At 42.4% G+C, this 70761-nt stretch overlaps 3 protein-coding genes and 2 long non-coding RNA genes across 8 annotated transcripts; 2 read left to right on the top strand and 3 right to left on the bottom strand.

Annotated features, from left to right (window-relative positions):
- Positions 1-15987: 15987 nt before the first annotated feature.
- On the bottom strand, positions 15988-27237 carry LOC309717435 (uncharacterized protein). Of its 4 annotated transcripts, none has more exons than XM_082552012.1 (6): positions 26698-27237; positions 25000-25210; positions 20442-20801; positions 19645-19914; positions 17057-17110; positions 15988-16930 (listed from the first exon to the last, which is right to left on the bottom strand). In XM_082552012.1, the coding sequence occupies exons 2-6, from the start codon at positions 25091-25093 to the stop codon at positions 16833-16835; spliced, it is 876 nt and encodes a 291-aa protein (XP_082408138.1). In that variant the 5' UTR covers positions 25094-25210; positions 26698-27237; the 3' UTR covers positions 15988-16832. The 4 variants fall into 4 exon arrangements, with proteins under 4 accessions (XP_082408138.1, XP_082408139.1, XP_082408140.1 ...); XM_082552013.1 differs by having other exon boundaries at positions 17057-17107; XM_082552014.1 differs by having other exon boundaries at positions 20442-20753.
- Positions 27238-31006: 3769 nt separating this feature from the next.
- psmc4 (proteasome 26S subunit, ATPase 4) lies at positions 31007-40598 on the top strand. Its single transcript, XM_082552999.1, has 11 exons — positions 31007-31137; positions 31636-31734; positions 35256-35442; positions 35752-35898; positions 36068-36177; positions 36800-36893; positions 37002-37169; positions 37275-37351; positions 39031-39199; positions 39638-39693; positions 40163-40598. Exons 1-11 carry the CDS (start codon positions 31105-31107, stop codon positions 40274-40276), a joined length of 1254 nt encoding a protein of 417 aa, XP_082409125.1. The 5' UTR covers positions 31007-31104; the 3' UTR covers positions 40277-40598.
- Positions 40599-40920: 322 nt separating this feature from the next.
- Positions 40921-42695, bottom strand: LOC309717373. The gene is made up of 2 exons (XR_014279675.1): positions 41288-42695; positions 40921-41207 (listed from the first exon to the last, which is right to left on the bottom strand). It is a non-coding gene; the product is annotated as an uncharacterized lncRNA (long non-coding RNA).
- An 853-nt stretch (positions 42696-43548) lies between these two features.
- LOC309717372 (beta-1,4-galactosyltransferase 3) lies at positions 43549-65344 on the top strand. Its single transcript, XM_082551896.1, has 7 exons — positions 43549-43702; positions 53851-55085; positions 58241-58476; positions 59440-59627; positions 61127-61249; positions 61596-61700; positions 63744-65344. Exons 2-7 carry the CDS (start codon positions 54812-54814, stop codon positions 63955-63957), a joined length of 1140 nt encoding a protein of 379 aa, XP_082408022.1. The 5' UTR covers positions 43549-43702; positions 53851-54811; the 3' UTR covers positions 63958-65344.
- Positions 65345-65602: 258 nt separating this feature from the next.
- On the bottom strand, positions 65603-67524 carry LOC309717371. Its single transcript, XR_014279674.1, has 3 exons — positions 67204-67524; positions 66916-67002; positions 65603-66216 (listed from the first exon to the last, which is right to left on the bottom strand). It is a non-coding gene; the product is annotated as an uncharacterized lncRNA (long non-coding RNA).
- Between the last annotated feature and the right edge of the window lie 3237 nt (positions 67525-70761).

Genomic DNA, 70761 nt, shown 5'->3' with positions numbered 1-70761 from the left:
CAACCCACCCGACGTGCACGGTGTGAGGTCTGGCAGCAAGCTATCAAATACGGCGCATTTCTCGGCTTTTAAAAAAAACGCTATGCGTTGCCAGCTGTTTAATCGGATTCTTGGTGTTACCTCCTTTGACAGTATCACAGTATCACCTTAAAGCACTTGTTGCTGCTGAGTTTGCATCTTTTGCTGTGAAGTACAGCCAGACTTTTGACCGCTTCGCCTTGGACATTTTTAATCTGTAGCTCTGCTCTAACAGAACGTACGTACCTGGCCCCGCCTACTATCCTCGGAAACGTAAAATGATTGGCTAGAAGTGTATCACAGCTCAGGAAAAAAAAGCACCGAAATAAAGCACCGAAATGTGCGCTGCTTTTCGGTCTGGTTACTACCGTTTATGTCAGAACCGGTGCCATCATGGCACCGGACACCAGTACCCATCCCTATTCAGCACTCAGGCTCACCCAAGCTCAAACTTCTCGTTGAGAAAGGGGTGTCGATTGCATTTAGTGACCAGTTGATCCAATCCATAATTCCTCTTTTAGGTTTTAGAGAACAGACTGTGAGAGAATGTTCCAGGGAAAAGTAAGTAAAAACACGATCTATACAATAATGACACATTTATTGACTTCCAACAACTAAAGGAAAAATTTAAACTTCCAGACCAAAATTTTTTTAAATTTCTACAAATAAGAGACTGGATCAAAGAAAAAACCAAAGGAACTTTCCCTGAGATTCCCAAAGAAAGTCCTTTTGAAACGCATCTTTGCACCAAACCATGGAAGTCAATAAAAGGAATAGCATCTTCAATATACACTATTATTAATGAAAAATTACCTGACTACAACAAAACGGCTCTGAAAAGAAAATGGGAGGCAGATCTGGGCTATGTTTATGAAGAGGTAGAATGGTACCATCTAATGGAACAGGCACAGACCATGTTAATTTCCACAAATCATAGACAAATGCAATTTAATATATTCCACAGGACATATTATACACCTTACAGATTACATAAAATTGATATTAATTACTCTCCCAAATGTTTGAGATGTAAGGTGATAGATGGTGATCTCCTTCATATGCTGTGGAATTGCCCAGTAATAGAGGAGTTCTGGAGACGGACTACTGAAATAATTTCAAGGGTGATTGGGATCCAAGTCGAAATGGACCCAAAACTATGGATTTTAGGTGACATAGATTCTATAAACGTGGATTACCACAAGAAATATTTTATTTTACTTGCAAGTACTGCAGTTAAAAAATGTATTCTGACACATTGGAAATCTGAAAATTCTCCAACACTGAGATATTGGATTAATGAGTTAGCATCCTACTGTACACCTGAGAAGATATCGCATAGTGTAAAAGGGAAATACGGAACCTTTAAAAAAATTTGGAGACCATTTCTTTCAGTATTACCGTCTTTGGACTTGACAGAATATAGAGATGACGTAAATTCCTCTGGGTTTACCCTGAATTTATCCTTGGTTAGGCCCTTCTGATCAGAGTTCTTGAATGTTGTGCTGATTCTTGTGTATAGACGGGTGTAAATATGGGCTGTTTGGATACACGAATGTGATGAAGTTGAGAGCCATACAGGGGTAAAGGGGTGGGGGGATGGTGGGGAAAACAAACAAACAAAAAAAAAAACACAAGACAAGGACATAAGAAGCTAAGCAGGGAAGATAAGGGAGAGGAGGAGGAGGAGAGGAGAAAAGTGCGACCGCCTTCGTCAAGAGCAAGAGCAGGGTCCTCTGTCTTCATTTTGGCTTCTTTGTCTCCAAATCTTCCGTCTATAAAGTAGTTTATACTCCACCATTTAGCACCTCTAGACACCTGTGCCTGCTGCTGCAGCGGAGTTTATTCTTTGCTTACGTCTTAAATTGGCGCGGTCGCTATTGCACAGCGTTATTGGCTGCAAAAATGCAGATGAAAGGTTTGAATATTAATTCAAATTGTGGGTGTACTCAGTAGCGACTTTTGATTTTATAAGTAGCCAAGCAGATTACATGGTGTAAGTTGTACTCAAGTATGAGTAAAATTACACACTTGAAAAATTACTCATAAAAGTACAAGTACCCAAAAAATCTACTTAATTACAGTAACGTGAGTATTTGTAATTCGTTACGTCCACCCCTGCTGCACACACACACACACACACACGCACACACACGCACGCACGCACGCACACACGCACGCACGCACACGCACGCACGCACGCGCACACACGCACACAAAAACACAGAAACACACGCACATGCGCACACACGCACACACACACGCACGCACACACGCACACGCACACAGAAACACAGAAACACGCGCGCGCGCACACACGCACACACACGCGCACGCGCGCGCGCGCGCACACACACACACACACTATGCACATTAGAGGAACAAAAGCCAAAAACAACAGGAAACAGATTAAAGCTCATCTATAAAATGAGTTGTCAGCAGTCGCTGCCCTGACATGGACGTGGCTGATGTGTTTACAGATGCATGTCTTTATTTTTCCTTTTCATGATGATCATGTGTTTTGAATAATTGTATTGTTTGTTATTTTCTCTTTTACCGTGGGAGGGGCTTTCGTGAGAATGAGATAAAGTAAATGATGGGCTGAGGAAAGCTGTTCCAAAGTTGGGAGCTGTGACTCTGGGTCGGTTTAGTCTGCCCACCAGGAAGTGACTGATCAGCTGATTTTTAATGGCTGATGTTCACAGGTTGATTTGACTCTTTTTTATCTTTAGAAAAATGCTCGTTTTGTTGGACAATAACATTTTTGTTATTCAGAGATGCTAACAGTAGAAAAGGTCTGAGTGGTAATGATCGAGTTTTCCTTCAGGACTTCATCGTTCTTCCTGAAAATGTGTGACTGACCATTTAAAAGTCCAGCCCTTCACCTCCACAGTAACACTCTAAGGAGTTTAAGACCATGGCGCCATCTGCTGGCCAAACCTTCACATTGCACCACGAGAATAGAATAGAATTCAACTTTATTGTCATTGCACACGTCACAAGTACAAGGCAATGAAACGCAGTTTGCATCCATCCAGAAAGTGCTTTAGCCACAATATAGATGTATTACAGAAATGGGTCTGTTACAATGTGCATGGTATGAAGGTATGTCATGAATAAGCTCTAAGTATGTGCAGGCTGTAGTGAGTATACAGGCTATGAACAGGATATCAATATGAACTATGCAAGTTATAAACAGCTGGTTATAACTTGCATGTGGTTTATAGAAGATGGTTGATCTTCTATAAACCGTTTATAGAATTATAATTATTGTATTGTACAGTATGATTGTCTACACGGCGTTTACAGTAGCGCAGTTTAGATCAGTGAGATATGTGGCTAATTTCTACAGAGGCTGTATAAAGTGCTAGTGGTTGTGTGTGTGTGTGTATGTTCAGTCCATGAGTTGATGTGGGTCATGGACATTAGCTTGGAAACGATGTTTGATGATCTCCACATTTTCTTTAACTTTAAACTTCCTCAAAGACAATCTGACCTCAGTCCAGAATAATCCACTTACTTCTCTTTTTGTATTGCCGTGTGTGTGTTAACACTCTTCCTGTCTTGTTATTTTAGAGCTTCTTTCTTATTGGAAACTCCCTGCGTCTACACAAGTTTGACCATCTCATGTCAAACATGAACACTTTTACACTTTATTGAATGTAACAACAACCAAACTGCAGTCTGAAACCATCTTTGTAATAATAAAGAAGCCTCTCATGTCTGTCCTGTGTTTCCTGACCCCGATGCAGAAGTCTGCCTGATCCCAAACCAGAAAAACTATTTCTCCTGCTTTAACAGGCGAATTAAAGAGAAAAGATGACTGAACACGAGCCGAGACTCAGAACGTGTCAACCAGCTTTTATGTGTTTTTACTCAGAGGGTCCAAACTGCTTCAGCTCAGTCCAGAGATCCTCTGAAAACCCACTTCATGCGATTGTCCAGCCTCCTTCACCCAGTTCATGTGAGCTGCTTGTGCATGGTGGGTGTAGCTGAAGCAGATGAGCACTTAAAGGGTCTGCTGTCGGCTCCACCTGTATTTTTGCATTCTCAGTCAGTTTAACCTGAGCTCAAATCTGCATCAGCGTTTGGTCCAAAGTAGAAGCTGAATGCAACACTGCCTCCCAGAGGCCAAATGCACCAACTACAGCTTCATTCAGGCGGATTTACAGCTTGTAATGGATTTCCTTCCATCCATTTTATTTTGCAGGAACTGCTGTATACTGTGTGCAGAAAAACAGTAGACATAAAACTAACTGTACAAATGATATCAGCTTGAAAATGAATAACGCCAACGCAGTGTGGGAAAGCCCCACTCTTAGGGCATACTTCCACACACTGTCTCAATACTTTTAAATCACTACTCAAAACCCATCTGTTTAGAATTGCATACACCTGATCTGTCTTAGGCCGTTTTTACCTGCTCAGTTTTTATATTTACTTTTATGACTGTTTATGTCTAAATTTTATCCACCATGTTTGCTATATATACATTTTTCTTATGTTTTTCATGGTGTTGTTTACGTGCTACTGTGAGGTGACCTTGAGGGTCTGAAAGGCGCCTATAAATAAAAAGTATTATTATTATTATTATTATTATTATTATTATTATTATTATTATTATTATCATTATTATTATTATCAATACAAATCAGACAAAAACAGGTGCAGCAGGATCACAAACAGACACATGTTGGCTACATGTTGATGCTAAATGACTAAAATCACACGTGCAACACTTTCTACATATTTGACAACAGAAGAAGAACACAAACAAAGTTGGAATGTATTTTTAATTATTTTAAATTTTTATTTTATGCCAAATTAGATATTTTGCATAATCAAGCACCAAATCACAAAGTCTCCTCCCTGTTTGTACTGTAAGGTCAAAACCCTACAGTACTACAGAGAACCCCAACAATCAAACGATCCCCCTCTGAGCAAGCACGAGGCGACTGTGGGGAAGAAAAACTCCCTTTTAACAGGAAGAAACTTCCAACGGAACCGGGCTCAGAAGGGACGGCCATCCGCTGCGACCGGTTGGGGGGGATGGAAATCAAAAAGGAGACGAGATGGCGTGAACTACAGTTGTTAGAATTTGGATTTGGTGCTAAAATTCTGCTTCAAGATGTTAAAAGAAGCAGGGCGGCGGGGAAAAGCCAGGATGGTCATTTCAATCATCTCTGGCTTTAGTGAACCACCTGAAGGGTTTTCGCAGAGTTTTTCCCAACGCTGAAAAAAACCTGGAAATTTTGGACTTTTTGGGAGGACCGGGGATGACTCCGAGGCGCATTTTTAGATGCTTTGTCAGAACCTCATCAAAAGACGCATCCTTTGCCATCGCAGCCTTTAACACAGTGTCTGGGGAGCCAAACTCCTTGATGAGGCATTTGGTCATTTTCTTGATGAACTTTTTCTTGTCCTTCATCAGACTTGTGACGGACTCTGTGCTGCTGAGTTCAGGCTGCATCAGATCTCTCAGACGCTTGAGGATCGCGTCAGGTTCTTTTGTAGTACATGCTGCCCTGGCAAAAAAGTGCTGAGTTTCAGGTTTGGATTTTCTGATGACTCTCATCATGAGGAGAACGGCGAGGTCACTGGAAATTTTCTCAGCATCAGAAGATGACGCTGATACAGACCTCATCTCTGACATGTCAGAGGAATCCTTGGGTGAGCCTGAAACACTGGCAGAGCGTTTTTGTGGGGAAATGCTCCCAGACTTTGGTGTCTGATCAGTCACCTGATCAGGTGTCTGATACCTGAGCAAAAGTCAAAAGTGGCCTTGCTCTACAAGCCTTCAGTACATAAAACAATATAATAGGAAAATAAGGATACTAAGGATATTGATTTCATGACACCATCTGTCCTTATGGACTAACGTCTCTGAGGAACGTTTCCAGCATCTTACTGAATCTCAGGACTAAGAGAGCTCTGAATGCAAAAAGGGTCCAAGCCAATACTAGCAGGGCATCGCTAATCAAGGGTCCAGTCAATATATCTGCTCTGTGACAGCAGGTAATAAAGTAATGGAGCAATATTCAGCCTGCAGCTTCCTGTGGTTAGCTGTTTACTGACAAATATGGGTCACCAACAGGAAGCGTCAGCCACATGTAGGTTATAACCTTCTCTCTGAGTGGGCACTTTGCATGTGACGACAGCTGAAACAGTACACAGTGCAGACTTAATCACAACACTGCGACTCAACCACTTTGTTATGGAATCTGATTTAGAGCAGAGATTAGAAGCAGGAAATGCCTGCTGAGGTCGGTGTAAACCAGTGGAGGCAGGTTTACACCGACATTAACAGGTGTTAAGTGTTAAAGTTGACTTTAACATGAGTGCAGAGAGAAAATGTGATGTTCCAGCACTCCTTAGAAAGAGAGCGTGTGTGATTCAGTGAGTGATGGTGTTGAACGGGACTCTCAGTTACAGGTCAGTGGTTGATTTTGTCATCATACCATCAGATCTGCAGTTTCTTGGACACACGGGTGAAGAGAGAGAAGCTCAGCTGATCAGCACTTGGTGGTGACTTGAATCAGGTGCTTGGTACCCGACAGACCTGGCGTTTCTAAACATATATGTCCCGGGAGGGTCTTGCAGAGGCCTCTTCCACATGGTGGAAGCATGAGCTGCAGCCTCAACATGGACCAGTGTGGCCCAGGCAGCGGCTGAGAGGAAAATTCAGTAGGAGTTTGGACAGGACATGAAGCAAGACTTTTAGCTGGCCCTGAAATGATTCTAGCAAACTGTAACTTGATTTGAGAGGAGGTAGTGGCCACTCCCACTGCCACGCCTTCCACAGAGAACATCGAATCGAATCCGGGGAAGAGGAGAAGGACTCACCCATCACTGCAGGTGAGGTCATTGTAGTAGTTGTGACAGTGACGGAGCAAATCTCCACGGGGTGAGATGAAATGAGCTGTGGTTGGAGCGTCGCTGGTCTTTGTCTTAGAGACAGGAGGAGCTCTGTCATTTGTCTCTATCACTGGCATCCTGGTCGCTTAACTGACGTCTTCTAGGGATGTCCTACAGGGAGGAGGCTCCAGGGCAGAGCCAGGACACGCTGGAGAGATCTGGCTCTTTGCTTGGCTGATCACCCTGCTCTCCCTGCTGCTTAGACTGCAGATGGATGGAAAATTTCACTTCTTCATGCGAGTTGGAATATGGCCAGATTTCCTAACGCTTTGCAGCAGGTGCAAAGTCAACTTTTAGTGTTAAAAAGCTACAGTTGGGATTTACTAAAGAGGCACAGTGAGAGTTTTGAATCAGAAAGGAGCAGACAGGGCTCATTTTCACCGGACTTACTGAGGAGTTACAGAACACACAAGGTTGTGGGGAGAACCTTTAAATTAAGTTTTATTATTTTGATGGTGGCAGGAGTGTTCATTTATTTTGAAAGAACAAGGAGAACAGAGCAAATGTGAAGAAAAACAGTTTGTGATGATTACGATAAAAAGAGACAGCAGCAGGTATATTACAGGTGATAGTGGCGTTGGCCTCATTCTTCTTCGTTGGTCCTCAGTGACGTCTGGAGGCTGCAACAGAAGAAGAAGACAGCAGCAGACAGGTCGGTGCTGATAAACAGGCTCAAACTCCAAATCATGACAAGTGATGCAAACAGAGAAAACTTTGTGATGATTCAGATAAAAAGAGACTCGGTGTTCAGAGGAAGCATGACGGTCTGACAGAGAAAGCCATCTGTGACCGTTGCTGAGGCTTTTTCTCATCCTCAGCACCGACAGTGTTTGTGTAATTACTCTCACTGCCAGAAGGGGGAGACACAGCTCCAGCCTGCAGGGAGAAACACTGCAGCTCTGGATTTCCAACAAAGGAGTTTATAAATCAGAGTTTTAGTTAAATAAGTTAGCAAACAAATGTAAAAGAAGAAGCACTGCACTGAGTGTTTTATACCTGCGCAATACTGTGACTCACCTGAGCTGCCAGACATCTTCAGCTCTCTGCTGCTGACCTGCTAACAAGATTTCCTGAGCAGAAACAAGAAGAACAGTTTAATTTTCAATAAAAAATAAAAAATATTGTTGAAATGTTTGAAAGTATATTTTACAAGTGTGTTCGGCCATGATTTATCAGTGAAAAGTCCATTTTATTTTCCACTTTATTTTTATAGCATCAGATCACAGCAACAGTCAGCTCAAGACACTTTGAGGGTTAAAACTCTACAACATTAGGAAGTAGGAATGGGTGCAAGAGAACAACGAAGGAAGTAATAACTGAAGTTTGTTCTGAAAGATTGACCTGAGAGGGAGAGTCAAAACAAACACTGAGCGGTTCTTGTAGAGAACCACTTCTACTGTTCCTTAGAATTGTTAGTCTGCTTGTCCATCTATCACCGGTTAACAGTACGTTTAGTCACTGTGCTATCCTAGCCTGGAGGGTTGCGATCTCAGGGATAATAGTAGATCAGCATGGGGTTTTGAGGCTCGTTTTATTTATTTATTTTTTCCCCTTTTCTTTTTTCCTCTCCCCCTCTTTCTTTTGGGGCGGGGGGGTTCCAGAGGTTGGGACATATTTTTTCTGCACCTGCATTTTGGTACCTGAATGGCAAGCTCGCAAAGTCATCTGCTCTTCGTTTTATAAGCTGGAATGTTAAAGGTATAAATAATCCGGTTAAACGCACAAGGGTTTTTACTCATTTAAAATCATTGAGATCCGATGTTGTATATCTGCAGGAAACACACCTCCGATCAAGTGAACAAATTCAACGAATTAAACTGTTTCTCTGCTTGTCTGCATTGCCACAAATTGTTCTATTTGGTGATGTATCATAGAACTGTACTATATAGTGTATGTACGTTTCTGTGTTTGCTAGTAACTACCATCAACCTAAGGTCTCAGCTAATTTATCTTTGCAGAGATGTTCATTTGATTGTAACAGCAGTAGGAAAGAGCAGTAACAAGAGTAGGACAGCTAAGCTAATTATGGCTAAACATTTGGAATTTAATGAAAGCAAAAATTGACCTTGCAAAGATGGATAGGTTTATTTAGAAAGTCAGCTATTTACATTTAGTGTTCGTCCCAAGTAGGAGATTTTGAATTGAGTCTAAATTGACCGCAAATTTACTTAACTTGTTCAAATCAACCAGGCTGTTACTGAAGCAGTCGAGGAATTACCTTTGAGGTCTCAGTCATAGGTAGTAATGCAAAATCTAACATTACACTAACCTTATATTTTTGTAAAAGGCAAAATGGACTTTTTTCCAGGGTGGGGGAGTGTTTCATGTCTGTAAGTTAAAATTGTTATTTTTGTTGTTTCCTGATTTCTAAGAATTGGGAGAACAATTACATGCTAACAAAATGATGCATTTTGGTTGCCCATGTTTGGTGTTGCTTTGGGCTTAGGGTGATCACTGACGATGACTTACACCTAAAAGAGCTCAAAATCAGAAAACGTTGCTCTAAAACATGTTGACATGGTAAATGAAAATGAACAATAATCAAAATTGATCATGCAAACTGAAAGACTACTTACTATGTTTCTCTTGTTACTTCATTAGCCTCAGTGTTCTCAGATCATTCTTTACATAAAAGCACCCAGTTGTCTTGCAAAGAATGTGTAGGATTAGTGCAATCACACACATTCGAAGATACTGGTAGTTATTGTTTCAAATGCCTATTTCATGACAACCAGGCTAAATTCATCTAAGGGAGTATGAAAGAGATTATCTGGATGCTGAAATGATTGTTAAAATACATTAGGCCAATAATAGTAGACCTGTGCTACATTTGTCCAGCTAGGCAACACATATTTCTGCATAAGAGATACATGAGACACCCTTTAAATAAGCAAATTTCATGTTTAAAACATGGAAATGCAGCCAAAATGGACCATACAATGGCCTCAGTGAACACATCAGCACATAAGTAGAGATGAGGAAACTCAATCACATTAGACATTAATATGACTATGAGTAAATTATATATATTATATATTCTGTTACATGGTTTAAAGAATACAATGTGATAATCACACATGAGAACGCTGTTTCCAGTTATACAAATTTATTTTATTTCACTATTAAAGAAACCAATTATGTGAATAAAAGCTCACCACAAGAACATCTCCCAACCCAGTCTTACAAAGTTGCAGTTACAATAAAAAACTGTTGGTGAGCTAAAAAACAATCCTGGTGCTGATGCTTGTCATTGAACGTTTTGGACAGAGCTCTTGATTGAAATGCCTACCGTTGTGTGTAGGCATTTCGGTCCAGATGTTATGGAGTTCAGTTCAGCTAAGATGTATTTCTAAAGCACCGGATGGCAAAAATAGCCGCTTCTCGGCTGTTTATATTGTAAGGTAAAGACCATACAATATAAGAGAGAAAACCCCCCAACAATCAGATGATCCCCTGTGAGCAAACCCTTGATGACAGTGTCTGTGAAGGTTATCAGTCATCAAGGCCATAGTAGTCTAAGGAGCTTGGAAAGAAAAGCGCCTGGACTTCTTTAAGTTAAAGAAGTCCAGGCGCTTTTCTCCAAGCTCCTTAGACTTGGTGACGGTGGGAAAGAAAAACTCCCTTTTAACAGGAAGAAACTTTCGGCAGAACCAGGCTCAGTGAGGGGCGGCCATCTGCCTCGACCGGTTGGGGGGGGCACAGCTGTTATAACCCCTGACGCAGCATAGCTTCTAATTCTGAAAGATACGTAGATACCTTAAACCTGCACTCTATGCAGGACACCAAGCGATGACACGACTTGCAGTACTATAGGAGTCTATGCAGAAACAGTTTTCTCTCTTGAATCTCTGTAATTTTTTTGCTACTGAGTGTCTGGGTGCAGTCACTCATTTTGGGCCAATTAAATCAAATGAACTTCCATTGTCTAAGTTATAGCCCTATTGAACCTGCGTTAACCAGGTTTAATAGGGAGGGCCAAAGTCGTAGTTGTGCTAAATTTCCTCGAATTCTCCTCGGAGATTTTCGAGTAGCTTCCTTTGTTCTTGAAAGTTCTTTTCCATTTGTCTCATCGCTTCCCGTCCATTCCACATCTTTTTGGTAAGGTCACTAACCTTATTTTCTAAGGCCTTATTTTGTTGTTTGAGTATGTCAACTTGGACATCGTAGTTGTTTATCAGATCGTTATGTTCTTCCTGTGAATCATACAGATTTTTCTTGACCTCTTCAAGCTCTCTTTTCATTTCCTCAAATTCATGGCACAACAACTCCTTTTCTCTGTTGGTCACGTTAACATCATGTTGGGAGTCTTTCTCAGTGGCTTTGAAGATCCGTGATTCTCCTTTCGCACCCTCATCGTGTGGTTTCAGTTCTTTTTGAGAATCACCACTCCTTTTGGAAAGCTCCTGGAGGTCCTGTTCAAGAAGTTCGTTATGCCGCCTCAATATGTCAATTTCATGTGCAAAGCATTGGAGTTCCAGGGTCTGTCTGAGCTGTTCACTGTCCGTTGTTTTGTTTTCCTCATTCATGATCCTTTTTCTTTCTTCACTCTCTTGTAACTCTTTAAAGGCTGTGTTTGCCTGATGGAGCTCAGTTTTAACAGCCTGTATTTCCTGTTGCATGTCATCTTTTTCCTTTTCAAAGTCCCTTTTCAGCTCACACATGCGTTTTATCATCACATCATTTTTCTTTCTTAAAGACTGGTTGTCCTTTTCCATGCCTTTCACTTTTATAACATAGCCTGCCTTTTTGCTTTGCAGCTCTCTGATTTCATCCTGCATTTCCTGCATCACCTCTTTGTGTTGCTGAATTTCTTTGCTATTGGAGCTTTGTGAATCCTGTAGAACTGTATTCAAATATTCCAGCTCTTGAATTCTGATGTGAATTGTTTCATTCTCTAGTTGCAGGTCTCTTTTCCTCTTGTTTTTAGAGAACCCACTTCGTTTGAAGAGAACTTCAATGTTTTTTTGGAGAATCTTGTTCTCATTTATGAGCTCTCTTTTTTGCTCCTTAAGGTCGGCGTTCTCGACTTTAAGGTCACGTATGGTAGAGTTTTGTTGTTTGAGAGTTTTATTCTCATTTTTCAGCTCTTTGATTTGCTGTTTAAGTTTTTCGTTCTCGGCTCTCATGTTGCATACAACAGGATTTGACAGACTCATATTTCAAATTGAAGTTGATGCTAAATCTCTGTACCAACTAAAAGATTTTTTAAAAATACCGTCAACTGTGTCAGAAACGCAAGTTTCCAGTAGTTTCCTGCCTAGTGAATTCTTCCACTCTCTTTGAAAGACTGCCAAGAGTGAGAACCTCTCCCCTATTTATAGGTTTTAGTGTGCTGATGTCATAAAGAAGACCAGAGATCAAAGGGATTCTGGTGAAACGTCACTGTGTCTGGTCTGGGCAGTTCTGAATTGAATAATAACAAAATGACGGGGGGCGTGTCTGGTAGCCATGTGAAGACGTGTTGTACAGGGCTCCTCAATGGACTAACTTGTTTCATAATTCCATTGCTCCAAAACTAACGAACTTTTAACAACAGTACGATAACACGCCCGTGTGCTGCTCTGAGGCACTTTTTACATCTTCAAGGCTACGGTGTACGAAATATGAGCAAAACTAGATCGGGGAAAGAGCAGGCCGCAAAAGCCTCGGACCTGTCACGGTTGTTAAAGAGTGGACTCAGGCGCGGAGCTCAGAAATAATGACAGTGCATTTATTTACAGTGCAGCAAGGTGACAACAGTTCAAATGTGCAACAATGGTGATAGTGCGTCCCTCCTTCCGTGTAAGCCCGTGCGTGGTAGTGAGTGCCCGTCTCTCCTCCAAGTGCTTCCTTAGTGTCCGTAAGTCCTCCGTCAATCCCTGGGTGAACACACACACACACGACAGCAGAATGAGTACGAAGATCAGACAGTAGTGATGGGACGTTCTCGCTGCCCGGCTGTACCACGTGACTGGTTCATGAAGTGGTTCGAACTTTGCCGCGAGATATGACAGCGATATAAACCCTCAGACTTCATTCAAAATGTGGGTGTTTGATGGAGAGTTGCGGTTAGAGAGAGTTTGGAGACCGTTTGGAGGTTTATGAGAGTGAGGAGAGAAAGTCAGGAGAGAATGGAGCCAGCTAAGAAGAGGAGGATGTCCTCCCCTGTGTGGGAACATTTAGATTTTATTCCTCCCAACAAGGTATGTAAATTTCTACAGAAAATGTATTTTAATGATACTGATGGTGCAATACAATTTATGTTGAGCTGTCTTGACTTTTGTACAAGGTGAAGTGTTTGCTATGTGCCAGGGAGCTGGGATATAACAACAACACCTCATCCATGCTTAGGCACTACAGAGCTTTGCATGAGAATAAGAGGAACACCGATTGTGGAGCAAGACCAGGTGAGCCATCAAATGCAATGATAATATAGCATGCAGTAATGTTACTAAATGATATAACAATATTATACAACTGTTATAAGTTACGTGTGTGATATTTATATCTGTGCTTTGTCTTTATTGTCTTTCCTCAGGAGAACAATCTCAAATAGATGAAGACCTGGTCAGCATGGTGATTGAGGACTCCCAGCCATTTAGCATTGTGGAGGACAAAGGATTCAAAAGATTTGTTAAATCATTAAATCCTAGCTATGTTCTCCCCACTAAAAAGGACGTAAAAGCAGTGAAAATTTAGTTTTTACAGAATAAAATGTGAACAGGCAGGACTGAGGCTCAAAGCCTCAGTGTGTAGCTGTCCATACCTCAACGTTACAAAAGCACAACTACTGTCCACACCCCAACCACACCTCACCTCACAGTAAATGATCGTTTCCATTTCAAGCATTTCCAAATAATCATTTCCCATACTGCCACTATAAATATACACAGTATACTGCCATCACTACAATATACATGTTTTACACACTCCTTTTGTTGTTGACATTTACAGGCTGTGTGCAAAATGCCACACTCTTCAAATTCATGCCAGCTATTATTTTTACGTCCAGTAGGTGTCCTGCTAGAGCAAATGAAGCTTCAAGAAGCTTCGCGTTGGGGTGAACCAATTGGATGAAAAGCTTCAGTGCTTCATGGGGCTTCATCTGCCCATCACTAGCCTTGAGGGTCACCTTTTCTGGGACAGCTGGCTGTACTCAGCAAATACCCAGAGAGTACTTCAGGCCAGCGAAAGAAGAGCTGTAGTGCCAGCTGTGCTGTGTGTGGCGGCTTCTTTCTGCTGGTCTGTGGAGAGGTGAGCGTGTGTGTTACATCCCCCAGGAGGACGTCTCTTCTCCCTATTAACCCTTTGTTTTGTCCAGGCTCCACCTCCTCTGTCCTGATTGGATGCTGCGCAGAGTCTGGCTAATTGGTAATCAGCAGAGCACTATTTAAGGCCTGTGGAGCTGTGCTTCTGGGCCCTCTGGCCATTTTGGTTGGCATACTTGTGCAGGCCTTTGTATCTTGTATGAGCGTTGTTGTTTTCTTCATGTTCAGACTGCTTGTAGGGGAGAGCTGCCTTTTGTTTTGACACCCTGTTTTCTCCTGTTTATGTGTTGTTAGGTAGGTTATGGTTATAGGTTGTATATTTTGTTTCTTTGGAGTTAGGTAAGTTTCTTTTATTTTTACGTCAGGGATGTTTTGTTTGTTATGTTGGCCTTGGCTCTCCCTGATGTTACACCTCAGTCTGAACCCAAATCCCATCACCAGTATTAAATAAACCTTCTAAAATTACCATCTTGGCTCCTCCTTCTCTATCCACATTTATGTTCGTCCCTTCAACCCCCTAGACTAGCCAGGGGACGTAACATTGATTTAACGTTTTTTAACCTCCTTTTCTGTTTCATGACCAACTCGTTGATTTTCTTATTTTTCCTCTTTTTTATAGGAGACAGCGGTTTGTCCATCACTTTCAGTTTATTAGTAATAAAAATCTTCATAAAAACCTTTAATTAAACTACTTTGCCTTCATGTCTCCTTTTTTCAACCCGGACACTACTTGTTACTTTCCCCACGTCCCCTTGACCTTTTAGGGGAACATAAAAGGGTCACAGCAGCAGACGACCAGACAGAGTGTCAGCTAAGAACATGCCTGCAGGGAAACGCAAGACTGTAAGATTCATAAATTCAAAGAAAAAAATAAAATCAAACAGAAAGAGGCTGACTCGTGTGACTGAATGGGCACAGAAAGGAAATATTTAGTCATCATAAGTCTCCAAATGTTGAAGCGAACAGCAGGCGAGGTCCTTGTTTGTCATTCATAGCTCAGAAGTGACAACCACACGGAAAGTTTCCAGCTCACTCACATTTTTACGGCTAACTTCTCAATCTGTCATTTTAGGTGGCAGCAGTGAGGTTTCACAGCTGCTTTTATTAACCACAAGTCCCCATTTTAGCCTTTAATGGTGCATAAAAACATGCACACACACACACACACACACAATGACGGCCGCTGAGAAAAATCAATCCAAGCTGCGCGTTGTTGAAACGACCGTTGGTGGGACCGTTTAGCCGGCTGTCACAGCTTCACTGAGGTGTTTAACAGCTCAGACGTGGTTTTAATATTAATGTTAGAGATTCAGTTACAATAAAATGTATTCATAACAGTATTTTTAACGGTTTCTAGGCTGAAGCATCCTTTCAACACGCTGCAGGGTTTCTCTTCTTTTTTGAAAGTCCTCAAAATAATATTAAGCTGTTATTTTACCTCTCTGTGCAACTTTATCAACACTGTGTTATGTCCTTTTAATGCTTCAGTAATAAATCCCTGTTGGGGCAACTGAGATTTCAGTGGAGATGAAACTCGAGATGCTGGTTTTTGGTAATCCAGACTACGCAGCAACGTATGAATGACTAACATCATCTGAGATGTTAAAATTACAAGAAATGTTTCAGTTCATAAAGAAAAAACTCTGAGTGTAATCGTAACGATGGTTTTATACCTCTGAGGAGCCAGGAAGTGACAGCTAACAAAACAAAACACATTTCTGATGAAAGAGGAACCAGAACAAAGTTTCACAAAGATCCACAACAGCAAAACCTTTCAAAATAAAATGCACAAAAGACAAACAAAGACCTGTAAGAATCACGGTTTATTCACATATTATAGTTAGATTAATAATTCATTCCATTAGTAATGCATGTAAACATTATTACATTAATAAAGATCCCATGTATGTAGGAGTTAGAGCCATAGCTGATAGGTAGATGTTGTCCCTGGTTAAGCTTTTAAGGTACAACACGCTAATACAAACCAGGAGCGTCTAAGAAACAGAAACGTGCGCTTTAAGGTGCTTATTGTAAAAACTCTGCGTTTATAATGAACTGAAGCTGTTAGTAGAATTTAACGAAGTAGCCGCTGTGTCTCTATGTCAGCATAGTGTCTCAAACAGATATTATCTCGAGGTAAAAACATGGCTGGGCTGTCCTGGCTGACTTTGACATCTAATACTTTTATTTCTGGTGTTTTATTGTGAAGCACTTTGAGATTTTTATCTGTGAAACGTTTGACATGAGTCAGTTTTACTTACTGATGTACTGTAATATCAGTTTTTGTGAAAGAATAGTGTGGTGAGTTAGTTGAACCTTTACTTAAAGGCAGCTCTTTAACAGTAAACCCTCATTTACAATGGCGGCTTGGCAAAGGGGAAAAAAACAGGGTGGAGCCCCCTGGTGGTGAACATTTCAGTTAAATTTTGCAGCGTTTTTTGTTTGTTTTTGTAGTTCGTTCCCTCGATAGTTACCACTTTAATGTCTTTTGTTACCTTGATGTGTTTCTAAAAGTTGAGTGATGAGGAAACTGATAAATATTTGCAGCCTTTTATCACTGATAAACCTTTACTAAATATTTCTGATTATTTCCGGGCAGACTGGATCTCCACAGCTGCATCTCCGCCTCTCCATTCCAGCCAGATGCTGATAAAGTCATCTGCACATCAGCATGGCGCTCAACAGGCCTATGAGGACGGTGACAGGCACCAGGAGGAGGGCCACGTACAAGAACCACGGCTCTGGGTACACGCCTGAAATCAAAACGCACAAAACCCTTTGTGTGAAGTTTGATCCCATTATCAATAACACACGAGTGCAGTGTTGGAGTCCTTTTTCCAGTAAGAGCATATTTCTAGAAGCTTAAACGACAAACTCACCATGACGCGCTGATGAACATGTAGTGGACTCATTTTTATCACCTTCTCCAACTTCTGAAACCAATGAGAAAAAAACCTTTCACGATTAAACAGGTTTCCTCTTCAAAGATACACATTGTACATGAAATCGGTTTAAACCCCTCAGAGTGAACGTCAACATAGGGAGAAAGAAAGAAAGACCTTTCATGGACTTTATGTCCAAAAAAATCTGTACTGTGTTGAAGAGACAGCGCCTGAAGTTGTTAGAGAGCCAGGCTGTACTTTTGTGTAATATCAACGTTGTACCACAAGATGGCGAAGTGAGTCAGTCAGGCTAGTCGTTTAGGTAAGCATGCTAAAACATACCTGTAGTTACTTCTTTCCTAGTCTTTAGACACTTTACTTACATAACCACTGAAGAGGTTGAGCAAAGGGGTTCAAAAACTTGCTAAATTTACCATAAGGTAAAAGTAATAGTTTCTGAAAAACATTTAGTAAATCTACAAAGATTTAATGGCCAGTTTATGAAAAGAAAACTTGTGACTATATGAGAAAAAATGTCAAATTTATAAGAAAAGCTACACCAAAATAAAATAAAAGCAGACGACCTGCTGTGCCGTCGGAAAAAGCACGACAATCACATCATTAAGGAATTATTAGCTCATGTTCATTCAACGAAGTCATCTTAACTACAACAATATAACATGATATATCACTAAATTCACAATTTAAATTAAAGTAAGAAATACCAAAAACTTTAATAAACTGTAGAAAGTATAAAGTCCAGATTTCAGACACACAGCTGCTGTGCCCCTAAAAAACATTTTAGCTCATCTTTTAAAGAAGCATAAGCGAACAGAGTCGTGCAAAGAAAATCTCACACAGAAATTCAGGATTTTTCTTATTTCCTGTTAAAAAAATTTCTGTAAAGCTTAATTTTTACTGTTCAAAATCTGCAGTGTCATTGATTCCTCTCAGGAGGACGATGATTAATCTGATGATTGACTCAATCGGAGGTCACTAAAAGCTCTCATTTCTAGAAATATGGACAAATTTATTAAACCCCCCAAAATATGAGTATCCAGAGTTGGGACCAGGAAGCAGAGTTGCAGTCTTACACGCCTCTCTGCAGCTTCTCTCCTCCTGCTACCCTCTCAAAAACCCATCTCCATAGAGACTGTGTCAGCTTCCAAAAAGACAAAAACAAACTAAAACCAGAAACAAACAACTTAAACATAAACAATCACAAAGAAAGAACAATACAGTATCCACATCTGAACCAAAGAGTAAAACAGTGAAATGTGGATTATTAAATATTAGGTCTCTCTCCTCCAAGTCTCTGTTAGTACATGACTTAATAATTGATCAACAAATCGATTTACTCTGCCTTACAGAAACCTGGTTGCAGCAGGATGATTATGTTAGTTTAAATGAATCAACACCCCTGAGTCATTCTAACTACCAGAAATCTCGAAGCACAGGCCGAGGGGGAGGTGTGGCAGCAATTTTTCACACCAGCCTATCAATTAATGAAAGACCAAGACAGACTTTTAATTCATTTGAAAGCCTGATGCTTCGCCTCGTCCACCCCAGCTGTGAAACTCAGAAACCAGTCTTACTTGTTATCATCTATCGTCCACCTGGGCCTTACACAGAGTTTCTGTCTGATTTCTCAGACTTTATATCTAATTTAGTTCTGAGCTCAGATAAAATAATTATTGTGGGTGATTTTAACATCCATGTAGATGCTAAGAATGACAGCCTCAACATGGCATTTAATCTGTTATTAGACTCAATTGGTTTCTCTCAAAATGTAAAAGAACCCACCCACCACTTTAATCACACTCTAGACCTTGTTTTAACATATGGCATAGAAACTGAACATTTAACAGTGTTTCCTGAAAACCCTCTCCTGTCTGATCATTTCCTGATAACATTTACATTTACAATAATTGATTACACAGCAGTGGAGAGTAGACTTTATCACAGTAGATGTCTTTCTGAAAGCGCTGTAACTAAGTTTAAGAATATAATCCACCCACTGTTATCATCTTCAATGCCCTTAGACTCTTTTTCTCCAAGTGATCTTTCTGAGTTAACTTCAATAATTACTTCCTCCAAACCATCAACGTGTCTTTTAGACCCCATTCCTACAAAACTGCTCAAAGAAGTCCTGCCATTAATTAATGCTTCGATCTTAAATATGATCAACCTATCTCTAATGATCAGCTATGTACCAGAAGGCCTTCAAGCTGGCTGTAGTTAAACCTTTACTCAAAAAGCATCTCTAGACCCAGCAGTCTTAGCTAATTATAGGCCAATCTCCAACCTTCCTTTCATATCAAACATCCTTGAAAGAGTAGTTGTCAAACAGCTAACAGATCATCTGCAGAGGCTTATTTGAAGAGTTTCAGTCACCCTTCTCAATCACTATGTGTTCACAGACCTCTCTGCACTGAATCACTCTTGTCATTAATCTCTGTCTCTCTTCCACAGCATGTCTTTTGTCCTGTCTTCCTTCTCTCACCCCAGCTGGTTGCAGCAGATGGCCGTTAGCAGCAGTGTTGTGATTTGGTGCTGTATAAATAAAATTGAATTGAATTGATTACCAGACAGGTTGCTGTGGAAGATGCTCTTTGTAATCACGTCATCCCTCAGGTGCAGCTGGCACTCGTATTTCCCACGCGACCACAGAGGTACGGTCTCAGAGAGAGTGACGTACGGCAGAGCGGCGTCGGCGTCTCCTGGAGCTGAGGTAACATTTTGGAGTCGACGGCCGTTGTGAAAAATGTGCAAAGAAAATCCAGCATCCCGCGTCACGCTGACCTCACAGCCTAGCATGCAGGGAGCGTGTTTGGTGACATTAAAGACCGTGGCGCCTGAAACAAGAGACACACGTACAGCACGGTCATAGACACATATTTTTACAAAATTCTTTCAGAAGTTCGGGTTTAATCACTGGAACCAGAAGTATTTAACATAAATAATAAATGTATTCACTAATTAAAAGTTCTTTTTCAAACAGAATATCAAACAGGATGTCAGCTCTAGTTTAATTCCTCTTTCATGTGAATCTTTTTACACAGGTCGCCTTTCCCTCGTTGTTTTTCTTTCTGTGTTTTTTACCTCCATACTCAGAGCAAATATTTCACAGCTTTTCTGCAGACTGCTCTGTAGGTCTGCAGAGGAAACTGTTCACGTGCACGTGCCACAGAGGGCTGTTCTGTCCTCCTGACACGGTCTAATGTAATCTAACCCCTGACCTTTAACCTTAAACCTCCTCTCTGTCAGCCAAACTCTGCAGAACAAGAGTCAGTAGATGTGAATACTGTGAAATGTGACTACGTTTGGTCGCCCATGTGAAGCAATAAACAAAAAAACAACAAATCTTCTGCCTTGTATTTACCGTAAACCACAAGGGAAGTTGTGTCCCCCTTCTGCCTAAAATTTCCATTCCTCTCTGTGTGAAGCGAGAGCTTGCACCGGTACTTCCCGCTGTCAGCCCACTGCACACTTTTCAGAATCATTGACTTGTTTGTTGACATCCCGTTATTGTCCAGAAGGGTTGCACGGCTATTGTTCGGGGTCTGTGAGGGGATCAACCGTATGAAATCAGCAGCCATCTCATTTAATTTCCACCAGTAGAGGATGGGCTGGGACAGGAGCTTCTCATCTTGCAGCCGGAGCTCACAGGGCATGATGATATCCTGACCCAGAGCTGCAGAGAGCACAGCAGGCTGGTGAACAGTGACCAAAGAGAAAGCACCTGAAAGACAGCCAGTAAACATGAACTGTCAAAAACAACTTTATTGATATAGCACCGTTAAAAACAGTGTTTACAACATGCTTTAAAAAACAGGAAGTTGTGATGTCATGTCCAAGAGCAGTGTGACACAGAAATGCCCTCTTCCTCTTTAAACCTGTGATTGGTTGTGAATACACTGACAGCAGCACAGACACACAAACCAAAGACCACACTGTTTTATTATTTGTGGCTGTGGTCATCACTGGGCTATTTTACCAACCAATGTGTAGCTTCATACGAAGAACCACTTCTGTCTTGTGGTCATGGGAAAGCTGGAGTGCAGCCTTCTACCCAAGTTTCATACCTCCGTGTCTGATAAACTAGTGCGGCTGAAATTCACAGGCTTTACAGTAAGTATGTGACTCATGAGGGAATGTTTTAAAACTGTTTCTCTGCAGTTACTGGATGCAAAGGTTATAATAAGGAAGGGTCAGCTTTAAACGGAGTCAGGGACAAAACTTACAGTACTGGGTTTTTCCACATTTTAAGTTTCTGTTTAGTGAGCCACTCGAGGGCCACTGTTGTTTCAGGGACCCAAATGCACAAGGAGGAGTAGCTGCCCTTTTATTGAGGCTGATGCAGAAGACAAAACACTAGCAAAGTCCAAAAGATCAAATCCAAGCAGGCATGAGGAGCACAACTGAGGAGCATAGAAGACGTGTTGACCATGCAGGAAAGATTGGAGGAGGTGTTAGACACAGGAGAGAAAGGCAGGTGAAACTAATCAAGAAAATCAGAAACACAAGGAAAACTAATGCAAGGCATGAAAATATGAACAAATTTCAAAGTAAAACAAAAAATAAGGAGAAGTTAGATCGACAAGAATACTAACGCATCAAAGACAAGAGGAGATGACTGAAGCAAGACATGAAGGAATCCAAAACAGAAACACGGAAAATCCTAGAAGCAAATCCAGGTCGCAGGAAACATTATGGTTTGGTTTAAAACACATCCTTTAACAACAGCAACCTTCTTAGTGGAACTTTCAGTTTCATCCATTAACTCCAAATCACAACAACAGTTACCTCGACGTGTTTTATATTGTATGTAATTAGAACTAAATATCAGCAACAACCCCCTATAAACAAGCACTTGGTGACCGCAGGAAGGAAAAACTTCCTTTTAACAGGAAGAAACTTCTGGCTGCAACTGGTTGAGTGAGAGTAGAGATACAGGACAAAAGACAACGCTGATACCTGCAAATTATTAAATACAGTACAAACACATGACAGGCAGACTCATTCCAAATGACATCATGTATGTAATGAGAACAGAGGAGGCTGTTTTATCTTTAAAATTCTTTACTGATATAAACATTTAGTCTGTATTGATGGTGAGAAGAAGAGGTGACATTGCATAAAAGTTTTCCTGCAGATGAATGAAGGTAAAGTAGAAACCAGAACAGTCGTGAGGGTCGCCTGCTGGTCACGCTTCAAGAACTTAAACAAGAAGTGACACAGAGGAATTTTCTTTAAAAATCCCTGAAAGAAGAACTTTGGGAAGACGTTATTTTTAGTGGATCTGCATCGTTACTTGCTTCTATTTTCACTTCCCCCAAAAATATGTACAGTGTACACCAACATTTCCCAACAGCCAAATTCAAGCGCAAAAACTGTTGAAAGTGACAAAAACAACCAATCAGCATAAACATAAACAACAAGTTACTTTTCATATTCTAACTGAAGAGACCGTGATGCTGGTACAGCACTCTCCTTTATGTCTTTGTGCATAACTGAAGTTTAAGTCTGGGACCGGCATCAAAAGCAGTTTGGAACAACAACTCTTCTTGCTAAATGTTTCAGTGAGAAACATTAGCTTTCATCCTCTTACAGTTATAGGAGTGGTTAACCTCTTAATATGCACCAACACTCTTGTGTTAGGGCTGGGCTGCGTTTGCCTCACAATCTAAACAAAGATAATGATGCATATTTCTCGTGGTTCTCAGCGTCCTACTGGTTGTGCTTTGATATAAACACCAAGCTCCGTTTTTTCCTTACATTGCATTTGTGTCTTTGCTCTCTATGAGAGACCAGTGCTTGGTCTTTCAATGAGTCTTTTAACAGATTTGTAGCTCATTAGAATTTAAACTGCTGGCAGTCAGTCAGGAAGTTCACTGAAATGCTGAATGTGTGTAATTCCCATCACAGCTGCACAAGTGAAACTTTCTAATCTCATCTGATCTAAGCAAGCTGTGTTTTTCCGAAAAACACACCGAAGCAGAAACACACCTCTATGCTGATGATACTGATATTTATGCACGCGCTCCCTCTGTGCTGCGGGCAGAGCTTCAGACTGAATATCACTCACAAACGTAAACACTCACAAAGCGAAAACATTTATGGTGTACTCGAAATCTCATCTACAGCACTGTGCTGACTTAGCAGTTTTACATCTGATACCAAAGGGTGTACAAGTATACAAGAACTTGAGAATATGGATGGATGACAAGCTTTTCTTGAACTTGTTTCTTTTAACCCTGTGATATGTTATGGTGGTTTATCTCGTCATTCAGTGTTCATGCCTTTCTGTCTTTAATTAAAAGTCTCTTCATTTTTCATGAATCGGGTGGATTATCATCACAGACTGTTCACAAGAAACAGTGCGGTACATGTGTACCTGTGAAACAGTCTCAGCTACACTCCCCCAAACAGTTGCTTTTTAACATTTCTGGCTGTTTGGAAACCGTTATGTTCGGGACTGCTGCTAGGTCAGCACACTGGCAGCAGATGGCCCCGCCCCTCCCTGAGCCTGGCTCTGCCGGAGGTTTCTTCCTGTTAAAAGGGAGTTTTTCCTTCCCACTGTCGCCAAAGTGCTTGCTTTTTGGGTTTTTCTCTGTATGTATTATTGTAGACTCTACTGTACAATATAAAGCACATTGAGGCGACTGTTGTTGTGATTTGGCGCTGTGTAAATAAATTTGAATTGAATTTCATATTTTTTAATGTAATGTACTTTGCAGAAGGATCTGATCTGGAGCTTATATCTATCGTTGAATTTAACCGTCTCTAGTATCTTGTCTTTAAGCTTGCTGCTACCTTTGCTGGTCAAAGAGATTTGATCCCAGCGGCACTTCCTTCTTACATACAGGTAAATATAATAGATAAAAGCTGACGTGTTTATGTGGCTTAAAATGACAACTTTTGAGTTTGTCTTTTAACATTAGCTGTTAGCTTAGACAGAATGAATGAGTGTATCCCTGCATGTTTGCTAACAGCTGGGATTCTGATTGTTTTAGGAGGCAATTCAGTATCTGACACAGCATTTATGTTACAGTTACCTTTAACATTGAACATGTAACAGTTTAGAACTGTCCACACATTTGTTAAGGTTTTGAGACTGTGGTCATACAGGCTTCAGCCACTCATTGATGATAAGCACCATGTCTGTACCAACAAAACTAAACGATTCCAGCATGATTGCATTTTAATTTGTGAATTGTTGTTGTTAAGGTTTACTTTATCAGTTCCCGAGAAACTATTACATGTTTCAGCTGGTTGGCACCTGCAGAGATTTTACATCTGTCTGTTTAAACCACAGGAAGAGGTAACCTCAGTACTTTGTGTTACCTTGTAGCTAGTCATCGACATCTTCAGAGAGGAAATGGGTCAACTAAGGTAAAATCTTTGCAGCTCCTTAAAAATATATTTTTTTAAAGAGTTCCATTCTGAAACGAATGCAGAGAAAGATTCAGAGAATGAGCTCTAAATCTAAAAAAAGAGCAAGCTAAGAAGTCACATAGATTCATTCACTACAAGCTTTTTATGTGAATAATAAATAAAGTTAGAAAAAATGGGTTAACTTTCAGTTTGGCTGAAAATTAGTTCTGCCCCTCACTGCAGAGGGAAAGATCATAAAAAACATATGCCAGACTCTAGATGTTAGAGTCCATGATCCAAATTATTCTCTTTATTCATGACGAGCTAAGATGTCTCCATTCAGGACAGACTTTTATTGTGAAGGGTCACATTTCTGCCAGTATCTTTGAGGTTTAACACTGAAATGCTCGCAGCTTCTTAAATTAATAACAACACAGAAGCAACTGAAATGTCACATTGCCAGAAACCAAATCAGAAATACGTTTATGAATATTTCAAGAGACGGTTCAGGATCCTCATCACAAAAATAACACAAAATTTAACAAAATAAAACAAACATGTACCTGAGACCACAAAGCAGAGAATAATCCATGATGTCCTCCCCCACTTTGACAAATTCAAGCTACGATGGCGCTCACACGAAACAAAGCTTGACATGTTTCCTGACTGAAACCACAGGATAAAGATTTCCTACTGCGAGAGCGCGCAGATTAAATACTCCAGGGTGGGGTGTGTGTGTGTGGGGGGGGGTCACTTCCTCCCAGCATAACGAATCTGTGTGGGGTACAAAACAAAGCAAAACGAGTTTTGCAGCAGGAGGTTGCTGCCCAACATGTTGATGAAATCATCTCTCATCAGGGTCCAGTGAGTTTCACGATCAGCCTTTTTCAGCCTTTTACACGTTTATTTGGTGTCATGAAAATTTTACAACGTCAAACTTCACTTTTCCTCTGAGTGTTGTTAGAATGTCTCAACCATGTTGGTGTAAAGGGTCAGTCTGATGCACAGGAGCAGATCCACTGACAGTCTGCACCTGTTGGCTGCACACTTTGGGACTGACTCCACTGTATATGTTTGTAGGTTCAGTTTTAAAGAGTAAAATGTTGGAAAGTGTACCTGGTGTCTCAGAGCTGTGACTCCCAGAGGTGGGACCAAGTCATTGTTTTGCAAGTCTCAAGTAAGTCTCAAGTCTTTATCCTCAAGTCTCAAGTAAGTCTCAAGTAATGTCAGGCAAGTCAGAGTCGAGTCTCAAGTCACTGGTGTAAAAGTCCGAGTAAAGTCACAAGTCTGAAATTTTGAATTTCAAGTCCTTTCGAGTCATTAAAAAAACGAAAAAAAGCATGTTGCAGTTATGCTAAATGTAAATATTAGACCATGTAATTTTTAAATCTGTGTTTTTCTCAACACATGACAAAATAGTGAACTTAGAAAATATACACAAATTGTGAAATTGCACCTCTTTAAAATGCAGCTCAATTAAACCTAGCTCCAAGAATAATTTTCACTGACAGTTCTGAGATAAGCTGCATGTTATTCTTGGATGCGGTTGTAGGACCAGCTTTAAAATCGCATGACAAAAAAATCATACACATTAAAAAAAAACTGCATCACCAACGTAGCCTGGAAAACATTTGCTAGTTAGATGAAGTCAGCTATCTCATTGTAGCATATTTATATGCATATTTATAATCATACGGTTCTTGGAGTGAGTGCATACACTCATGAAGTTTAGTAACTTCCGGTCACTGCAACAAGCCCAGGTACAGTTTACCGACGGATGGGTGCAGGACCTTGAAATGCACCGTGTAGAACGGAAGACCATCGTACGTATCATAAGTTTACCAGTCTCACAAATCGTCGTCATAAATACACATTCCTTAACCGTTTATTAATAGGACCTTTGAGCTCAACGGTAATTAATTAGTAGTAGAAATAATTTCTGGTACCCATCACAGAAATGTAGCAGTGACAATAATACTGTATGCTGTAATCGTACTGGGCAATTAGTGATACAAAAAACCTGTTTTATCCTGTGAATAAAAGTATATGTTTTTGTCAATGTACCATAATAACAGAAGCGAAACGCAATATTGTGTCAGGACAATTCACTATTTATGCACAATAAATAAAGGAGCATAGCGCCACAATTTCTGTTCAGCGCCAGACTTGCTTGTAACCTATATCACTAATTATGTTGTGAAAATTACGTATTAACTACAACAGCAGACTGACCTTTGTGTAAATGCTTGGAGCAGACTAACCTGTGAGCTGGAGTGTTCTGAGACGTTATATTTGATCTTTGAATGGCTGCGATCCAGTCGCCTCTTTGTTACTTCGGAAACATGGCTTGAACAATTTCTCTTCAACGACGTAATCCGATAACAACCGATCTCTTTACCCGTCGGCTTCCCGTGGCTGTCATGCGACCGGCTATTGCAGTTAATAATACAACAGCTTCTTGACATTTTTGTGTTTCTTTTTATCGCTGTGTGACTGATTTCAATTGAAAGCCTGCGTGCGCTAGTACCGCTTGCCACGAGTTCCCAGAATCCTTTGCGGTTCTACCCGTGAATGACGTCACATTTTCAATCTCTATATAATATGCATGTTAAATTTTATATTTGGGGTAAAATATCAAGTCTTTTCAAGTAAACCGGTTCAAGTCCAATTCAAGTCCCAAGTCATTGGTGTAAAAGTCCAAGTCAAGTCACAAGTCTTAGAACATTTTTTCAAGTCAAGTCTAAAGTCATAAAATTAATGACTCGAGTCTGACTCGAGTCCAAGTCATGTGACTCGAGTCCACACCTCTGGTGACTCCTCCCACCTGCAGGACTCGTGTTTTTGGTTCTCGTGTTTACTGGTACTGTGATGAAACAGAGGGAGGAGGAGGACGTTCCCATTAGAGGATGTACACAAGGATGCATCTTGTATCAGTTGTCACAGCCAGGCGAGTTTTTTTTTTACTGTAAGCTGATGGTTTCTCTGTGTTTCCTGTTTCTGGCACATTTCTACTCAACGATTTGCACAAAAAAGTCCCCGGCATGTTTGTACTTAGCAGTGCACACACAAAGAGAGACTGTTTTTTCTACTTCTCTATTAATTTTCTTTCATTGCATTGTTGTTTCAGATTCTCAGAAATGTTCCCACACTGTTCAACGATTTACAGACGTTTCATTGTTTCTGTCATGAAGCAGTCCTTCTGTATCAGAGGTACGATGGAGGAGAAAACACTCCCTGGAACAGCTGGAGTGATGTGTGATCGGCTCTTCACTCTCAATGCTGAACATCCAGAACATCCAGCTACACATTTCAGGCAGCCCAGAAAGTTGTTGGACTTGGAGAAACATGCTGATCTTGGATGATACGTGTCGCACCCGCTGCATCCGCAAAGCCACCAGCGTTGTGGAGGACCCCACACACCCCTCACACACACTCTCCATCCTGCTGCCTTCTAGCAAAAGGTACCAGAGCATTCAGGCCTTCACTGTCAGACACTCAGTGACTGGACTGACACACATTCATACACCAAGTTGATTTTGCACATTTCTATTGCAGTGTTGTGTCTGTATCATTGTGTTCTGTCTTTGTTTTGTTTGTTTTTTGCAATTTTTTGCACTTCAACTTATTGTTAACATCAAATAGTAAAAGGACTGGTGTTTGTAAAGCACCCTTCAGCTGAGCACTCAGAATGCTTTCTGCTGCAAGTCTTGTTCACCCAGTTACACACACACACACGTGCACAGACATACACACACACTTTAATTTACAGCATGTCTAAGTACAATCGAACACTCAGTGATGTCGACCATTACGTATTATTCATCTCTGGCTCTGTCTTCCTCCCCTCACTCCAACTGGTTGCAGCAGATAATCCCCCCCTTCCTGAAACTGGTTCTGCTGGAGGTTTCTTCCTATTAAAAGGGAGTTTTTCCTTCCCACTGTCAACAAACGCTTGCTCATAAAGGGTCACATGATTGCTGGGGATTTCTTTGTTTTTAGTATTGTGGGATCTTTACAATATAAAGTACCTTGAGGCAACTGTTGTTGGGATTTGGTGCTATATAAATAGAACTGAAGTGAATTGTTGAACTTTAAAAGCACCGAACCCAAACAGCTTCCTCCAAAGCAGACCTGGCAACAGGAAGGCACTGAGCTCAAACTCAAACAGCTGGTAGTTTGGTCAAATCATGCTCTTACTACAGATGAACGGCTCTGGAGTTTGATTGGAGTTTGATCGAGACCATCATCACTAAAACATCTCACCCGATTACAATGACAGTATTCACGTCAGAGCTTGATTTAAACAGAATGAACAAGGCAGGTATAAAAAAACACCCCAAGAGTCATAGCAAGGCATTTTTACTAAAAGACTAAAAATTCAGTCATATTATTGTCTACGCCTACAGCTCTATTGTAAGAGCTGTAGGTGTTTCAGACTCAAACGTGGGACGTCTGACTAATTTACAAAATTAGCAAATTTACAAAATGGTAATAACAGGTGTTCAAAAGTTTCTGATGAGGATACCTCAATCTGCCTCAATACCCAAGACTAAAACTAACACTAAAACACTGAAACATACAAACTAAACATTTAAAAAGAACAAAATGAACAAACACACTCTGGAAACTATCTGAAGCTGAATTAAATCAAAAAGTCAGAATGGTGATTACAAAAACTAATAACTCTGCCCGTTCATTCTGGCACATGAACACTAATGAGTTTCGCCTCGGTGTGGCACGTGGGGTTCACCTATCTCAGTCCTCACACAGGCACCGCTGAGTCACAGCTGTACTTTTCCATGTCTCTCCCACATACATACATTTAGCCAACAAGTTGAACCCTCGATGGAAACTATACATGCATAACTAGCTCTGTGCGTTTGCAGAGGTGTGAAGACCACTCGCTCTTGAACAACTTTTTTAGCCACTGACAGTGTCGGGCTGCCTCTGCACACCTACCTGTGGTTAAGACATGTAAAAAAACACCAACTTTGTACTCAGGCTTTAGAAAATGTTAAAAAATGTGTTAGCTGTGTTTCCATACTGCTTCTCCAGTTCAAACTGGCCTGTTTCTCACTGGTTCTTACAGATCTCAGAGCAAACCTCCTCATAGACTGTATATAAAAGATGGACAAAGCCAACTTTAGATTAGCTGTTGGTTTGTGAAGCCCAGTTTTAAAGCTACAGCTTTATAATTGTGACTGCTAACATTATGACCTGGACAGGAGGGTGGACTGCAGTGTTATTGGCTAACACTAGCTAGCTTAGTTAGGAAGTTGCTTTTATTTTTTATTATTAGACAAAGATCACCTGACTGTAAAAACTGCAGTTTTAAAATGATAAACCACTTATTATGGGAATAGAGGTTATCCAAACCTACCTGGCCCTGTGTGAAAAAGTAATGATAACCTAATAAGTAAAAGAGCCTCAATCAAGAATTTACAATACCTGGTGATGTGTGTGTGTGTGTATGTATATGTATGTATGTATGTGTATATATATATATATATATATATATATATATATATATATATATATACATACATATATATGCCCCAGAGACAATCCAGCACATAACAGCAGGGTGCAAGATGCTAGCAGGCAAGGCATACATGGAACGCCATAACCAAGTGGCCGGCATAGTGTACAGGAACATCTGTGCCGAGTATAACCTGGAAGTCCCGAGGTCAAAATGGGAGATGCCCCCAAGGGTGGTGGAGAATGACCGAGCTAAGATCCTGTGGGACTTCCAGATACAGACGGACAAAATGGTGGTGGCTAACCAACCGGACATAGTGGTGGTAGACAAACAGAAGAAGACGGCCGTAGTGATCGATGTAGCGGTTCCCAATGACAGCAACATCAGGAAGAAGGAACACGAGAAGCTGGAGAAATACCAAGGGCTCAGAGAAGAGCTCGAGAGGATGTGGAGGGTGAAGGTAACGGTGGTCCCCGTGGTAATCGGAGCACTAGGTGCGGTGACTCCCAAGCTAGGCGAGTGGCTCCAGCAGATCCCGGGAATAACATCGGAGATCTCTGTCCAGAAGAGCGCAGTCCTGGGAACAGCTAAGATACTGCGCAGGACCCTCAAGCTCCCAGGCCTCTGGTAGAGGACCCGAGCTTGAAGGATAAACCGCCCGCAGGGGCGTGCTGGGTGTTTTATATATATATATATATATATATATATATATATATATATATATATATATATATATGAGGATATATATATGAGGATATATATATATATGAGGAGGAGGAGACAATCAAAATCTCAGTAACCTAAAAATCGAACTGGATCTTGTTGATTTGTTGCGAAAGGAATCGGGAAGTAAAAGTTATCAGGCCTTATTTCAGTTTTTAAAAGAGGGGAACCTGTTTGGAAGGATTTGAGGATTTTTTTTTTTTTGAGCGTCGTTCCAGACCCTACTCCATACCAGTTGGTGGCGATAATGCACCTTTCAATTGTTTGCCAACCGCCAGTACAAATGTAAGAAAGAAAGAAAGAAAGAAAGAAAGAAAGAAAGAAAGAAAGAAAGAAAGAAAGAAAGAAAGAAAGGAAGGAAGGAAGAAGAACGCTTACACTCCACTTCAGCAGGTGGCGCTAACGCACCTCTACAGTGATTTCCCGACCGCACTACGGAAGCCGTAGAGGAAGAAGAAACTCGAAGATGGAGGATTTGGTGTCTGTTGAGAAGAGTCCGGTAAGAATCGGTTTCCCCGGTTTTCCTTTTCTTACAGTGAATTCTGTGTGATGGGCTTTCGTAAACTCACGTGTTAGAGTGTGTCTGTCAGCGTGTGTGTGTCGCAGTTTGTTTTGCTGGTCGTTAAAACGGTGAACCGCAAACCTGCCGATTCATTCTCAGCGCCGCTGCTATGTCATCCAGTTAGCCGCTAATGTTAGCATCACGTTCGCAGATCTCAAGGAAAATGATTTGTTTTCTAAGTATGTGAGGAGTTTGTAAACCCGTACTCAGTAAATGTGTGTATTAATTAGTCAGATGATGGTTTAATTGCGGAACTCGGTGTTTTAAGCACCGCAAAGTAGTCAGTTATTGGTAGCTAGCTGTGAAAGTAGCTAATGATTGTGATGATTGTGTAAAGCAGCTGCTGTGCGGGTCTCTGTGATTTTGTATTTGTCCCTGAATGCTGAGGGCTGTTTATAACGCCACATGTTTGTGTTTTTATTGTCGCCTTCGCAGGAAGACATGCCGGCGGTACTGAGCTCCAGACCTCAGACGGGACTCTCCTTCCTGGCACCAGAACCAGAAGATCTGGAGGACCTGTACACCAGATATAAGGTCTTATTATCTGCTGTTTACGTTTCACAGATTTACACACACTTAAATGGGTCCACTTTGGTAAAAAGACTACAGGAGTCCTGAAAAATCCTATCGTGAAAGGACACTTATATTAGTGGTTCTTATATATCTTTGTACAACTTGCGTCATTCACACACCTGAGTGCTTTTAATGCACACATTCACAACTTGGGGTTCATTATTTTGCCCAACTAGGGAATTAGAACCACTAACCTCCCAATTAGGTGACCTGCTCTACTTCCTGAGCTAGGAAGGGAAAGTGAGAGGTGGGGGACACAGGTTCATGTAGAAGGCAGTTAGGTCCAAATTAGTGGCTTTTTCTGATTTCAAAGCTCTTCTCAAATGGGCATCGGCAGGTTTCTGCTGGGATGTGGTGGAAGACACAGGAGAAGAAGTGCAGCTGACTCGGTGGATCTGCTTCAGTAGCAAACAGCAAATTAATGGCGACTTCAAAACAGACCAAGTGAGAGACCCGTACTTATTTGAAGTTCACCGCCTGGAAAACAGTGGGCGGTGCATTATAGATCCAGGATTATACTTTGTTGGGTCCACTTGACAGAAATGTGGATGCATGTACCCTTTAGGCTTCAAAAAACAAGCTGCGCCTGTTTTGGTCGAAAGCATTGCAGCAGCTGGAAACAATGTCATCTGCAAATTATGGCAAATAACAAAGAGACAAAGCACTTTTGGAATATGGGGAAAGCCAAAAACTGCGCTTCCTCCACTTCCGTACCATTGATTCATTAATGTTGAATTCTCTCCAGCTGCTCTGTTCCCATGTAGTTGCACTATATTAACGAATAACCTCGTATTGTGGATGGATTATCTCAATTGTTCTCCAGGCTGAAGTTTGGCCCGTGTATCATCATCATCAACTTTATTTATAAAGCACTTTAAAACAACCACAGCTGGCACAAAGTGCTGTACATTGGAACTGTAAAATAAAATTACCTGAGATATAAATAAAACACAAATAAAAGAAGAGTGAAATCATTAATTAAATAACTACTTCAATTAAAAGAGAAACTGAGTCTCACTGAGGTTAAAAGCCAAGGAATAAAAGTGGGTTTTAAGACGTGATTTAAAAGTGGACAGTGAAGGGGCCTCTCTAACATGCATGGGCAAATCATTCCATAATTTTGGAGCCACAATAGAGAAGGCCCCGCCCCCTCTGAGCTTCCTCCTGGATCTCGGTACGTCCAGGAGCAGCTGGTCAGCTGACCTGAGAGACCGACAGGGTATGTGGGGATGAAGAAGCTCAGAGAGGTAAGGCGGGGCAAGACTGTGAAGACATTTAAAAACAAACATAAGAATTTTAAAATTAACTCTAAAAGACACAGGCAGCCAGTGCAGAGAGGCTAGCATGGGGGTTATATGCTCTCTTTTTCGAGTTCCTGTTAGGAGTCGTGCAGCCGCATTTTGAACCAGCTGCAGACGTGAGAGCAATGACTCACTGACCCCCACATAAAGTGAGTTACAGTCGTCCAGGCGGGAAGAAATAAAAGCATGGATCACTGTTTCAAGGTGCTGCCTCGAAAGAAAAGATTTTACTCTTGCCAGTCGCCTGAAATGATAAAAACTGGACTTCACCACTGCTCTGATTTGGTTGTCCAATTTAAAATCACTGTCCAACTTAAAACCAAGGTCAGTAACAACAGGTTTAAAATAGACTTCCAGGGATCCTAAAACAACAGAGGAGGACTCACAGGGACCACTGGGTCCAAACACCAACACTTCTGTTTTCTTTTCATTAAAATTTAAAAAGTTTAGAGCCAACCAAGCTTTAATGTCATCTAGACATGTCATGAGAGGTTTAATGGAGATGCCATCCTTGTGTTTTTAGTGGCAAATAAATGTACAGCATCCTGCTATGCGATTGCATTTGTCCCTGACCACCAGAATCCCTCACGTTAACTTTTATCGAGTGGAAAAAAAGTTGGCGTTCATCCTCCAGCTTCACTGTGCTAATGTTATGCTAACATAGCTGTGTCGCTAGCTACCACGTAGCACAACATTATATACCAGGTAGTCCAACTTCAGAAACCCTGCAAACGTCACTGCTGTTTAGTTTCATTTATGTTGGAAGTGATAACAGAGCTGTACGTTTGAATTTTCTCAGAAATCTCTCAGTCAGAACATGCTATATCATGTTTAGGTGGAAACTAGCGAGCTAACTTCCTGCTAACTTCTAACTCCGTTGAATTTAATAAATTCTGTTTGCATGGATGTTAAACGTAATAGTTACACCTGGTAAAGCAGCAACGCTGATGATTTTATTACAGATGAAATAATTTAGACAGTTTTTAACTCTCAGTGATGCTGCTGTGTTCGTTTGACTTTGGGACCTGAAGCTGATGGAGTTTAGGACCCAGATTACTCCGCAAGGCTCCTGACTACGGCAGCCATAATGCTCCGACAATCCATCAAGCAGGGCGGCTTCATAGCTTACCAAAGTCGTATAATTTTTGGACAGATTTCTGCGCACCGTGTAGCACATAAAATCGGTTCGAGGTGAGTAAACACAATCAGAATTCATACAAAAGGCAAACTGACGATTTTTGAGAAAATTAAAGGATTTTAAGTGTGCCTTATAGTGTGTGAAATACGTTATACAGAAGAAAAGAATATATCGCAATACATATCGTTCCCGCACATGCTTCAAATTATACCGTGATATGGACTTTAGGGCATATCGCCCTAGTCTGCAGCTTTCTGTGTCCACATTGTCTTGCTGTTGTCGCCCTCACAAACATGCCAGAAATGGTGTCACGGCTGTTGCCACTTGTTGCGCTCTGGTGTCATTTCAGCTTGTTACACGCACACTCTGGTGTGAGTGGCACATCTGTGTTTATTTTCATTACAGTGACATATGTATACATGAGCAAGTAGTATTACTATGAGATGCTGAAAGAAAGAAAGAAAACAGAAAAACCTTCACCATCACTTTCCTGCTCTTTGAAATGTCGAGGAAAAGTGCCGAGCATGTACAATGTGTGGACGTGGCCTCAGTAACAGTACCAATAGTTGAAGTGTTGAGAGGATGTTCAGGGTGACCATTTTAATAACGGTTGCTTTTGTCTTTGGAACATTCAGTGTTTCTCAGCTGGGGAAAAAGGTTGGTTTCAGAGCTGTCAAACAAATTTCAAAAAATGTTTATAGAATCAAGTAAATCATTTTTTACTCAGAATTCCACGTAGTGTGTGTGTGGTTAGGATAAACAGCCTGTGCTACTGTGGGCTGGTGGTCCCTGCAAGACAAAGTTTACAGTCAAAACGCCCTCTGCTCAGGGCTTAACTGTGTCCTTCAGCACTCTCACATTTTGCTTAGTTTGAATTCAAAATTTTGTTTCTAATCATCATGTTAAATAATCCAGGTGAAGTTATTGTGGCTGTTTTCATCGAGCAGCCTTTGGCATGGAAGCTGCAGATGTGACCTGCAGCTTGTGACCTGTGACCTTCATCTCCAGCAGGCTCTCACGCTGCTTTTGCTGTGTCTTTGCAGAAGCTGCAGCAGGAGCTCGAGTTCCTGGAGGTGCAGGAGGAGTACATCAAAGATGAGCAGAAGAATCTGAAGAAGGAGTTCCTGCACGCTCAGGAGGAGGTGAAGAGGATACAGAGCATCCCTCTCGTCATTGGCCAGTTCCTGGAAGCTGTTGACCAGAACACAGCTATTGTTGGTTCCACTACAGGTACTGTGGGGGCAAAAAGGCAAACTTTAATAGATCTACTAAACCAAAAGAAAGGGTTCTCTATTAGCATAAATGGAATATTACATCACTTGGAAATCAGTAATAATTGTTTTTGCTATCTTTCAGCAAGCCCTTTAACCTGACTCTGTGATAAATAATTAAACCCATAGATTATAAATGAATGAAGCTGCAGATGATGCATACGGGCTTTATCATGTTCCGGCTTTCAGATGTGCCATGTGCCGTGTACGCCTTAAATGTGTAATGAGCCCTGTTCCTCCTCCTCATTCCTCGTTGTCAACCTTTCAGGGTCGAACTACTATGTGCGGATCCTGAGCACCATCGACAGAGAGCTGCTGAAGCCCAACGCCTCGGTGGCCTTACATAAGCACAGCAACGCTCTGGTGGACGTGCTCCCCCCGGAGGCCGACAGCAGCATCATGATGCTGACGTCAGGTACGAAGACTTCAGGCTCTGACATGTTCAAGCCCTGTCGTGGAAACTCATCACAGTGGGCCGGAGCTTTCTTTGTTTCTGCACTCGCGTCTCATTAAAAATATCTGAAGCTGGCGCGTTCACTTTAACCATCAGAGCTGGTTTAACTTGTGTGTGTTTCTGCTTCCAGACCAAAAGCCTGACGTGATGTATGCCGACATTGGTGGTATGGACATTCAGAAGCAGGAAGTGAGAGAAGCTGTGGAGCTGCCTCTCACACACTTTGAGCTCTATAAACAGGTCAGATATTCAAGTGACATTTTCACACTCGTCATGGTCCACACTGGTAAACGCCAGACGCACAAACGGTAACTAAAGCCAAGTGTTAACTACACCTGGTCTTAGCAGTGCAACACAAAGGTTCAAAAAGAAAGTTTTAAAAAGGTAAAATGAGATTTACACTGAGCGCAGTGGTCGTCTATGCTTCCTAGACGTGCTCCAAACTAGTCACATGACTTCTGGCCACAGGCTGTATATAAAATATGGACGTCGTGTCAGCGTTTGGAAAGTGAAGCCAGTGTAAACCTTAACCTTGATTCTTCATAATGACCTGCAGGACCATTATTGTATACATGTGTATGAGAGAACCTCAGTAAAAACCTTCCTGATAGGTTTATGATCTCAGTCGCTGTTGAATAAAACATGTTAACTTTGTACATTTTAGCTCCATGAAAGTTTAAAAAAGACTCATTGGGGGATACATGTAGACTGTAGTACACAGCTACGGCCAGAAGGTGGCAGAAATGCATGAAGATGTTTGTCAACAATGACTGTGCAACAAATGTAAACAAAGGATGTTACATGACTTATTTTTTTATCACGAGCCACTCGGTCATATTCAGCCTTCTGACTCTTTCCTCAGATTGGCATCGACCCTCCCAGGGGCGTCCTTATGTACGGACCTCCAGGCTGCGGTAAGACCATGTTGGCCAAAGCCGTGGCTCACCACACTACAGGTAAGTGCAGCAGGACGTGATGTGCACCTGTAATACATTTAACTTTAAAAGGCTTTAATATGATTTTTATAATAAGTTGTGTTTCACCGATTTTCTCTCTGCCTGCAGCGGCGTTCATCCGCGTGGTCGGCTCCGAGTTTGTTCAGAAGTATTTGGGGGAAGGTCCTCGTATGGTGAGGGACGTGTTCCGGCTGGCAAAAGAAAACGCCCCCGCCATCATCTTCATCGACGAGATCGACGCCATCGCAACGAAGCGTTTCGATGCACAGACCGGAGGTACGAAACAGCCCGACTTTTATACATGTTGTTTTTAGCCCCTGTCCTGCACGCGACTGTCTGCGTGACGAACTCGGCCGTCTAACCTCTTTGTTTCCTCTGCAGCTGACAGGGAAGTGCAGAGAATCTTACTCGAGCTGCTCAATCAGATGGACGGATTCGACCAGAATGTCAACGTCAAGGTGAGCCGAGCCTCTTAACTGTTTCCCCCTGTGGCTGCACCACATCTCTGCGTGCTGACTCGAGCTGCATTTCATTCACTGCATCGTTATCACTGCGTCTGCTGCAATCCAGCTTAGAGAGCATCCCCGAGGCTCACGGCGTCATTCATCAGCACCTTAAATGGACATTTTGCCCTTGAGCTGTTTACACATGGAGTGCAGCTAAGACTTGTACAAAGAACTCCTTCCTGTTCTGATGAATGCTATAACCCAGAAAGGTTTTTGGGGCAGATTTGTTTTTCTCTGCCAAAATAGTTCTTACAGTGAGAAAAGTGCAGGAACTTGATGGTTAAAATGTTACAAATGCACACGCTCAGAAATAATCAGGAACACTGTATCGTATTTATTCTCATTTGTATCATTAACAGCTTTTATTTGTGCTTATTTATGTGAGCATATTTATCATATGTAACAGATTCATGTAGTGTAGGTAAATCCTGTCTACTCTTTGTGGTCTGAAGCTTGCTTTGAAGGTGATTGCTGTTCAATTGCAGGCAGACAATTCCAGGCTCTGGTTGCCTAGGTAACTCACTAATATATTTACTGTCAGGTTACATGTCAATCGGCCTTTGCTGTGCTCTCACTGGCAGTCACTTGAGGCGATCGCCTGAAAGCTGAGAAAAGTTTCTCGGGTTATTTTCTGTTTTTTATAGTCGCTCGATGTGGGGAAATCTCACTGAGATCATGTGGTCTTCAGTCGCCACGTTGCTTCCAGTTTGGACGCAGCTCAAGTCGAGAGTAGTCCTCCAAAGAAATGATTATCCAATGAATCATTTCTTTGCCATATTTCCAAAGTGAGTTTAAGGCCTTTAATGAGGATCAATCTGCCTGTCGTGACGCTGGTTTGGACCACTTTCTTAGTATGTTTATCTTCTTCTAACTCTGGATGTTTTCCCAGAATAAATATTCTGAGACTGAATTCCTAACATATCACAGATGTTCTTGTCCAAAGTCTGAACTTTACGTGACGTACAGCCTGGAGTAAATCCTCCTCCTGTCCCGTCCAGTAAAAACAACACACGTCTCTAAAGTTAAGTAACCTTTAGTTCATTGACATTAGTTTATTCTACCACAGTATCCAGTCCCATTCTTCATCATCCCAGCACAGAATAATATACAAAGACTGTGTTTTCTTCCAAAATTCAAAATTACTGTGTCACGAAGTTCAGCAGCCGTCGGAGCGGTAAATTAGATCTAAAGGGCCGTAATGGCAGATCGTGGAGGATTTAAAGAAGCGAGATCCAAGTATTCCAAACTGGTACTTCATATAATAACCATTGTAAATAAATGGGAGATTAGTAATAAATAAAGCTCATTGTGCGTTATCTTTTTATAAATAGTTGAAAATGCCATGAAAAAGCAAAGATTTCCGACAACACGACGCAGGCTCACTGCAGCTCGACGGTGTTTACAGCAGAGTGATGTCACTCCCTGCTGTCCTCCATCACCTCCACCTGTTGGTTTTCTCTTTATTTTTTCTGTTTTTCATTTGAAGAGCTTAAGAGTTCAAGGAAACCTCTGTGGAGAGACAGTCCAAGTTAAAGAATAATCATCTGTGCCTTTATTAAGTGAACACATCACATGTCACGTTTACAATCATGTGCTTTAAGAACATGTCAACCCCTCTTCCCCGTCTTCAGGTGATCATGGCCACCAACAGAGCCGACACTCTGGACCCGGCTCTGCTCCGCCCGGGTCGTCTGGACAGGAAGATCGAGTTCCCGTTGCCCGACCGCAGGCAGAAGCGTCTCATTTTCTCCACCATCACCAGTAAAATGAACCTGTCGGAGGAGGTCGACCTGGAGGACTGTATCCTTTTGGCCCTTGAGCTTATTTTGTTCCCGCTCTGCAGCGTTCACCTCAGCACGTAGTAACTGTCTCACTTCAGGTTTTCTCATTTAAACGATTCACTGTGAGTTTCTACATTGTTGGGTTTTGTTTCCGACTCTGGGCTGTTGACTTCTTTGGCTGGAGGTTTTGTTGTGTTTAGTCTGCGAGTCCTTCCATCTGCGTTTACTTTTGCATGTCTGTCCTCCACATTATTCACTTGGATTCAGGGCCGAACTGGTTTCCACACTCGCGTTTGGCATAAAACGCACCAACGGCTTGCTTTGCATTGTAAAGTGTTAGAGATGAAAATGTGCTCCCTGCGTACTGTTTACATCGCACCTCCTCCATAGACACCTCATCACTGCTGCTGATTCATTGAATGCTGTTTTTGTTGATTCGGCCTTCACTGACACACAGATGTGGCCCGACCAGACAAGATCTCTGGAGCTGACATCAACTCCATCTGCCAGGAGGTGAGCTATGCGCTACACCTACTTGTTTACACTTTTTAAAATAATGTATCCATTAAGTATGAGTTATTAGTGATAATGTCTTAAATACAGTTTGGAGACGTCTTAAAATTTGATCGGCTGTGAGCTGAATGTTACTTCGATCAGCCAGTTTTAAATGTAGAAGCTTTTTTGAGCCGTTCGCTCCACGTGTTTAAATTTGGGAGAGTTTTCCGTCCGATGCTTTTCCTGACGCCACCTAAAGGGAACTGAATCGGCGACCTTTTGTTGACGACCTCTTCCTAAAAGCGTCGGCTCAATTTCAATTTAAAGCTACAAGATCATAAAACGAGCGCCAAACGTGGCCAAAAACCACCTGTGTGAGATGTTGTGTTTACTCTGGGAACTTTAAATTAGACTTATAATGGTTTTAACCTTATTTACTTTCATTAATAAGATAAAACTGATTACTTTTCTTCTTGTCTTGTCTCAGGCCGGCATGTTGGCAGTGCGAGAGAACAGGTACATCGTCCTCGCCAAAGATTTTGAAAAAGCCTACAAAACGGTCATCAAAAAGGACGAGCAGGAGCACGAGTTCTACAAGTAGACGGAAAAGATCATCGGGAAGAATAAAGATGTCCAGACACACGTCTGTTATTGATTTCCGTCTGTGTCTGTAACTACGGCGAGTCTTTTGTGAATTCACGACCTGCGTTGATTTTTGGACTAAATTTACTCACTGTGGCGCTCGTGGCCTCACGTCAGCCCCGTGTCACACCACCATGTGAAGGAGTGTGTTTTCCTACATGCGCTCCTCTGGTTCCTAAAATATCTGGCCCTGACTGTAGCTCGGATAGAGCATTTGTATCTGTGTGTAGTCTGAATAACCCGAGAAATACATTAAAGATGTTTTCCATAAAAACAGGAAATGATGGTGATTGTTTTTCTACTTCTGGCTGAGCCATTAGAGCAGCAACAAATGTTTGTTATTCGATGGAGAATATTAAGCGGGAGTCACTTTAATTGATTTAAACGCAGTCTCGCATATTTTAGGGTGGACCTTAGAGCCACGGCAGTTTTAGATGCTTCGATGCTGACTTCATTTTTCAGATCCAGCAGTCGCTGCGTTGTCACCACTCCGGACCAGCACCAGCCTTTTCATTTCATCTTTGTGGCACCGAAGCACCCGTTTAGACCTGATACTCACTCTCTGGGTGGGACTTGGCTTCATCGATGGGGATCAAACAACACAAAAGTTACCTGTTCTTTAATGGCTGAAGTAATATCAGGTACAATCGCAACATTTACCAGATAAAATAGATACATTTATTAATCAGCAGCGGGAGCCATACATGAGATAGATGTAGTCCCGTGTGGATAAACTGCTGCCGCTTTTTGGCTTCTGGAGTTGACAGAGTCGACTCAGATGGATGCCGGTGCTGGGCCGAGCTTCTCGGCGCACCCCTGCCGGTCTTTGCGTCTCTGTTTTTAAGTTTGCCCGTGAGTTGAAGCATTGCAGCTGGAGGTTACCGCTGCCCCTTGAAGTGGGAGGAAGATGATTAGGAAATCAAATACACAAGTTAAAGAACCGCCTGTCCATCAGAGTGGTGGTACCTACAGGGGCGTGGTAGGAAGGATGTAGGTGACCTGGTCGAAATAAAAGGGACAGAGCTGCGGGATCGCTATTTCTGGGCAGGAGGACATCCTGGTGAATATTTGATCCACCCTGTGGTTTCTCCCAAAGCACTGTCGAGGGAAGAGTCTGTACCACAGGCCTGACACCACAACATCCATGCTGCTTTGAGCCGTTGAGGCGCTGACAGGAAGTAAGCTGTAGCGAGGTGGCTGGCCTGTCATCTCGATAACTGTTATCTTCGCGGAAACAGGTAAACAAAGGTGATTCAGTGCAGAGGCAGCCACAGCGATCATTCATCTAAACGCTTGTCTTCTGAAAGCATAAATGTTATCTTACCTTAAATGTGTTTGTAACCTGCTGCAGGCGATGAGTGAGTTGTTTATCTTTAAATTCCAGATCATCACAGTTTTAAATGACGACTTTGGAATGAGTATACAGACTGTATATTAAAGATGGATGGGTCCTAGCTGACATTTTTTGGGGGGGCTCCGTGTGCCCGTCTATAGACACACCCTTACTGAACCCAAAATATGATTATCATACAGAGCAGCAGTTCAAAACCTGCTGACAGCTGACGGCAGTGCCTCCCAACGAAATGAATGTCAGCTTTGATTTCTGTGAACCAAATTCAGATTAAATGGAAATTACTGCAGTGAGCTTTCTCTACCAGCACACATCCTGCTATGCTTCCTGTGCCATTTACCCTTTAGCCACTCGCCTAGCAGGAAATTTATGCACCTCACGAAACTCATGGCCTTATTCTGGATTATGTAATTGCCAGGGACACCCTCAAAACCTAAAAGTATAAAATAAAGTCGAGCCCACCACTGATTGTATTACAGGTAAGATTTCAGGGTAAGATTTATAGATTTGTAATTCAGATGAAATGTCTGTACAAAGGTCGGGAAAACAACTAATCTCCTTTAGGAACCTGTAAAAATAATAAAGCCATAAACAGTGAACAGAGGCACTGAGTTATTAAGAATATAACAGACTTGACTTCTAAAAACTGCCCTCAGGTTTGGCTGTGGAGGAATAAAGCACATTTACACAAAGACAGCACTCAGGTACAACCCTGAGGTACTTGTACTGGAGTATTTCCACGTTATACTACTTTATGCTTTCACTCAGTCCAGAGAGAAATGTTTAGTCTCTACTCCACTGTACTTACTAAGCTTTACTTCATGCACGATGGCTAACATAGCAGGCTTAAAAACAACACATTGTTGAAGTGCACTCGTTCTGCTCATTCTCAGCTCCACATTTTTAATGTTGGACTCTACTGGAGCAGCTTTGCATGAGTCACAGTTCAAAATAATGCTTATTTGTCTTACACTGGGCTTTTGTGCTTCCCCTTGGATTTTATTAAATGAACCCAACCCCCAGTCAACATACATATAATGTGCCACGTTTCCCAAAACTGAAGGTCTATGGTGACACTTCATTTTCTCGGTACCATTCATAATATTAATTACCTATAACTGTGCTCAACCATCCAACGTGATGGACAGTGCACAAGAGAGAGCGCATCCAGGGTGGAGACGAGTGTCAGAGGTCATTTGTGACAGAAGGATAGCAGGAGAAGTGAAAGGGCAAACTTACAAGATGGTAGTGAGACCTGCTGTGACGCATGATTTTGAGACAAAAAGGTGGAAGGCTGAGCTGAAGATGTTAGGATTTCACTGGGAGAGACCGGGATGAACAGGATTATAAATGGACGTGTCAGAGGGACAGCTCAGCTTGAGCAGTTTGGAGACAGAGTCTGTGGAGAGCCAAGACTGAGACGTTTGCACATGTGCAGAGGAGGGATGATGTAAATGAGGGGCAACGAATGATGAAGAAGCTGCCACACAGGAGGAAAAAGGAAAAGCTCAGAGAAGATTCATGGATGTGATGAAGGAGGACATCCAGATGGTTAGTGTGACACAGGAGGGGGGTGACCCTTAAAAAGGGCAGCAGATAGAAGTACAGGTTAAAGATTACAGCTGGAGAATGTAATTAAAATACATCACAGACAGCAGTGATAAAGAAACATGTAAAAAAATAACCAAGGATGATTTCCATATTCATTGCTAGCTTTTATGTCAAAGCCACAGAAACAAAAAATAAAATAAAACAGTCCCCCGTGGGTCTTGGTGGCTGTTTTTGGAGCTCCTGTGGTAAAGCAGCAGCGGCCGTGGCAGGTTGTCGGTGTTGCTGAGCTCTGAGCTGTGACCGCGGAGGGGAGGAGAAAAGTGCCGAGCTGCAGCGGCTCTGCTCATTCAGCCTCCGAGCCAGCAACCAAACAGCAGCTCCAACTTCAGCGCACATCGGAAATACTGAGCAGGAAACGGGCAGCTGGAGGGACACCGACCGCTAACTGTCGCTTCACCTGCTGGGGGATAAAAACACCTTCAGGTAAGACTGAAAAAAGACGTTTGGTTGTTTTTATGATGGAGCCAAAACAGCTCCGTGTGGGGATGCTAGCCCGTTAGCTAGCCAGCTAAGTAACTAACTAACAACCTCCCCTCCGCGGATAGCGCGGCGCGGCTCGGCGTTCACAGCTGGCGAGGATCGGCTTGGAGTTGGGGTGGGAGCCCTTTTCTCGGATGTTTTTACATGATTTAAAAACCAGGAAAAAGTGAGCCCAGTTTAAAGGCAGTCGGGACTGTTGTTAGCTCCACTTAAAAGTAATCAGACCCCTGCTGGAAAACTGTCGATGCGAGCCCGAGTGTTACCAAGAATAAGGGCAAACACGGGGTTTAAATCAGTATATTAGCTCTTAGCAGCATTGCGTAAGCTAATGCTGATTAATACCAGCTCTAACTAACTTTGTGTCTGCTATAAAGCCCCCCGAAGTCTGTTTTTCTTCTTCTTCCGTTTTAGCTGATGTGTTGATCCTATAAGCAAAAGCCGACCCCGATAAAAGTTTAACGATGGCAGCTGCATTTACCAGGAAACTGGGTTCGTTATTAGCTAACTACTCTCTGAGCACTTTAACGTGCGGACAGAACTCGTTAATTTCGCCATTTCCCGCTACCTCCCTGCTATAAGGCAGGTTTCTCAGCCTGTCTTCCTGCCCATATGTCCTCGTATATGTGCTCTCCACAGCGGGACAAAAGGCCCAGCATGGCGGCCCCCTTCCCCCTCTGAACCCAGCCCACACTGGAGGTGAGAGAGCAGCAGAGGGGCTGCTCTTCTTTGTCCTACCGGGGAGAGGACCAGAGCTTCAGTCTGTCTCTGAAGTCGTCCTGCTCTTATCAGTCAGAGTAAACATGCTGTCACAGGTATTAAAGAGCTCAGAGTCCAGATTTATATCTTTATAAACTGAAGTGTGAGGTAAGCAGGATAAACAGTGATACAGATCATGAGGGCAGGTATTTTTTAAAAAGGTTTTCATGAAGATATAATACTTGAGTTTGTGTGTTTCAGGAAACTGTTTGGTCGAAGCCACTTCTCTATCTTGATTCTCACTTCTATAGTTTTTCAGGCTGCTGTGGTCGGGTGCTGTGAGCAAAGATCTGTCGGTTGGTTTTTTCTGTTTTTGAACACTTACCTTTAAATAAAATGAAATTACAGAAACAAAATAAGTAATCTGTACTATTAGGTTCTGTTACCGAACCGTAAACGTGGGCTAAAATCACTAACGGCTGCTGGTTCTGCACCAGGTCTCATTTAATCTCTTTTTTTGTTGCTGCTGTTATAAAGTCAGATTAGTGTGGTTGGTGCTGGAGCTGTTATGTGTGACTTTAAAACGCGCTTCATGCGGCCTTATCCTTTCTGTTTCAATATAACCTTGGGTCAGATTTGCTTAGGAAGGCTGAGACTCAGTATAAGCTCTTTCTGCAGAGGAGACACTTGACCACACTTTAAGAACGTTTCTGTTCTTTTCATGCCGTTTCTTCCTTTTTCTTTTAAATAGCACCCTCTGTGGTGCTTCCTTTTTTTGGCCTGCATGAAGCGTTAGGCTCAGACCGCATTGTTGATAGCATCTCAGACAAGCTTTTCAGGATGTTGTTGTTTCAATACAGCTGAGCAGCTTCAGCATCATCTGCCTTCAGTGTTACATGGAGCTAGTTTTCGTTACAGCATGCCTTTTGTTGTTAGTGTAAAAAAGCCTTTGACACGTTTTTGTTTCCATATTTATCACGATAAAGATTTAGCTGCAGACGAATTGCATCATTGAATCATTTCAGTATTGCTTGATTTGAACTCTTATTTTTTTTTAGGTGTTAACTTTTAACATCAAAACATAAATTTTTACTACCTTGAATCCTGAATGTTGAAAAAGCTGCTGTGTTGTTATGTTGTTGCTTCTGGGAGGCCTTTGTGTTGTGGGTTATCTATCCCTGAGGAGATTTTCTTATCCCCATGGCTCCCATCTACAAACTGGTGCAGGTTGCTTTGATTGTCATTAGATAATAACTTTCCCTAATGGTTTGGTGAGGAAGGCCTCACTATGGAAACAGCTTGAGCCACCAGAGGCAGAAAGAGAGGAGAGGAGGTGGAAAAAGCTGGAGAATGATGGGCTTTTTTCCACTCTGTTCTCCTTCTCATGTCTCGGTGGAGTCGGACTGAGGAACAGCCATGGCGACGTGTACCAGCTGCACTGTGATGAATGGTCGGGGCTCAGGAGGCGTTGCCATGACAGGGTCCCTGGCACGCGCTGCGATGCAGACGCCTCTTTTCTCAGGGCATGTTTACACATTATTTCATCGCCTGGGCCTGCTTGGTTGGTACTTGAGAGGAAAGGCCTGCCTGAATATGCAGAGTTTAAGTGTGCAGAGCTTTTAGGAATGATGCGTCGCTTTTTCTGTTGTTTTGGTGACAGCATCGGGAAAAATACAGCTGTTGTGTAACCACATCTGACTGCACCTCTCCATGGTCACTAACACTGTTAAATACTCCTGTCGCTCAGCCTGTTTTTGGTCAGGACGGAGCTGTTTGGGTGTTGAGCAACACCGCGAGGCGCTTTCTCAAACAAACTTGATGTCCGTTTGCTTGCCTGGCTCAGTGCTGGTCTTTGCTGGCACTAACGTGAGACTCTAACCTGAACGAAGCAGTTTATCTTGCCTAAACAGAATCGAACGATGAGTGAAATCGCTCCAGCTGTTTCTCTAAATGTTGTTCCAGTATAGGAGCCCAGTCAGTGGTCTCACACGGCCGGCTATGAAGAATTAAATTCTGTGGTCTACATTTGAGGCTCGAATTCCTAAAACCTCACTTTGAACGAGAAAATGAAAATGAATTTTAGTTCTTAATTCCCGAGTGAAGGGAAACGTATGTTCACTGTGGCGTTTCCATTTTTGTGTGTATTTCTTTCAGTGGGGGGGTTTCAGGTGTAGCTCACAGTGGAAAAGCACCGTGGCCAAAGAAGTATCTCTGGGGGAAATACTTCCCCACTTTCATTTCAGACTTTGTACCTCAGCTCTGCTCACAGGCTGCACTTTGGAAGCTCGTGATTGTGCTCCAGATAAGAAGTCGTCTCTGGTTTTTAAGAAGTAACGAGACCTCAAACATACAAATATTAAGAAGGTTTGACCCATCTGTGGATTTACAACGCCTGTAACTCTGAAAATATTCAGAGTGTAAAGCTGTAAATGTGCATAGCTTTATGCATCCATCCGTTTTCTGCAGCTTATCTGGGTCGCTTTGTTAAATGTAATCGATTGTGCACACACGCTGCCTCTGAGACGTTTGGGAATAACTGAAGTAAAGAATTAGTAAGAAAAACTTTTGCCTCGAAGGCAGTTGCAATCAGTTTTGAGCAGCGAAGCAGATTTAACGACTTGGGGGGCGGGGCTCGACGCAGCCAGAATTTCCTGCTCAGATAACCACGACATGTAAACTAAACCGCATCTAATTTCCATTGAAAATTTGTGATCAGTTTTCGCTCAGTTAAGACAGGAAGCTGTGTTTGTGGTGTTCGGCCTCTGTGGTTACCACCACGGCTGTTCTCTTTACCTCCCTCCGTGCCTGCTGTTCTTCACTTCTGTGCTGTGCCTTTAGGAATTGAACGACACTGCTGACCGTGAGCTACGTGATCTAAATATATCTCCGCTCTTCCCCCCTCGTCCCTTTTTATTTTCTCATCTGCTCTTCGTTTCAGCACTTTTGTTCAGAACCCTCTTGGCTCCTCTTCATTCATTCATGTGTGCAAACACGCCTGCACCACATGGAGCTGTTGCTGAACTTTCTTTACTTGATTATAGAACTAAAGTCAGAGAAGATGTATTTGCATATGAAATTAATAGATGCAAAGCTGCGTTTCCACCTGGAGCGATGTTGTAGAGAGAGGAATGTTAATAATTTGACATACTGTAATTAAATAAACATAAACAGTCAGATTTCAGCTGACGGTAAAAGTAGTCGATAACATCTATCTGCTCCTTTTAACCACGTCAGCCATTTATCAGCCTGTATCATACGGCTGCCTGGACTGATTTTGTAGTTCTGGCTGAGGAGTTGCAGTAACGTGAAGTGCACATGGTGAAATAGAGGCAGGTCTGTGGTTATGTTACGCTACCCCGTGGATACTTGGTGCTACCGTGATACACCGAATATCCCAGTAAAGCTCGTCATCCCTTCTTTCCGACACCGTTTGAATTTGGTCTGTAGCAGAAATGAGTAATAGAGTTAGGACGTGTCTAATACGTGCCTGTTGCTGGGCCTGGGCTGTCTTTGAGGCTTGGTAACGATCCCTTGTAGTTTGAGTCGTGTTAAAAAAGAACTTTTTATAGTGAGTAATCCAAACCACACGGGAACATTCATGACTAACCTCGTGTTGTGGTTGGATCATCTCAGACGTCTGTTTCTTTCTGCCATGATTGTTTGTCTCGGCCCATCTGGGAGCTTCAACCTGAAATTTCACTGAGAACAACTTAACCCTCATCCTCCATCTTCCCTGTGCTAATGTGTTCCTATTAGCCTGACAGTTGCTGCGGTTTAGTTTTCATCTTTAGACCCTAGCAGCTGGGCAGCTTGCTTTTGTAAATAGTTTAAATAAATAAAGATGGCTGAGGTTGAAGTTTAATGAAGACTTTGGGTTTGGGTCAGTTTTTAACTCGGTGGTGCCTGAGACTGGACGAGCATTGTGGACATAAAGACATGCCTACATGAACTCACAGTGACATAACAAATGTAACATGAGTCTTATAAATGTCGACGGTGCTTTAATGGATTATTAGGAAATCATCATGCAGCTATTAGCCGGCCTTGATTCACTCAGGAAATTCCCCGCCCCGAGCTTATCATCTTACAGGGAAAAGCAGAATATATTAACAATGGCGAACCAGCACAACAAGAGGGACTAAAATCTACACAGGTCTTCTTAAAACAAATGAGGATGTTGTACAGAATAGACTCTTCCTCAGCACGGAAGCTGAAATGCTCATGAAACTGATGAGTCTTCATCCAAGGTTAATTTAACCTCATACTGAAGGATCGTTTTCACAGAGGACTTAGTTGAACTTTAGATATAATACAAGTGATGAAAATAAATTAGTGAGGAGAAAAAGGGTGAAGGACTTGGTTTTATCTGGTAAAATGTATTTATACAGTTGAAGCTGGTGACATAACACGTGTGACCAACATTTGTACTTAGGGCAGGGACAGCTCAGCAGGTCGAGTGGTGGCCCCAAGATCAGGGGTTTGGCTACCCTGAGGTACCCCTGAGCAAGGCACCGTCTGCACACACTGTTCCCCGCGCGCCCAGCGGCTGCCCACTGCTTCAGAGTGAGTGGGTTGAATGCAGAGAGGAATTTCCCCACAGGGATCAGTAAAGTATACATCATCATCACATCATTATGCTGGTGGGCCCGAGTCGCTCAGTAGGTTTGCTGCCAAAACACTAACAAGCAGCTGATTCAGCAAGGCAACAAAAGGAGGAGTGACCAGGAACAGAAACGGGAAACAGTGCTACAGAAACCAATTAGTCACTGCAGAATTTCAGTGTGACTCTTAGTTATGTTTCTGGGAAGCTACATGTCAGGATACAACCAAGTCTGAAGAGCTTGAAGTGAAGCAAACTGTTGCTGTTTGATGTGTGTAGATGTTCAGTCTCTCATCAAAGAAGGGTCTTCACTTCCAAAAACCAGGATCCCGTCCCAGGCTATTCAACCCCTGCTGACTTTAATAGTTCACATGATGGTGGTGTGGGAGCAGTGTGTCACACCCTCACCCTTGACCCTGAGATAGTATTGACTCGTGTGATCCTTTAAGACCTGTGATTTCAGGGAGGGTCAGCGACTCTCAGGAGTTCTCTGTATGGAGAACCCACATGTTTGGGGCTCCCATCAGTTTTTTTAGAACTGAAGAAGTTTTGTTGATCAGAGGCGAAATATCTTCAGGAACCTGAAAGAAGTCCTGTTGTCTTTAACTGCATAAATCTACCATGACCTGGCCTGTGGCTTGAACATCCAGTGAGATGCCTGTGGTGGCACAGGTCGCTCTCTAATGCATGTGATTGCTAGATAGAAAACACTTAAAACATGGGTGTGAATGAGGCATCTTGTATAAAGTGCTTTGAGTTCTCTGGAAGAGTAGAAAAGCTATATAAGAGTCGTTCCATTCAACCTTTCCTGTTGGGATGGACCGATTCGATATTACGTATCGGTATCGCGCCGATACTGAACTAAATTACTGGATATTGGAGGGGAAACCATTAAATATCTACGCAGCTGACGTAACTGTGCAGGGGCGCATCTAGCAAAGTTTAGCCAGGGGGGCCGATAGGGCATTAACAGGGAAAAGGGGGCACAAAGACATACTTTTCTTTCTTATTCTCATTTGAAATGTCGAGCTTTTAATAAATAATTATCGGAGTTTTACACCCAAAGTCTTCATCTGATGTAAAATGTATAGAAGTCCATTACTGTATATAGTGACTGTTAAGTCTAATATACCCTAGTAAGCTAGAGTACTTTTTCCTTTGGGAAGGTACCATCTGTGCAGTCTGCAGTTCTGTTGAAGGAAGATGTTGAATCTATTTAATTATTGTTGAAAAATAATTTCTGTGCATTTTTTTAACACATGCATTAAATTAAAATTGGGGACTGGTTCACTTTTTTTTTTTTTTTTTTTTTTGCTGGGAGTTTGCAACCCTGTTAGTTATGTTGTTTAATATTTCTGCTAAGTGCTCTTTAAAATGCCAGAATAGGGAGGATGCTGTAGGTTTACGTTTATGAGATTGATCAGTTTTGCTGAACTATGAAATATTTTAATGGTGTATTTTTTGCATACAGGTTTAACACAATAGCTTTAGTGTTTTTTGTTTGTTTGTTTTGTTAAAACTTGAGTATGAACTTTTCCAAATGCAGGAAGATGTTTAAAAAACTGTTTTATTGATTAAAAACACACTGTATCAGATTCACATCGGTATCGGCAGATATCCAAATTTATGATATCGGTATCGAACATAAAGTGGTTTGGTGCCATCTCTAGTTTCTTGTTGATCGGCGACTCTTCAGCCGGCTCGGCTCGAGTTGAACTAAACAGCGAGTGGGTACCACATGTGTTTGACATGTGCTAATGAAGGAAAATGTAGAGATTGTATACTTGGGTGGAAAATAAGAACACAGTAATGCTGGGAAACAGAGCAGAAAAGGGTCTCTCTGATGTGGCTCTAAATGCAGAGAGGAAGACCATCCGTGCAGGAGAGCCGATGAAGTCAAAAGCACAGAACGTCACCAGACTGCTGCTCTTCCTCTCTGTATTTAGTTCACTCCTCATCCTCAGCCAGCACAGAAAGATCCATGCAGCTCCGGGCCTCTTTTGTATGCGTGTAAGTTGGCGCCTGAGCTTTATTTAAAAGGCGCTCGCTGCCAGGTTCTCCCTTTGTGTGAACCAGCTCAGGTACAGCACGAGCCGCGAGCGCTAAAGTATCTTTGTTATTTCTGCTCTTCATAAAGAACGTGAGAATAGACGGGAGCGTCACGGAGCGCATGAATTCATTCTCCAGGGATCTTCTCCAGTTGTCTAGTAGATCAAGTTGGCACATAATATTAACATTAATAGCCATCTTATCTCCTTTGGTTAAAAACTGGAATTCAAGCATTGATTTGTGTGCATTGTTGGATAATATGTTGAGGTGTCTCTCCCGTCCACCTATAGATTATATCATTTGTGGAAAATAATAGAAAATCGAGTATTTTGGATTATTTTTCAAGGCTCGATTCCCATACATTGAGTTTGAGTGATGCTTGGCAGACACAGCAGACTAATGTTCCACCCTGCTGTGCTACGACTGGCCAACACCCGACGTCCTCGCCCTGCAGTTTCAGGAAGTCTGTCAAACACCCTTTAAAGAAAACTGTGTGCGTTTGTTTTCCCAGGTACACGATGTGCTTCGTCTATAATAAAAGCAGGTCGACAATTATTCAGCAGGTGAACATGAAAATATTGATAGTGGAAACAACTTCATGGGCCGAAAACTCAGCTGCTGTAGTGGTATGTGGCACGCGCAAATGGAATCTGTGGGCAACACTGATCATAGCTGTGCTGGAATCACAAGTCGAACTGGTTCAGAAATCACATGATCATTGAAGGCGCCGCCCTAGCAGCCTCCTGTCGACTACAATAAAAGAAGATTAACATGATTAGACGGCAGGTACTAGCAGTAGGAGTTTATTCAGAGCTCCTTTGGCCCGTTAAGGCTCCAGGGTTGAATGCACTCAGTGCACTTGAGTAAATTTAGAGATGTGCAGACCTTTATTCCCTCTGTCCAGTCACATGGTTGAAGAGCAGCTTCAGACTCATAATCCAGTGAATGTGAACCTTTTAGAAAGCGTCAGCGATTACTTCAAAACAGATTACGTTATTTATTTATCTGCTCAGAGTGGTTGAGATGAATTTCCGTTCTGTGGGATTAGCCACAGTCTCTGACATATCATGTCATAAACCATATCAAGAGGTTATAGGTGCCGGGCGACATGTCAGGGGTCAATCCTCCCATCTGCTCCCAGCTCTGATGAAAGTCTTTCGCAGAGGATTTCCTCTTCTGTTTGATCCGCATGTTCTCTCAGAGGGGAAATAGGAAACCCATTTAATATCCTTCACATGAAAATCCCCCAGTCAGCTGTTAAAGAACGAGGATAGCATCAGTACATTTCTGCAAGTTGATCAAAGTGTGTTTTGTTTTTGCATTTCTTCATTTCCTGTCTGTCGTTTTAAAGTTTGCGTGGAGTTCCCGAGGCACTCGGTGTTAAATGCTCAGAATGCGTTCGCTTTGTTGTCGAAATGAGCAAGACTAACACGGCTTTGATAGTATGAAGGAACAAAAAGGGCTCATTTTTCTCTCAGCATATCTTTGATCACATCAGTGTCTCTTTTTTGTTTGCCTACCTTTACAGCTCTTTTTTTGGGTCGTCCTCACACACACACACACACACACACACGATTCAGCAAGCGGCTCTTATCTCCTGTTGCAGAGCAGGGGTGGGGAACTCCAGGGCCGGTGTCCTGCAGGTTGTAGATGTGTCCTTGATCCATCACAGCTGATTTACATGGCTTAATGACCTCCTCAACATGTCTTGAAGTTCTGCAGAGGCCTGGTAATGAACTAATCATTTGATTCAGGTGTGTAGATGAAGGGTGATGTCTAAAACCTGCAGGACCCCGGCCCTCGAGGCCTGGAGTTCCCCAGCCCTGTTGTAGAGTCTGAGCAGGAACAAATGTTCATAATGTGACCTTTTCCTGTGGGTACTTGATGCTGAAGTGCTGAAGATCCTATCATACAGTCTTCTTGGTGATGTTATACCAGAATTTTCATGTACCGATGATCTGCCTTGGAATAATTTCTGTATGTAGCACTGCTGCCACGGGTCTGTAATCTTTACCATTTCTATAGTTTTCAGATATTTTTGAGGTCTTGTCAATCTTTCTCTTTAAATACAGACCATATGTCCTCCTCTGAATGTTTTTCTATAAAAAATGTAAAAAGCAGAAGAATAGACATGGTGGCATTTCCACTAAATGACAATAAACAAAAATACACATTAAAAAATGTCCAGAAACTGATTACTTTTCAGTTAAAATAGGGTGAAATCCAAGTTCTTGTTCAGGATAAAATATCGTTTGATTTTGGGTCGCGGTGTTTGATGTGGGCGCAGGTTCTCTGTCCGTGTTTCCACCAGCCACGTAGCGTTCAGTAGGATTGGGATTAGGATTAGTGCTCCGAGTGCGGCTGCTTTAACGAGCGCTAATTGATTTGTAACTGAGGATGTGCTCGGCATCGCTGCAGCAGAGCTCGGGTCAGGAAGGACGACATCATCGGGTCCTTTCATCAGGAGCAGAAGGATGCACTGCTCCGGCTGCAGATTTTGGAAACTTCCTCGACGCTGTGATGCGTGGCTTCCCGTCTGCCGCCCACAGTGGGCAGCAGGGATCTCCCACTGAGTGATTAGTGCAGGCTTTCTGTTTGGTCTCTGTAAACAAACACAATCCATTTGTTTGCCTGTGCTGTAACAACAGCTCATTGTTTGTGTGCTGAAATCGCTGACTTCAACAGTTTCAGCCAAAGGATGTCAGTCAGTTTTAACACCCGCCCTGTTTCCTCTCCTGTCTTCCAGAGCCATGCTGGAGTGACCCGTCCAGTTCCTGTCGATCCAGGGTGACCAGTGAGCGGCTTAAGGTGGATCGCATCATCATGGAATAATAGCATTGGGAGTCAAAGCTCGACCTCTTCCTCCTCGTCCTCCTCCCCCTATTTCTTTTTCTCTCAGCCTCACTCTGTACTGAAGCCTCCCCCTAACAAACACTCACCCACCCACCCACTCACTCATGCAGGACCCTTCTGACCACTCCTCCCATGCAAGTCACGGTCCACTCCCACCGTCTCTCCAGCCAGTCAGGCGGTGAGCGGCTGGAAGCCGTGTAATCCTCTGTAAAGTATAGCGCCTATACGGCTGCATATGCTCCCCTTTGTCATGGCGGCTGTTGCTGTTGTGGAGGCCTCCCTCAGGAGAGAGCAGGAGGGACAGCAGAAGGCAGCATAAAGCTCACAAAGGCAGGAAGGGTGAGAGAAGGAGACGCTGCAGATTGTTCGGCTGGAGGCGAGTGAACTTCACAGGGCAGCGGATGGTGCTCAGTCGGTGTGAGACTCCATAATGTGGGGCTGGCATTATCTCCCCAAACCAAACACAAAGTGGACCAACAGTCAGCTCTGGAGATACCTACCACCTGCTGAGCAGCAGCGGGGAATGCAGTGAGGACAAAGTGGACCAGATTTTTTTCTTTTCTTTTTTTGTGTCTCAGTGTGGAATATTTTTCTACTTTTGTTCTGTTTGGGGGTCTTTGTGCTTACAGCCTACCAAAAGTGCCTTTTTGTGTGACATCTTCGCGTCTGACATACTGAAGTTAAATATTTCACAGATTGTCACTCACTTGACATTCGCCGTGCGCTGCCATATTCTGGATTATATAGGAAGGAAAAGGCTTGACGCCACCCTCCACTAACCCTGACAATCATCACCTGCTACGCCCGAGCAGCAAGTTCCACCTGTCTCCACTGGACCCATCCGAGCCGTCACCATGTTCAGTATTCAGTCCAAATGGCGCTACCTTATCATGTTCCTGGGCATCCAGCTGGTGGTGATGGCGCTGCTGTCCCGAGAGGGATACCAGAAGAGGGTCACTTACTTCATACGCATCTTCCGCAAGCCAGACGGGGGCGCTGTATCAGGCCGCAACCACACCACACCCACGATCAGTGGAGGGGACGTATACGCCAACCTCTCCCACCTGCCCAAAGCTCACGGCCATCGAGACGACACGCCCTACTGTCCCAAAACGTCCCCTCTAATAGGTGAGTGCTCATGCCACGTCTTCAGTGTCGATCCAAAGGTGGATTAGGCTTTTCTCCGTTTAGCCTTAAATAGATGTTCACTAGTTAAGTGGATCCATCGTAAAGGTTTAAGACAGCGATTCATACTTCAGGTAACCCTTAAAAGTTGAAGCTTGAATCTCTTGTTTAAATAAAGTATTTGGGACTTTGCGTCCTTGTAGGGCTCAGTGTAGCCTCTGAAGGTAATGCAGGCGAAGTCCCTAAAATTCAGCTCTGATTGATGAAACGTTATAGGTCATGAAAGTTTTTTGGCTTGTGAAGTTGAGCCAGTTGGGGTGGTTCAGGCATCTGACAAGGATGCCCGCTGGGCAAGCTGTTCCAGGCTTTCCCTGCCTCGGTGTTCCTCCAGACAGGCTGGGAGAGGGAGGTCTGGGCTTCTCTGCTTATGCTGCTGCGCCCACGACCCGGCCCCGACAAGTGGAAGAAGGATGGATGGAAATGTGGCTGTAATTGAACTTGTTCAGCTGTAGATTAGATGCCATGTTTTGGTGCAGGTGCCCTCGCCGGCAGTCAGCTGAGTGTGAGCGAGGACTGAAGTGCACTTTTATGCTTAAATGTTTCACCCTCACTACTGTAGTGTTCTCATATGCACAAGTTATTAACTTCTGATTTTGTCTCACCTTTATTCAAATATAGTGTAAATATTCTTGTAATAAACAGGCAAACTAGACCAGTCACACGAGCCTCACTGCAGGGTTTTTCCTTTTTTTGCATATTTGAGTCACGTGACCTTTTTTTTTTTTTCCTTGTTTAGCTCTGCGTTCAGTCTCAGAGAGGATAAACAAAACAGGTGGTATTGACTTAATATTAACTGAAGAGAAAATGGAAATGTATGCAGCACTTTTGTGCTTTTCGTTCCCCCGTTATATAAAAGCAGTATGTTTGTTCCTGTGGCTGACAGTCATGTTAAACATCATTTGAGTCAATGCGAGTTTGCAAGTAATACCTGTGAGCTGAAAGCTCTAATCACTGTTCTACAGCTCTGGCTGCTCTCGGCTCCTGATATGGTTGTCATCGAGCACAGAAGCCAAACCTACCTGCTGCACAAACCTTCTGTTTTGAGGAGGCAGCCAATCAGAAGAAAGCTGGATTAAATGGAGCGGAGTCAAAACAGCTTGTTTCAGACAGAACTGACTCGTTAAAAGACGATGTTAATGAAGATGTTAAATAATAAATAAATACATTTAAGAAGTGGAAATAAAGAATAACAGCTTGTTTACTCTCAGCTGTGTGTCATTAACACGAGCCAACCAACCACATTTTTGGCGTAACCCAACAATAAGTGGCACAAACCGCCTCTCCTACATTCCAAACCAGTGTTGCCTCAGGCCAACATCGAGCCCAGACACGGGCTCAGAGCCTAACCAAATGTTACGTTTAAATGCTGTCCCTTTGAAATCAGATTTATTATCCGTGATGTAACATCTGGCTTCTGAGTGCCTTTTAGCTTTGAACCTGAAATCACGCACCTGGTTTCAGGTTTTATATAAAAATAGTTTGTTTTTCTCAGCGTGCTCTCTGTGTGGTTCCTTTCTCAGGATCAGTTCAGTTAGAATCAAAATACCTGTGGAGATGAGATGAGATTGACCTGGTTCAAGTTGCCTCTCAGATGAAGCCTGTACACAAACTCTGACCCCACAGCTGATCTGCACTCAGGTTTCCTGAGTGTGTGTGGATGGTAACAAAAGTCAGTTTTATTGCCTCCAGTTCACTTTAGTTTCAGTTTTTGTTATTGTCCTTATGGATAAAAGCCAAATACGGTTCTCACGTGTCACTCTGACCTCTTTAAAAATATTTAAATGTTCCTGCATGTTTCCCGTATGTCTGTCTGATATACAGGAAAGGATCTGTGTTTGATCACTAACAGGCTGGGGAAGGAGCGCCTGTGTGATCTTAGTGTCTAAAGGGTGTGACACAGTCGCTGCTTTTATGGTGCTAAGTTTATGTCCATAATCATCTATAAAAACATGACGCTGCAGAGGGGTCATGACCTTCTCCACCCTTTTTCACCTGCTGTGGGGAAAGTTTCAGTCAACTCTTCATGTGAGTCGATGTCATCAAGTGAGCGCGCCTTACATTTCCTCTGGTTGTCATATTTCAGTGATTTTGTCCTTTCTGTAAAACAGATGTTTTTGTGGGGGCATTTCAGTGCGCTGACAGTCGTGTAGGCCACGTCTTTGGCTCTGTGGAAATGACGTGTGCACAATAAACGTAAGAGATGCCAACCATACGGCTGCCATCAAACCACTGAGCTCTGTCACACCGTGTGAAGGCACCATAAAGCTTGTGACAGTTTACCACTTGAAGAGGTCTTTTATGCTCCGTGTTTGCCAGGATTTGACGTTAAAAGGAAACTGCTCTTTGTACCAGGAAGCTTTGACTATGAGCCCTGAGCTCACTGCGCTCTACTTGAACTCTTCTGTCAGCTCTGTTCCAGCTACGCCGTCTAAACCCAGAATCCTGCCGCATGTTTATTCAGTAATTTGAAACCACTTGAAGACCATGAATTGATATGAGGGAAGAAAAAGACTCTTGAAGAAAAAACAAAGATGTTCGTCGCTGTAACACAAAGACAAACGAAACCTGCTGGAGGTTTGAGCGGCTCGGGTTCCTCCACTGGAACAGCTGAAAGGCTCGGGCGGGGATATTTGTATTTAGTCTGTTTGAAAACAGAAATCTGAAGCTTCCACGATGAGCTGACCTGGGTAGGCGGCACACCTGCATCTGTAACCCACCACCTGTTCACGTGATCTGATGAGTCAGCAGGCGTTGGAGCGACGTGGCTTTAAAAAAACAAACGTCAGCTTAACCTTGATTAATGCAGTGTGTATATATACTTTTAATATAGTGACAAATTTTCCTTCCTTTTATAGATATGTTTTTCTGTCCCCCTGACCTCAGGCGGGCGGCTGGACGAGCAGCGCGTGCAGGATTGTCAGACTGATCTCTACATTACAAACACGGCTGACTTTGTGCTTTTAAAGCTGACGTCTGACTTAATGTCATTTCAAAGCTTGATGTCACAAAGGACGGCTCTCGTACCCTGACCACATCATTTGCTTTCTGTCCGGTAACTATATTCATTCTTGGACGTAATTTATAACTTCTTTCCACAGGAGGGCCAATCCACGTCAGCTTCCCGTCACGCCTTAGTCTGGCCGAGGTTGAGAGGAAGAATCCGCTGGTGGTGCGCGGAGGACGATACAGGCCGCCGGACTGTGTGGCGAGGCATCGCACGGCCATCATCATTCCCCACAGACACCGAGAGCACCACCTCAAGTTCCTGCTCTACTACCTGCATCCGTTCCTGCAGCGGCAGCAGCTCAAATATGGCATTTACGTCATCCACCAGGTTTCTATTATTTCTATTTTACACTAAAATTCAGAAGGCGGTTGGAAATTAATTTTACTGTCTTTGTGTTAATGTTTAGATTTATAATATTTGGAGTATTGAGGGTTTTTATTGTCTAAGGTGATGCACTAGTTGATGCTTGATAAAGAGCGCCCTCTGGTGTGTGGTCACTGGATGTGCATGTTGGATGATAAGAAATCTGAAGCAGCTCAGAGGTTTAATCTGTTTAGAGCTCACTGATGTTTCACTCTCAGCTCTTTATCTCCTGCGCCTCTTGAGCTGGATCGTACCATCACACTCTGTGATGATTTTCAATTAAATGCTTTTATAAATGATATTTTTATTAGTTTTGCTCAGCTGGATTCAGTCACATTCTGATAGTGCTGTTAAATGTGTGTTTAATGTGCTGCTAGCTAAACTTTCTGGTTCATTGGCGTCTTATTTATCAGAGTTTATGTTACACAGCTGAGTCGTGGCCCGCGGTCACAGGACATCGTTGCATTCGTCGCTCCATCAGGTCTCTCCTGGGAATGAGACACTGGGTCTCAGTGGGACTACCTGTGGAAAAGTAAATGAATAAAATACAAAAAATGTACGTTTGGTCCCGCTAGATCGTAACCCCCAGTGGGCGGGGCTTATGTCTCCTTTGTTCTTGGATTCTCCAGCAGCGCGTCGGTTCATCCTGTCTGAAACAAGCTCCTCCTCCTTTTATGCAACAGTCTTCTGATTGGTTGCTCGTTTCACACAAACTCCCTGAAATGCTTTTAAAGTTTACCTCACTAATCCCTGTTTAGCACAAACATCACAACGTTTCTGTGGCTGAATATTTGACCTGCTGAAGTCTGTTGTGCGTCCTCCTTTGAGTGAGAACGTCTGGCTTTGTGCATTTTTCATTTACACAAATATTCCGTTTAAACTTGTTTCACGGTCACGTGAAGAAACATTTTTGTTTTTCTTCTGCAGGCTGGAAACTACACCTTTAACAGAGCCAAGCTGATGAACGCCGGTTTCCGGGAGGCCATGAAGGAGGAGGACTGGGACTGTCTCTTCTTCCATGATGTGGACCTCATTCCAGAAGACGACCGGAATACGTACGTCTGTGACTCGAACCCCAAGCACGCGGCCATCGCCATGGACAAGTTCGGCTACAAGTATGTCTGAGAACGACCGATACATGTCGTGGTTTCAGTGCAAGCTGTAGAATGAAGTGCTGTATGAAAGCAGTCCTGTGAGTGGGCAATATTTCACTTTAGTTCAAATAAACCAACCAATAGAAAAAGTCCACAAGCCTTCTCAGACAGCCCTCATTTGTCCTTCAGTGTAGCCCCTTTTCCATTAGCACCTGCTCGGATCGCCACTACAATCCGGTTCTACCTAACATGCATGGTTGTCCTTGTAGCGACACGTCCGAGCGTCCTGCGACGTGACTAATATGCGGCACGAACGCTACAAAAAAGTGGATGTCGAGGTGACGATATGCCTGCTGCTCTGTCTGTGGCTTTTCACGGCCTTGTTTTTGTAGCCGTTCCCGTCGTTGCCAGGTTTCAAAAATGGCGGTTTCATGATGACTCATCGAGTGATACTGCTGACCAGCCAATCACTGACAAGCATTCTGATGACATCACATTTAGTACCTGTTCAGATCGCTTGGGGACCCCGAGAGAGCAGATACTAAAAGAAGGTACCTCTACCCGGTGCTGTGACCTAATGGGAACCCCTGAAAACTGTGGCGACCCAAACGTAGGTGCTGATGGAAAAGGTGCTGCTTTGCTCCAGAGTGTAACACTGGCTCAGTCAACACATTTAGATATTAAAATGAAATAAATTCAGATAAAATGTCCTGAAAAAACAGGATGAGTTGATTAGAGTAACTCGATAAAATGAATTAAAATATAATGTGACAAAAATGTGTCATGATGTCAGTTGTAGAAAAGGTTGCATTTAAAAAACAAATAATACATAAATAAAGCAGCAGAATAGTAAAGGTACAATAAACCTTACTGTTAATGTAGTTTTTCTATATGTAATAATTAATGTGCTAAAGAGCTCTGTAACTAAAAAAGCATCTATAATGTGTCCAAGTGAAATGTATTGAATATAATCTCTGTGGTAAAACGGTCCAATCAGCAGAATAAAGCAAAAATAACTTAATGAGTGAAGAATAAAATAATAATATTCTATCAGTGCAGGGTAGAAATACCCAGATGTTTCTCTGCTGGACAGATGTGTTGGGATGTTTAAAGTTCTTACTGGAGGGGGCCTGAGGTAAAGAAGGGCGGGTTTTACTCGAGCTCGTCCACCCCACGTGGTTACTGTTGATTTGCTTTTATCTTTACTTGAATTTTATCTATACTTTAATTTGAAAACATTTCCCTTGACTTGAAAGTGTTTGTGCACTGCTGTAGTTTTAAATGAGTTACAGAAATAAACTTGGCTCAGTGAAACTTTAGCTTCTGTGTTTGCTGCATGGACCTGGCGACTCTGCAGAAGCTGCATGTGTGTGTTTTGTTATTTAAATGCCAGAGTTCAGTTTCCACACACCTGCCATATATTCTAACCTGTCTGAACAGTACAGAAACTAATAATAAAACCCTGATGCTCTTTATTCCGCTTTTAATTTGTCTTGTTTTCTAATCCTAACCCTCTCCAGGCTTCCATACAAGATGTATTTTGGAGGCGTGTCCGCTCTGACGCCCCTGCACTACCTTAAAATGAACGGTTTCCCCAACAATTACTGGGGCTGGGGTGGCGAGGACGACGACATCGGAGTCAGGTGAGCATCGTGCGGTTCGGTTTCAGGGTTCCTCATGGGCTCCACATGAAAGAGCGAGGCAGCCTCTGTCATATTGCATTTTATGCGCTCTCGCATCCATAAACTGTCCGGGGCAACAGTAGAAACCTGTTATTGATCAGGTGAATTCTCCAACAGTCACCAAGAGCACAAACATGGTCCAGAGATCCTGACACAGCTGAGTCAAACATTACTGGAGACCGAGGCTAGATGTCAGTCAAAGTGACCCCACCCCTGAATTTAACCCGTAATCATGTGGGAAATGCTGTGCGTGTCCTCAGTGATCAGGAGGGGTGATCGGTCTAACGCTTGTTTCTGGTCTCCACAGAGTCTCTCTGGCTGGCATGTACATCACTCGTCCTTCACTGAAGGTGGGCCGGTACAAGATGATCAAACACAAGCTGGACAAAGGCAACGACGTGAACCCAAAGAGGTACTGCGGCCCGAGTGCTCGCTGGGATAACGAGATCTCAAGTCTGAGCACAGAAACGACCAGACGTGACTCGCTGGCCATAGTTGGATACCAGAGTTAGACACACGCTACGTCACAGCTAGCTGGAAGTTGGGCTGCGTATCGTCACAGATTTCTAGAATTGATTCGATTTGAATCGAGGACATTTTGCTTCAGTCGGAAATATTATAATTCTTATTATTTATCAGTACATATACATATTTTTATATCTATAAAAAGAAAGCTGACACTTGTGAGACTTGATCAAAGGTGTGAGCATCACAGCAGATGCCTTTGTGTCAAAGAACTGGGGATAAAACTACGGAGCCCCGCAGGGGACATGGGAGAAAAAAATTAAGACGGACTTTTGCGAGATCTCACAAAAGTCCGTCTTAATTTTTTTCTTCTCCCATGTCCCCTGCAGGGCTCCGTATAAAACAGAAAAACATGAAGGAGATTTTTTTTTTTTTATAGCAGATGACCTTAAAAATATTCAGCAGTAGATCAAAAACAAAAGAAAACCACGAATCAACACATGAACATGACCTGATGCTGCTGACGTGAAGCAGAGCAAAGTTAGAGGTTTGATTAGAGACACAGCTGAGCGTTTTGCAAGTTTGCATAAATTTAAACAGTTTAAATTTCTTCAGTATTGAACAGCAGAAATGAAAAAGTCATTTAAACCGCAGCGGCCGACAGCGCTGTAAACAGCTGTAGACTGGTGGGTAACAAGCAAGCGAATGGGAAACAGTTCTTGAAGTAAACAGCGAGAGAGAGAGAGAGAGCTGTGCATGAAGTGGAGGCAAAACAGCAAATCGGAGGGAGTTCATGACGACGTGTATGTGAAGCGTAGTTTGCTCTTCTTTGGCTGCTGGTTCAGTCAATTTTGACTGAAGAAAGATGAAACCTGCAGCTTCAGAATCTATCGCGAAAAAAAGACGTAAACACGGAGCCGACGCATCTGATGTTAGCGAGCTTCATTATGTAAATTTTGTCCGGAGCCTGAATGATGCAGATTTTGAAGATATTAAAACCCCACACTCCAAAACATTTCCTCCTTCATTCCGACACACGCGTCCTGCAAAGATTTCCATACTTTGACACTTTCCCGACTCTTCTCGGGTCAGCTGGTCATTTTTCCCGTTATTCCAAACAGTCGTGCATCCTACAGGGATTTCCAGAGCGGTGCCACATCATCACCTCTAACATGTGTTTCTCCTGCCTCCCTTTGCATTTTCATTTGTTGGCATGTATAAATGCTGATACCGATGCAGATCGGCAAACTAAAATTAGTCGGTGTTGTTCAGCGTTGGCGCTTTAGGGCAGTGGAAACTGGAAACTGTATCTTCTAGATCGTCTAAGGAGCTCGGAAGTAAAAGAATCTGGACGTCTTTAAGTTTCTTGAAGATGTTTAAACTCTCATCTGAGACGCTTCTTCAGTTCTGAGAGTAAACGGTGGAGCGTCTCAGGTGTTTAACCCTTAAGAAGGTCGTTGACCAACTATTGGTCATGTGCCTCATCACATGAGCGACGGTGTGAAAAAAGGTCATTGTCAGCAGCGGTTTTGGGCGAGCTCATTGTGAAACCTAGCCCCACCCTATCATGTGACTGAAAGATGGCCATGGACATAGATGGCTTCTTTCACTCCTGTTTCAAACATCCTCAACGGAGTGACCTTTGACCTTTAGGACAGAGAGGTGTAATGTCTTCAAGAAACCTAAAGAAGTCCAGACGCTTTAGTTTCGTGGCTCCTTAGACCACGATGAACCTTCAGACATCTTTTAGAGGAAACCTGGTCCTGAGTAAATTACAAGTGAGGCCACAGGCTGTTTTTATTTAAGCCAGATTAGTCTGTTCACATGTTTGCTTATGGACACCTGTCTACTGTCTACTGTACTCTCGAAGTGGAAAAGTGTTTGTTTGTTTGTAAACAATGAAACAACGAGGTCATGATTTTGCTGTAATCGAGCCGCTGTGCTGTTTCTCCTGGAAGAGTGAAGATGCTCTGCTTCGTGTGTCTGTCAGGTTCAACATGCTCGCTAAGACGCGTCAGACCTGGAGGGCGGACGGGATGAACACGGTGGAATACGAGGTCATCTCGCGGGAATATCTGCCCCTGTACACCAACATCACCGTGAACATCGGCACGGAGGCCGGCCTGCACCCGCCGCCCCGGACTCCCGGCCCCGCTCCCAAGGCTGAAGCTAAAGACGCCGCTGAAAAGCTCAAAGAGAAGTAGTCCTCGCTACTCTCACTTCAGACGGATAATCCTATCAGTACATGCTGTATGAAGGTGTTGGGTTTTTTTCCTCTAGATTTTTCTTCTGTAAGTTTTGTCGCCCGAGTGTCGCTCCGCCTTCACGTCGTCGGGCGTGCTGGATGATGAAACCCCTAAATCTGTTAAAGATGGATCAACTCTTCTAAGTGATGTGCCGTTTCCTCCGGTCCTGCTCTAATTTATTCTTCTGAGGGAGCCGCAGCCGAGAGAGGGGGGCGGGGCTAACAGTTGGACTCTATGAGTTTATATATCTGCAGCGCTGTGGTCGCTGGTTTAACCGTGTGAGGCCTTAGAATCTATTTTTTTGTCTCGTCTTTTCACTCGTACCTTACTCTACCGAGGATGGTGGATTTGAAGGAGCAGCAGTCGCACTGTGTCAGCCTCTCGTCTCAAAGCACCGAAGGGGTTTTCTGTGCTTCTGTTACCGTCAAGGCAAAGTTCTCGCTTCTGCACACCTGTCTGTGAACACCTTTGTTTTACAAAGACAAACGTATCTTTTAAGATTATAGATGAGCTTGTGGAAGTACAGCGGGAGTGATTTCATGGTGTAGATGAAGTTACGGCTCCTCTTTTTTCAGCCTTTTACACCATCTCCTTAAACTTCAGTATGTCTGACGTCTTCTGATTGAATTCATCTCTTCTGTCTGAGTTCAGTGGGGTTAAGCTTTGCATCAAAATGGAGTCTTTTTTTCTTTTCTCTGATGCTTTATATGCAGTGAATTTGGATGTGACACTAATTATCCTCAATCTGCACAAATCTGGGAAATTAAATGGAACGATGAAATTCAATGGTCACATTCATTAAGCTAATCAAACATTAGAAGAAAACTGTAATCAATATTTAAGGCCAATGACATTGGGCAATATTTGGGGTACTTTATGTAAATCCTGGTGTTTTTAATAATTGTTAAAATCCTTTGGAAGAGGTTTCAAGAGATGACGACACACTTTAGTGTAATGCCAGTTACATTACGAGTCACCTTAAATAAGAACTTGTTGATGGAGCTGAATAGAAATGCAAGAAGTTGGTGGTGAAACACTGCCCCCAGTGGTCAAAGTTGTAGTTACATTTTGTAACTTTAAGGTGCCTTTAAACTATTTTAATTACTGAAACAAGAACACTGAATGATGGCCTTGCAGGAAATGACAGCGAATCATTTTGGTACAAATTATTTGAGGAAACTGGCACCTGCTTTACCTATTAACCACAGCGATCAGCAGCCACCCACCCAAATAGTGTTTATGAGGTGAGTATGGAGGGCAAAGTTTGTGTGTGTGGGGGGGGGGACATGCATTTACTTTTGTAATTTAAACTAAATAAATAAATAATGTGGTTTGAAAATGTAAACATTCAATTTTTATGTAATACAGATTATGTAGACGACATGAGGCGGACAGACATTAGCTCAGTCTTGATTATAACTGGTTAACTTGCCAAACAGACAGAATTGAAAAAACACTAATGTAAGTATGAATAATGCATGCAGGTGTTGAATATTATTTTTTTTAACAAACTGTGCACCAGAGGTGGAGCCAGACATTTGAAACACCCGGGGCTTAGCCCAAAAGGATAGTATGCATGTGGGATTTTTTTTCCCTTGGGGGGGGGGGGGGGGGGGTAGAAATGACTGAAAGATTAATTGGCTCTGTTTTGAGTTTTGTTCAAAAAAGAATGACTTCATATAGGGAAAAATATATATCACATGTGCAGAACACCTTAAACTAGTTTTTTAATTAAGCAGCAAGGCAGAACAAAATCAGGGCTGTATCAAGACACGAGGACTAAACCCCAATTCAACCAGACCAAGAACTGATCCAGAATTAAAACAGGACTACAACAGTTCAAAATCAGCACTACTTGGGACTTAACCAAGACAGAACCAGAATCAGAACTAGATGATAGTAGCACTAAAAATCATCATAGACCTGCACTACATTTATTTTTTAATTTTACCAAAGTACAATATTTAGATTGAGAAAAGTTTATATAATTATTTATCCTTGTTGTGCAAACAAGCCTGCATAACTTAATAAATATAGAATTTGAAAAATAACAAACCTAAAAAGAAACACTAGGTATGAGATACATGAGTACCTATGATACGGTGATACTTTTGGTAAACAACCATTTGACTAACATGTGTGTCTCACCTGCTCTTGTTCATCTCTGTTCTGTCCTCATTCTCCATCTCCCTCTCTGTTCCTCTCTCCCTCTTTGTGCTGACAATCATCAAATATACAGATATTTACAAACTCTTCAGATAAAAACACAAACACTTTTTAATTGTAACATCAAATCAGACTAAATGTTTATTTTTTTAGATTGATAAATATAAAAAACATATTTGTTAACTTTAAGAGTAAAGAGAGAAATCGTCTGTATTTCTTAATTGTAAATGGCACCAAATTGTATTCAAAATTGAGCCACACTTATGGAGCTCCACAGTTCTTTTCCTGGTGTTTTGGTTGACATCTCTTGATTTTCCCATGTCACAGAAACAGGCTCTGTGTTTTGCCTTATATGCATCCACAGCTGTGCCACCTGTTTACTCACATGGACTCTACTAACCTATCAGAAGCTTCTTCAGCTCAGAATGGAATCGTCTGGAGTTTTCTTATTAATTAACAATAAACTTAGTGTACATGTACTCCTAAATTTGATGAAAGTGATAAAAAACAGAAAGCTCTGTCTCTCTTTATTGTGACATTTAACTAATTCAAAAGATATTTCAATATTTATCTAAAACAAAAGTTTACTCTAAATTGATGTTGTGCAGTAAAAATGTTTTATGTTTTCTCCCTAAAGTGTAAATATCTGGTTACAAATGTGAATATCCTGCTGTGTACTGAAATTCCTCTTGTTTTGCATACAAATATACTGAACAACATACAAAGCATAATATATAAAATAACATTTACCTGAGTTTTTCTTTGAAAGAACCCTCTAATGTCCATTCTTATATTTCAGTACATAACTGAAACCGATTTAGTCGGGGAGGGTAAGAACTGAAAATATGAAATAAACACACGTAAGCTAAGAATCTCTAAAAAAAATAGCATTTGTTCGGCTTTTCATTTCGCCATTTGTTGATTCACTTGAAGAGCAAGTAACGTAATATTGGTCAAGTGATCAGTTTGATATCAATCTTTCGTGATGCACCGTCATATTTACATTATTTGTACGGTACGAATGATTTGCTTTGGTACCTGGTCAAACTTAAGCTCTCCTTAGTATGGCTGGCTCCGTCTCTCCAACAGCGCACTGACGGGCAGCAGCTGCCCCGCCCCCTCGCTCAGTCGCTTAGTGCCTGAGCTTGGATCATACCAATATCAGGGGGGGATTCACGCACAGTCGTAAATTCCCACAGTGTGCACTATGTGCTTCGAATATTGTGTGTACTTTTTGTTTTATACAGTTGTCAGCCAGGCATCTAACTATGAAAAAATTGCACTCCAAAATACCCCGGGCTTCTGACAAAACAACCCGGGCTTAAGCCCAGTAAGCCACCCCCACGCTCCGCCCCTGCTGTGCACCAACACAGAAATGGCTCAAATGTAGTGTTTAACAAGAAAGTATTTATTTTCTTGTTAAATTATGCCTTTATTTTGTTAGTCCTCATTGTATCCTACATATGCCTCAGTTTCTTCCACTGACAGATCTGTGTGTGTGTGGGGGGGGGGCATCGTCACCAGTGAGGCTGGCTGCAAAACCAAAGAGGATGCTGACGGTGTGAAAAGCTGTGAAATAATAAAGTATAGTCCAAATATTTGTGTAACACTGTCGGTGCAGAAACACTACAGACCACACAGTAGTTTTCAGGTATCAGACAGAGACTGTATGTAAAAGATGGCAGATGTGTGGACTTCCTGTTTCATGTGGCGGTCCAGAATGAGCGGGCCTCTGAGGAGTCGCAGAACCAGCATGTACATTTATTAAAGTAAAAAAAATTTTGATGGGAAGGATTGATGTGATGTCACAGTGGCTCCGTCCATCATTTATATACAGTCCATTATGTACGATGCGATGAACAGGAAGCAGTCAGTCCCCTCGACTGGCTCTACATGTTAGTGCAGTCCTGTTTTTGGGGCCACCTGCTGGTCGTTAGAAAAGATTGCAGGTTTAAGGCACGATGCTACAGCCATCTTTTATATACAGTTTGTGGACGGGGATCATTTTTGACGTTTTTTGTTTTTTTGCTCTGTAAAGACCTTCGTTTTGTCCTGTCCTGTGTGAAGACTATGACTTTACTCTGAAATCATATTCAACCTTTGGCCTTACACACTCATATAATATCGTCTATATATCTGTACTGGGAGTTGGCATGCATGGCCAAGAACAACTTAGTGCTGAATACATATCAGTGCTCACTTCAAACACATGAAGCATGCTGTGTTGTGAACTGGAAACTTGTATTTTGAGCATTTACTTCAGCGTATCAAGCCGCCTCTACCTGTGAATATGTTTGATTCTTTAAGCTGCTTAAACGTTTTCTTTGGTTTGACTCCGTTCTGATGTGAAAATAGAAATCCGTAGCCGCAGAGTGAAGTTACCCAGGATGATGTAATTGAGTTATTTCTGCGCCCCTTATGAATTCTGCACAGTCCAGAGTGGCCTTAAATTCATTAATAAATGATTACTCAAGAAGACGTGCTGACTCTACTTCTTTGGGGGTGAGTGTGTATCATAACTGATAACCGCCAGCCAATCAAAAATCACTTATTCAGCAGCTTTCAGTAAAAACAAAAGTTAAGGGGCTTTTTTAAAAACATTTACACGTCTTACATTTATGAGAAAGACTGGCAAAGTTAATAGAAAAAATGACACATTTATTAGGAAAAAACCAGCAAAATTCTGCAGAAAATTTGGAAAATTAATAATAAAGCTGGTAGAAGGAAGAAGCAACGCTAACACAGTATGTATGAAATGTTCACATTTAAAACCCCTGGAGGGTCTTGGGTCGATTTGTGGCTATTTTCAAATTTTGATTACATGCCATTTGCACAGTGTTGAATGGACTATAGCCAAATTCTCCAAAAAAAAAGTTTGATATGATTTTATTTCAAAATTCAAGTCTGACTTCCTTCAATTAGCTTCAGTGGCTAAGCTACAGACAAACTTACACTATTGGGCTTAGTGGTCGATTTGTGCCCATTGAAACCCATTATAAACGCTATTTTTCACTGCAAATTAATTACGGTCAAAGGGATCGTAGATGTTTAACTTTCATTTTCATTTTGCAGGACGGGCCTTAGAGTTATTTTTTTATTTGTCCACCGGGTGGCGCCCTTGCTCCACATTTGACCCCGGGCTGGAAAACAGCGGGCTGCTTAGATAGACCTGCGGGAAATGAAGCCCCATTTCCGGCGTGCAGCAGCGGCTTCGCCCGCTGATCGGGCGGGACCATTTTTTGGTCCCTAGGACCGTGAGAGGGTGCTTTTTTTTTTTTTTTTTTTTTTTTTTTTTAGTCAACAGGAAATGACGTATTTGTTGTCACGTGGTATCGGGCGTGTGTGCTGGAAAAACGGGTCCCCGGTGATCGTGCCCCGGTAATCGTCGCGACTTACCCCGGCAAGATGCACTTATTTCGGCCTAGAGGAGGAGCATTTGCCGCCTGGAGACCATTTTCTGGTCCTGGAAAAAAAAAAAAAAAAAGGCGATCGAAATGAAGGTTGGTGCCAATCTTTAGTCCATCTAAAGGCCTAATTATAATAACAATTGAATATTACCTCAAATGTTTTTTTTGGAGAATATTCAAGTTTTATGTTTTTTGGGGCAAAAAAAGCAGTGCGCTCATGTGACGAAACCGGGATATAAAGGGTTAAAATCCGCGAAATGTAATTAAAACTTGACATGAATATTTCAAGGAGAAGTAGGTCTAAAAGATTGGCTAATTTAAAGTGGAATAAAATATTAATATATAAATTTTTTATAGCACTTTTTTGGGCGTGGTCGATTTGTGGCTCTAAGCCCAATAGTGTATGCATTTTTCTAGGACCCTGAGAAACACTTAAAGAGGAATTTCTACAACACATTTTTCCACTGAGGACCAATCTCGTCGCACCTGATTGGCTCAGCAGTTCTTGGTTGATCGAGTCCTGAACCAGCTCCACTTTTAACCTGTACACACCTAAATGCATATCTGTGATAATGTGATACGTCTCACCGCTGAAACCACCACTAATATAGGAGCACGCGTAGGAGTCCTGTCACACCCCCAAACTCAAGGTGGTGAAAGAGAATTATTTAAAAAAGCCACGTGTGTGGCATTACTTTAGTTTTTGAGCAGGTGAAACTCAGGCCTTGGTTTCCAGCCTCAAGTTGGAGTGCAGTTGACATATGCAGTGTAATGATTGGGGTGTCCGATCTTTAATATGTTAAAAAAAGTAGCTTTATAATCTATCCTGGACTCAGAACTGTGCAAAGATGGGACTGGAGTCATCCACACTGGTGTTCAGGTCTCATCTTCTCATATCTGAGTCTTCGTCAGCATCTCAGTAAAACTGTCCACTCGACGCACAAACCAAAGCACCTGTCCAGTTACCGGAGCCTAGGTGTCTCTTCATTGTTCCTGTTTAAACAGGTTCCACATATAACATTTGGTGCCACTAAAGACCAGGATGAAGGACGTCACTCTTCTACACATCCAGCTGACCAATGTCAGCCAGGGCACAGTGTTTATGCTGCAGCATCCTGCATGGGCATGGTAGGGCAGGGAGGCCAAAGCCTTAGTGGCAAATATAAATCGTTGCACATTCAGTGCCAGG

The sequence above is a fragment of the Aulonocara stuartgranti genome (assembly GCF_965226115.1).
Source record: "Aulonocara stuartgranti genome assembly, chromosome: 11".
Taxonomy (NCBI): domain Eukaryota; kingdom Metazoa; phylum Chordata; class Actinopteri; order Cichliformes; family Cichlidae; genus Aulonocara; species Aulonocara stuartgranti.
This window is presented reverse-complemented; position numbering and strand designations above follow the sequence as displayed.

Excerpts from the sequence above, each read along its gene's own strand:
- LOC309717435 (XM_082552012.1), bottom strand. The coding sequence starts at position 25,093 with ATGTCAAGCTTTGTTTCGTGTGAGCGCCATCGTAGCTTGAATTTGTCA. Across the intron at positions 20,802-24,999 it reads TCTCTGCTTTGTGGTCTCAG|GTGCTTTCTCTTTGGTCACT; the intron begins GTACATGTTTGT and ends GCTGTCTTTCAG. Across the intron at positions 19,915-20,441 it reads AACTTCCCTTGTGGTTTACG|GCGCCACGGTCTTTAATGTC; the intron begins GTAAATACAAGG and ends CTCTTGTTTCAG.
- psmc4 (XM_082552999.1), top strand. The coding sequence starts at position 31,105 with ATGGAGGATTTGGTGTCTGTTGAGAAGAGTCCG. Across the intron at positions 36,178-36,799 it reads ACTTTGAGCTCTATAAACAG|ATTGGCATCGACCCTCCCAG; the intron begins GTCAGATATTCA and ends CTCTTTCCTCAG. Across the intron at positions 37,170-37,274 it reads TTTCGATGCACAGACCGGAG|CTGACAGGGAAGTGCAGAGA; the intron begins GTACGAAACAGC and ends TTTCCTCTGCAG.
- LOC309717372 (XM_082551896.1), top strand. The coding sequence starts at position 54,812 with ATGTTCAGTATTCAGTCCAAATGGCGCTACCTTATCATGTTCCTGGGC. Across the intron at positions 55,086-58,240 it reads CAAAACGTCCCCTCTAATAG|GAGGGCCAATCCACGTCAGC; the intron begins GTGAGTGCTCAT and ends TTCTTTCCACAG. Across the intron at positions 58,477-59,439 it reads GCATTTACGTCATCCACCAG|GCTGGAAACTACACCTTTAA; the intron begins GTTTCTATTATT and ends TTTCTTCTGCAG.